General features: G+C 44.3%; 1 long non-coding RNA gene across 1 annotated transcript; it reads left to right on the forward strand.

Annotated features, from left to right (window-relative positions):
• Nucleotides 1–30947: 30947 nt before the first annotated feature.
• LOC118208700 lies at nt 30948–35341 on the forward strand. The gene is made up of 2 exons (XR_004761618.1): nt 30948–31744; nt 33960–35341. It is a non-coding gene; the product is annotated as an uncharacterized LOC118208700 (long non-coding RNA).
• Nucleotides 35342–72089: the final 36748 nt, after the last annotated feature.

The raw sequence follows: 72089 nt of genomic DNA on the forward strand, positions 1-72089 counted from the left end.
GAGAAAGAGAGAGGGAGAGAGGGAGGGAGAGAGAGAGAGAGAGAGAGATTCCTCTGAAAGATTTCTGTTTTATCTCGCTTCATTGTCCCTGCTGACAGAAAACAACAGATTAACATCATTTACAAAGACAGGGTAATGTGTGGGGCTTGGGTTTGGGGGGGTGGGGGGGTGGAGGTTGGGGGGGGGGGGGCGGCACCACATCTCAGGAGAGGGACTCTGGGTAGGCCGCACACACAAAACACCCCCCCCCCCAAAAAAATAAAAATAAATAAATAAATAAAACACGCTCCTTAAAAGCAAAAGCTTATTTCGCCGACCGTGACCGTTGTGGCACACCGGACATTTCCGAAACGTCGTGTTCCTGACGTTATTTTTTCCATTTTGGCGTGGAGTGGGAGCCGGAGGAGTGGAAGGACGCGGGATCTGCTCTCGTTTAGATCAAGGCGTTTGTAAGACGCAGTAGGTTAGCGTACCTCTCGAAGTATTCCGCGTTGACTGTATAACCACAAAAGGGAAAGGAATGACTGCTGATGTTGAGGGTAAAGTATGATTGTGGATGTAGATCCGAATACTCTTGCAAAAGATATGATTGCCCTTATACAGTGGAGCATTAAAAGCATGGCATGGTTAGTTTCAAGGGGTTCATACCCTGGATGTGCATAATTGCATTTTACACAAACATATAAAGTACGCTCCATAATATTTGGGTCAAATATTTATTTCGTTTTGATCCGGCTATGTATTTTACTATTTTAGATCTGTAATCGAACAATTCACATGTGGTTAAAGTGCAGCTTTTTAAAAGGGTATTTTTATACACTTTTGTTTCACTATGTAGAAATTGCAGCACTTTTTATACTGTACATAGACCCCATTTCAGGGCACTAGAAAAGTGTTTGGGACGTATTGATGTTATGTAAATAAAAGCCGTCATGTACACTCTGTCACATATCCTATGGATGAAATGACTGTTTGAAGCCCGTGACCCATAGACATCTCCAGGTGCTGAGTATCTTCTCTGGTGATGCTCTGCCAGGCCTGTGCTGCAGCCAATCTTCAGTTCCTGCTTTTTTCGGAGGCTAGTTTTCTCTTCAGCATATGAAACACATTTTCAGTTGGATTCAGATCAGGTGAAGGCCTTGGCCAGTCAGGAGTTTTTGGTTTTGAAAAATTGCTTTGTATCCCTTAGCAGTTTTTTTGGGATCATTGTCCTGCTGTAGGATGAAGCGCTGTCCAATGAGTTTGGAGGCATTTGGGTGAACATGAGCTGACAAGATGCTTCTGTGCACTTCAGAGTTGATTTTGCTGCTGCTATCTGCAGTTACATCATCAATGAAGACGGGTGAGCCAAGCCATCCTGTTTTTTTCAGCTTGCAGTGTAGCCTCTGTAGTTGTGGAATCTGCACCTTAACCACATGTGAATTGTTTAATTGCAAATGTAAAATTGTGGAGTACAAAGCCAAGTCAAGAAAAAACTATCTTTGTCCCAAACATTATGGAGCTCACTGTACAGTATGTGCATTTGCTTACACTACTTGCTAGTGTACATACTAGTATGTATTGCCATCTACAATTCCCTACTTCAGTCCTCAGTCTAAAAAACATTGTAGGTTGGTTTCCACCCAGCTTTACTGACCCATGAAATTCATCTGTTGGTGTAACAGCTTCATAAGGTGTAATGTGTGTGCATGCACTGTGCAGTGCTATCTGCTTTTCTCTTTAGGGTTTTCACACTTGATTATAAATATAACATTCAGCATGTAGACGTGATGGAGCACGTGCTGATTTGTATTTTTTTTTAAAGCAGTATACCAGAAGGGAAAATGGCTGCATGGAGCGTGAGTACAGTGTGGAGTCCTTTGGCATGTACATGGACGGTTATCATGGACGCATTAAGCTACACGTGTACATGTGGTTGTCATGGATACAACAGGCTGTTTACTTTACAATAACAACGTGGTTAGATTGATCCACCATGTCAATTTGCCAGACTACAGTATATGGGGTCTTTTTTACGTTGCCGTGGGTACGCAAGCAAGAAAATTAATTACGGGAGACTGTAGTTTCAACAGTAAAAAGTGAATAATTTGGGTAAGCGCTCCCTTAATAATTGGTCTTTCTCCACAGTTGTCTGAAATGGCACCACAGAACATGGTTCCTACAGCTCAAACACGACGGCGTGAAGTCACGAAGCGGCTTTGTCCCACATCAGGGGCCCGCTTTCTGTACACACTGAGTACTCTAATAATTCTGACTCAGAGATTTGTTGAGAATGGCTTTCGCACGTTACACTTGCCTGCCGATGGGTTCAGGAGACTCTCCTCCTGCGCTGTGCTCGGTGTGTTGAATTCGACAGTTGGACGTGCCTGTAGGCTGGCAGGCCCTCGTCCTGGGTGTTAGCGTGTCTGGACTCACTGGCTATCCAGAAATAGTCTAATAAAGGCAAGAATTCAAGGAAAGTCTAATTGAGGGGGGGGGGGGGGGGGTGGAAAATAAACTTCAGAGTTGTTTTCATGAATTCTATACCCCCTTCTTTAAAAAGAAAGGGGGTAAAAGGTTTATTCGCCCTTGTTTATTTATCCAAGTCTAAATTCTGCATTTGTTTTTGTCGCGTTTATTCCCATTTTACCAGCACAAGGGGCCCTGGAAGACGAGTTACCAAGGAACACAAAATTTTAATTAGTGTATTTTAATCATTCAGGCTTTTCAAGCTAATCCACAGACCCCTGAGAATCCCCAAGATGCTGCTCTGCGCTGCTTTACCATTTATTGTTGAGTCTATTATAATTACTGTTAGCAGGTGGGGGCTGGGAGACGTTTATTATGTTTTTCCATCTTTATTATAATTACTGAAAAAAAATTAAAGGATGCTGTTTCATTAAGTTTAGAGATGATGCCATTTCCCTGTGTTTTTCTACCCGTCCTCTCATTTCTCTCTCTCTCTCTCTCTCTCTTTGTTTCTTTAATTTCATTATATTCTCTTTCATTTCTGGATATTTATACATTGCTTTGCATTATTTGAAAAAAAAAAAAAAAAACACAAAATGAAAGCAATCTTTCCGGAAAAAAGAGAAAAGGGGGGAAATTAGATGTTTTAATTGTGCGAATGTCTGCAGCTTAGGCTAAGAATCCGTCTAATTCTCTGAGAACTCTGTTGATGCACCCGGCTATAGTCCGTATTAATTTAAAAGTTGGTGAAACAATGGGACAAATATGCACTTGGACTCAGATCAGAACACACAGACGGAAACTTTTCCTTCATTCTCACAGTTAGCAGTGAATGAAGATGAAAGTTTGTGAGTAAATCGTTAAGCCTCAAGCTTTGACTGTTCTACGGGGAGCTTGCATCCTCCGTAAACATCTTTTTTTTATCCCTGTGTGTGTGTGTGTGTGTGTGTGTGTCTGTCTGCGTGTGCACGTATAGGGTTTGTTTTGTAGCTGCTTGCAAAGCCTTTACAACTCGCTCATGCAGTGTGTTACTTTAACTTAAAATAAAATGACCAGAGAGCTCTCCTCAGCTGCTGTTTCTAATTTGAAGAGTGTCATGGGAAATTCTGTTGACAGAATGTTCGCGCTTTCTGGATTTTCCTTTCAGACACGATGGGCCCTTGTTTCACACAAACACACAAACACACATGCGCGCACATGCACATGCACACTCGCATACGCGCACATGCACAAACGCACATACACATATGCACGCAAACATACAGACACACCCAGGTGTGTATTTAGCGAAAAAATCATGGGTCTATTCAGGGGCACACACACACACACACACTCGCACAGACTCACACAAACACATGGGCGCGGATGCACACACACACACACACACACACACACACGCACACGCACAGACACATGTACACGCACGCACACACTCGCACATGTGGGCACACACACACACACACACACACACACAGACACACAGACACATGTACACGCGCGCACATACTCGCACATGCGGGCACACACACACGCGCGCGCACACGCACACGCAAACGTACATTCGCGCGCGCGTCGGTGGGTCGCCCGCCTGCTTGGGAAACGCTCCGTCCCGGAGCCTCTGGTTCGGCGTTATGTAGGAGTCAGCTATAGCACATAAAGCTTAACGGTCGCAATCATTTCAATGTCTGTCAAGGGTGCCGTTTGGGCTCCAAATTGCGTCCAATCAATTTACATAGGGAGCCGACCTGAAGCCTGCCAACACTGCGCTGCACTGCTCTGCTCTGCTCCTTCCGTTCGGGAGGTAGCCGACAAAAGAACCCACACCGCATTTGTGCCAAATGCAAATTAATGAAGGGTCTCGCATTGTGGTGAAGCTGTGGAAGGAACCTGAGGCGTTGAGCCAGCGTCTCGGGGGAAGGAAGCCGCGTTCTTGCGTTAAGTTCTGGATTTTAGTGACTTAGGGACTTGTCAGCTCGGGTGCCCTCCCCTAGTTTGGACGCTAGACCCATAAACCTCCTCTACTTCATCTGCTAGAACCCTAACATTCCTCGTATTCATCTGCTGGAACCATAACCCTCCTCTTCTTCATCTGCTAGAACCCTGACATTCCTCGTATTCATCTGCTAGAACCATAACCCTCTTCTTCTTCATCTGCTAGAATTCTAACATTTTTCTGATTCAATTACTAGAACCATAACCCTCCTCTCCTTGATTTGTTAGAACCTTAACACTCCTCTGATTCATCTGCTAGATCCACAACCCTCTTTTTCTTCATCTGCTAGAACCCCAAACACTCACTCATTTTTTACTCAGCTACTAGAACCGTTAGCATCCCGGTGACTCATGCTGTTAGCTTCGGTGAGTTTTAAAGTATGCCTGAGAAAGCTCAGTTTTGGGTCAGAAACCGAAGGAACTTGACCCCAGATAATAAAAGGTTGAATACGGTTGAAAGTCTGCTGCTCAGCTTTGAAGCACGGCCTTCGGCTGCTTTTACAGTTTCGAGAATTCTCTCGGGTCCAGTGTGCATTTAGCACCAAATCACGGGCCTATTCGGGGGGCTCCTTTGGAAAGGCGAGGGATAAGAGGGGAGAAAAACAGCAAGTCGCCACTTTAGAGTGGCTATTTTTCATGTTTTCATGAAAAATTCCACATATCCTCATGAGGTGGGCTTCATGAGAAAGCAGAAAATGTATTTCAGGGCAGATCCCGAGAAACTTTCATTAATACGTCTTTGAAGTGAGTGAAAGGCCCTGCGTACTGCAATTATAGCGTCTTTGTGAAGTGTCAGGATTTTGGAATTATAAAATCACACTGGAATGGCAACGGTAATTATAGACAAAACAGAAAAAATAAATTCTTTCACACCTGTACAAGATATTTAACAATTTACAGCTCAGTTTCAGAGCTCCTGTTTTTTTTGTAAATTCCCTCCTGTGGCCAGTGAGCATTTTATGTTCTAGAATGGTAGTATATTGTTTTTATTTTTTATTCTGCCATTGTTTAATGCAGTTTCTTCTACTTTATGTTATCATTCTTATTATTTTATGCTTTGGATTTAAAAATAAATGTGAAATCATAATGATGTTTTGTTGCACAGCATAACCAGTTTTTTTAATTTTCTTTATTTATTTTGTGTGGTTATGAATTCTACTCTGCCTTCAATGATTTCTGAGGGCTCACCACAAAGAGGAGAAAAAAAAACTAGTTTGAACTTGTACTGGCGAACTGAACTCACTGTACAGGGAATAAATACAGAAGATTTAAAGGTTCCTGGGTATAAATAAAAAAGAATTCTGCAGAACAGATCTATTTTATTTTTTTTTAAAAAGGGGTACACCTTCTGCGTGCATAGAGAGCTGAGTTTCCTTGAGTGAAGCAGAGGATGTGCTCCCTAACAGGTGAAATGACACCCCGGGCCACTCCCACACCGCACTCCAGCCTTCTCCTGATTGGCTGCGCTGGGGGATTGATGTGACGAAGCTCTGTTCTCCAGGATAGCCCCTGGGGAAGCTTCCGCCTGTACCCCCCGAGACCTCCACCTGCCTCACCTTTCATGTAATGCTTGTTTAAACTCGGCAAAATAAACCACGGATCTTCTTAAACAAGGGCTCAATGCGGCAACGTTGTCATAGGAACAGCTGCCCTGTTTTTTTTTTTTTTTGACGCAGCCAGTGCTAAAGTGTAAGGTTGCAGGTTAAGTTCTGTTTTGATGGATTAGAACAAAAGGCGGGAGCAAAAGGACTATAGTTAAAAGGTAATCCTCATTTTGAAGCTGGTTTCATGCAACAGTTGTTATGTCTGTCGCCAGCTTGTGCTGTAAGTGCCCCTACTACTACAAACAAAGGCTACAGAAGTGTCCGTTTTAAATATACACCACGTTTGGTCCTCCACTCAGCACATTTTTTTTTAAAATGGATTTGTCTTGAACCATATTGTAATAACTGGACAGATAGAGGACAGACCGGAGTTATTATACAATATAATATTCACATTACATAAACAAAAATGTAAGCTTTCTGTCAATTGATATCAGTCTTGGGTTAAATGTACTGTGGCCTGCTTAACCGTCTCTGAGCAGCCTATTGATTTTTTTTTTTCTTCAGTTTTTTTTCAAATTCTGAGATTTGCCCAGATTGGTTTGTTGACGATCAAGGTGGAGCAACAATATGCAGGTGCCCTTTTTGAAGAGACAAAGTTAAACTGGCATATTTTTTTTCCGACCTCGGTCTGTGTGCTATTGATTAATTGATTCCCCGAGCTCTAAAAAAAGGCAGTCAAGTGCCTGAATAAATCTTAAATTAGACTTTGGATCCAAGGTTTATTTTCAGACGTTGAAGCATTGCGGGGTATCGGGAGAAGACAGGGTTACACAAGTCCCCATATGAACACGTCCCCATGAAACCGTAAAATTAAGGAAAAACCAGGAAATGCGTGTGGCTTTATTGTGATGTGTGCCTACCATGCACATTCTTGCTTCTTTTTTTTTTTGCTGTAGCGTGTGCTTGCTGATACTACTGAATAACAATTAGCGTGTCAGCGTCAGTTCGAATATGGTACAGTTGGCCGTGTTGAAGTTTTGGTGCCGAGTGAGAAGGGAGGGGGAGAAAAAAAAAAAATGAAACGTGCAATTAGCATCCTGGATCAGGCTCGCGGGGTTATATAAAGCAGAAGTGAAGCGCGATGTCTGACGTGTTGCTTCAGGCCGGGGCTGGGGTTTTTCCTCGCGTTTCCACCGTTTTCTTTCTCCTTCTCTCCCCCCCTTTTTCTCTATTCCTTTCTTCTGCGCCTCTCTTTCTCTCTGTCCCTTCTTTTCTCGTCTCCCTCCCTCCCTCTCTCCCTCCACTGCGTCGTCGTTAAACGGCGAACGCGTGCCGTACGCGTTGCTTCCGTTCTTCTCACGCGGGGGCAGCTACCGGTTCTGCAAACTACGGCGCAGTTTGACTGGAAGCTAGCACTTAGCTTAGCGCTGGAGTTCTGATCTGTGGTTCTGCTAATTACAGCCAACCAATAAATAGCATGCAAACATTTTTTTTTAAATATATGGTTGCATTTAGAGATCACAGAAGGCCTATTACAGTTTAAAACTATTGTTAGTGTATTTTATCGCTGCTGCTTATTGTTCAAAATGTTGAAGAGATTGAGGGATCATTGTAGTGAGGGACAACTGTTGGTTGTGCTGTGAAACCCTTTGTGAACGGACTATCACGCCACTTGGCTAACAACTGCTATGCCGTCTGCAGCATCTTCACCAATATTGTACAAATTAGTGAACTTGTGTGTTGGTTAACGATGGAAGAACAGTGAAACTGCAGTTCAGAGTTTGTCAGTTTGTCTGAAATGTGGCAGAGCTATCAAAAGCCAAAAAACTTTCAGGCTTCAGCTGTTGTTGAACAGCTCTGTATTATAAAACAAGACAAGCACTAGAGGCATGATTGTTGCCAAGTTAACTTATGTTTTTTTAATTTACTGGAACAGGTGTAACTCTTCTAAAATCCACGGAACTAAAGAACGCGAACAGTCCTTCTGTACAGTACCTCAACAGCATTCACAGTTCAGTAGCAGCAGCAACTGTTATTTCAAAGACCCATGTCAAAATCTGGACTGAATTACCTTTAAATTACTTTTTTTTTTAAAAAGCCCTATTAAAGTTCTGAACTCTCTTTTTTTTTTGTTGTTTGTGGCTGTAAATGAGTTTAAAATGGAAGCGCTCTAAGCCAGCCTGAAAGAGACGTGGCGGGGGTGAGTTCTCATGGCGCTGGCAGGGCGAGCGCCTTCCTAAATGAGGCGAAGCAGAGATTTGGCCTAACTGAAAACATATGCTGTTGCGCTGATGGAGAAGCCTGCTTAAGATGATCAGTTCAGAGCAGTAAGTGCATGCTGAGAAGGGGCACGTGTGGCGGTTTGAGTGGAGGAGTGTGTTTTTTTAACTTTTTTTTTTTTTAGTTAATGGGACACCGATGGTTGGACGAGTTCTCTTAATTGAAGCACTTAAACCTTAAGAGGCATTGCCCGCCCCCCACACACACACACACCCCACCCCTGTCAGGTGGTCATGGGACCCTCCGTATGCCCTAAGCCATAGTTCTCTCACAGTTCCTTTGTGCTTATTAGTGCTTTATGTCTGTAATTATTACCATTATACCAGGCACTGTTGTCGTACTTTATGTAATTTTTCTAATTATAATTGGGATTTCTTGATCTTGTCTCTTTCCCTTGTATGTCTTGATATGACTTGTGAATTGAAATGTGCTGCTCAGCTTTATCACACCACCTTCTGGATAAAGTGCCGTGCCAATCTGCGCTATTCTATTATATTCTATTCTATTCCATTCTGTTCTTGTCTGTGTGTGTGTGTGTGTTTGTGTCTGTGTGTGTAGTGTGGCTGCTTCACATACAGTATCGGATCTGTCGGCTTTTCTCACGCGAGTTCAAAATATCTACATTTGATTTTGTCTGTCCTCCCAGCTTCTAATTTACTGATTCGCTTTTTTTCTGCTTGAATGAAACTGACAAACATAGCTGCATGTACGCAGCCACATCCCCCTCCTTTGCACAAAATTAAAAATAAATCTAAAAAAAATTCATTTCAGAGAGATGGTGGGAAAAGTTCTGAAGCCAGTTTTGACAATGCCTTCTTCATCTTGGCCTGAGCAGTATGGCTACACAATAAAATGTCCACTGTTGATTCAACTCTAACAGATAGCATTTGATCCCACGTTCCAGCGTGGAGCGATGGTCATCCTGTGTGTTGTGGTGTTGTGTTGTGTTGTAGTGTTGTGGAGTTTGGTCCTGTCTATTGTGTAGTGATGAATTGTGTTATGTTGTAGAGAGGTGGAGTTTGGTCCTTTGTGTTGTATTGTGTTGCGTTGTGGAGTGGTGGAGTTTGGTCCTGTATATTGTGTTGTGATTAATTGTGTTGTATCGCAGAGCGGTGAAGTTTTGGTCCTGCATATTGTGATGAATTGTGTTGTATTGCGGTGAAGTTTTGGTCCTGCATATTGTGATGAATTGTGTTGTACTGCGGTGAAGTTTTGGTCCTGCGTAATTGTGATGAATTGTGTTGTATTGCGGTGAAGTTTTGGTTCTGCGTATTGTGATGAATTGTGTTGTACTGCGGTGAAGTTTTGGTCCTGCGTATTGTGATGAATTGTGTTGTATCGCGGTGAAGTTTTGGTCCTGCGTTTCGTGCTGTGTTGTGTTTGAGTTGCCCTGTGGTCCGATGTGCTTCGGGGCGACGGGGCTGGGTCCCGCGGTGTGGGAGACGGAAGCAGCACGAGACGGCGCTCCGGTTAAATTGGCCGCAGTGGTGACAGCGATTATACCCACCTCGCGGAGATCGGCTGGTTAAGTAACCGTGTCTGTTCCTACATTAGCGGCAGGCCCCGGGAAGTGCCTCGGCGAGAGGGCCTTGGGCAAGCGCGAGCATCGTTCGACGGAACGCAGACGAGATTTTAAACCGCGTTGTACGGGGAGCGAAACCCAGGGCTTTCATCGTTCCGACCTCAAACGCTGTGCAGTTCGTTCTTTCACTTTGAATTATGTACAGTGCGCATAGTGTTTTTCTAAAAAATCAGGGAACAGAGTGACTGAAAACAAACATTGAGACAAAAACCTAACCACAACAAAATTGCGGAAATAAGGCTGTAATTTTGTTTTCTTTTGGGAAATGGTTTCTCGGTCTCAGTCAGTCCAAAGTTATGCCTTGTGAACTATAAAGCACAGTCCTTTTGAATTGCAAAAATAACAAATTTTGAGAGACAAATAAACTGTTTTCTGGACCAGTACTTACAGTAACACTGTTTCGACAAATTAGTGACATTATATAGTTACGCTGTCAGGACCACTCAAGTTGCACTCCTCATTATTGAGAACAAAGGGGAGCTTATTAGGATGGCATTCCCACCACAGTCACCAGACCTGAATCCAGTCAAACCTCCCCCTGTGGGAACAGCTGAAGAGGGAAAAGGCCGAACATCTAGTAACATCAACAGAACATCTACAGGAAGTGTTGAGAAAGTGCTATGATAAAATGGAGGATGAGGTGTTGCATTAGATGGAGGGATTAGTGCCAAGCAGAGTGAAGGTGGTGATCATCTGCCCACTGAGGCCTCATCTTCCTGTTCTTAGCTGCCAGGAGTGGAACCTGGCGTGGTCTTCTGGTGCTGAAGCCAATCAGCTTCATGGTTCAATGCATTGTGGATTTAGAGATGGCCTTTCGCACTCCACTGTTGTAATTTATTTGTTGTAGGTTATTTGATTTATTTTTGGCTTTTCTGTTAGCTTGAACGAGTCTGCCCGTTCTCCTCTGACTTCTCTGATGAACAAGGTGTTTTTGCCCCCACAGAACTGCCACTCACTGATGTTTTTTTGTTTATCACACCATTCTCTGTAAACTCCAGAGACTCTAGTGTGTGAAAATCCCAGGAGGGCAGCCGTTTCTGAGATCTTTGAACCACCACATCTGGCGTCAACAATCATACCACGGTCAGAGTCGCTTAAATCAAACGTCTTGCCAATTTTAACGTTTGGTTTAACAACAACTGAACGTCTTCACCATGTTCGCATTGGTTTATGTATTGAGTTGTATGAGTTGTAGCCACATGATTCGCTGTTTGGAGGGGCAGGCTATTTGCGATAACGAGTGGGTGTACCTACTAAAGTTCCTTTAGTGCATACATATAAAATCTCCTGCGTAATATAGTGGGATATTGAAATGTTGTTTAAATATATTAATGACTTTGTATGCACGTAACCATCAAGCACAAAGAGATCACACACTAGTGTTGGCTTCTGTGCAATTTCCACATACATTCACAAATATGTGTCATTTACACTCTGAACTATAATGCACTAACACATGCAGCGTATTGTGTGTGTTTCTGCATTGTAGCTTCCTGTGCCTTGAGGGTTTTCTCCACCTTAAATAGAAGGTGTTGCAGGATCCCACGGGGGGTGTTGCGGTGTATTTTTCGATGATGTTGTCAGACGAGCGGCTGACACTCAGCCTTTTTGTGCACACACAGATGGCTGAAACTGCACCGGATGTTCGCTCTCATCCTCCCCCCCCCCAACTAACCCCCCCCCCCCCCCCGCCCCCGCCCCCGCCCCCGCCCCCGCCCAACCCAGGCACTCCCTACTTTTAGCCAACCCCTCCGCCCCCACCCCCTTTCTGAAAAAAAAAATGTTTGCATGATTGTCACCAGCAGAAACCATTCACATCTCAGATGTTTGTTTTTGCGGCTGTGGCTTTATTGACATGTGGTACACATTAAGAGGCAGTTTTCACATTTAAAGGTACATTAAGTTATTTGAAAGTTATAAATGTGCATTACATGGTGACATGCAGAAAAAGTTAAAAGTCAAAAGCTGCCAGGACAAGACATGGCACTGGTTTGCAGTGGGGGCGAGGGGGCGGGGTCAAAGCCAAGTATGGCTTTCAATATTTCAGGCCTCTCTGTTGTATTTCTATATCTTTCCACGGTGCTAAATTGTTATTGGAATGGCTGAGAAATCTAGTTTTTTAGTTTCTAGTCTAGGTTTTGGAACTATATTTAGGTTTATGTCTTGAGGCAACAAATGTAAAATACCCCCATGCCACCAAGTGCAGTGGCCTTAACATTTGTTTCCTCTGCATATCTTGTTTTTAAGACCAGGATTAAATGAAACTCTTTTTTTTTAATTAAAAACTGACCCAGGTCAGACCAAGGTGTTACCTGGACCGTATGTCATAAAATGTTGGAAAATATGTTTTTCCATATTTTGGGTGGCAATGTGCTCTACTAGAGAGAGAAATGCCACAGGTGCAGGTGGTCTTTGTCTCTTAGCTTCAGCGCTGTAGGGTGGAAATCGCTGCCATGGCCTATGAGCATATTTACAGATGCATGCTTCTCTTCATGAAACATTTATGAGTCTGTGCATTTTTGTAAAGCATCCTTTTATGTATCCTGGAAAGAAGTTAAAGATTTCAGAGGTTGACTTCTAAGACTGCATATTTTGGTAATTAGCCATTTGTGCTCTTGTACGCAATTTTAGCCATAATTAGCCATTTGTGCACGCGCGTACATTGTTTGTGCTTGTGCATAATGTTCCTAAATGGAATGAAAAAAATGTCTCCGTTTATCATTAAAAATAAGCGCATGCAAACATTCTTTCTGAATGTAAAAATATCCAGGAGCTGGAGACTCCTGAGAAAGTAATGAAAATGCAATTGCGAGTTTTAGCTTCAGATTAAAACAGAGACTTAAGTTATTAATATAGTAATTGCTTTTTATGCTTTTCAATTTTTTCTTTATTTCTTTTCAAAAGGTACGTTTGCAGTCAGATTTCTGTGTGTAGGTGTTGAAGCAATTGTTCTTTTCCCTGCACCCCCTAAAATAGCAGTCGTGCCAGGCTTGTAAGAAAATTAGTGAATTTAATTTCCTTGAGTAATGAAAATGTCATGCACCATTTTATAACTGCATCAAAAAAAAGTCGGTGTTTTGCTCGGCACAGATAGCTCGGCCCTGTGAATTTGAAAGTTATACGGTCGACTCTTTTGATGTTTTCCAACAGTTTTGTCTCTTTTTTTTTCATTTCTTGATGCGACTTCAAATTATTCTGAACAGTCCCGTTGTAAATATGAAAATGGAAGTTGTTTGGTGCCACCATAACTCACAGGACTGCAGTTTGAGGAAACTGATAACTCTTTCCTTTTAAACTGCGAATTATTTTACGTTTATGAGTTTGTCTCATCTTCAAGGTCAAAAATGTAATTTTTGCTCTTTCAAAGGGTTATAACCTTAAAAGGGAGCTTGACTTCCATCCTGGCTGATTAATGAGAGACTCCTGCATTTGATGTTTCAACGGTGACATTTTAAACTTTAAATATTTTATATGCATACCCTGAAAAAAAATATGAAGATATGCATTCATGTGGAATAAACGGTATTGCAGAGAAGAAAGCCTGGGTCGGGTATCATTTTAATAGAACAGTTAGAGTGCAATGGTTTTTCTTGGTGATTTTTATTTGAGGTTTTTATGTGTGCGCAAGCTGATTTAAAGGCACACTAAATCACCGGGGATGGGGAGTAGTGGATTATGCATTTAATCAAGTAGCAGGCCTTGGAGAACTGGCTAGCCGAGTAGCCAGGGCACCAGCAAGGGCTTTCTGTACTGCGGTGCTGAACACCCCCCCCCCCCCAACCCACCCCACCCCCCACCCACCCCCCCCCAACCCACCCCCCTCCTACCCCCCTGTCTCCCTTCAAATCAAATAGCGTTTTCACTTCAGTGTGAGAAAATGAACATATATCAAAGAGCCAGACCCAACAGGAGGGGAAAGGCTTCTCACTTTGTTGAGCTCAAACTTGGGGTGTTGTGTTGAGAAAAGTTCAGGACTGGCGCTAAAGGTAATTACTGTGCAAAACGGTGGGCAGCTCACCATTAATATTCCGCCAAATAGACCTACGCCTCCAGCTGTCCTGGTGTACCTGCGTTTTGGAACTCATTGCAGGGGGCCTATTTTTTGGGGGGATTTTTTGCCATGTTCGGACGTTATACTTCCGTTTTCTGCATTTCCAGGTGTACTGTACATTGTGGCCTACAGAGGTGTTACATAAGTTAATTTATAAAGTAGTAGTATGAGGGGGCCTGCAATGGGAGTGGTCCCTGACCAGAGTCGGCCACAACCGTCACTGGGCTGCAAAATTAAATTTTTTCATCTTTTTTGAGCTCACTCAAATATTCGTGTTTAGGGCCACTAACTCCCTAGGGCTGACCTGTGTCCATGACATGACATACACTCTCTCATGCGTCAGTTGACCTCACAGGCACTCAGCCAATCGCAGTGCAGGAGTTTGAGGAGGAGGAGGAGCCCCGCGCCGTCCGTCGCTGGTTTCCCGTTCGCGGACTAGCATTCGTTCGACTGCCGCGGCGAACGCCAGCTCCCGCCAAGCGTGGAGGAGCACGCCGGGGCACGCAAAGACATGCCACCTGCGAGCGAGCAGCGCCGCAAGTTCAGGCACGCGGCCGCCGGCAGGCCCGGTCCTGAGCCTTTTTATCAACTGCCTGTTTCGCTTTTAACACGTTTCTCAGAAATACGCTGTTGTTCCTTTTTTTTTTATTGCTTCATGTTTTTTTTTTAAGTTGGTGTATCTGTTATTGTTATTCTTTTGGTGTACAAAGGGCAATATTTGGTGTTGTTTTAATTTTGACTAAACTCTTTTAAATACAGTATAAACCTTAAAACGATGAATATTAATATTGCTATCGTACTTACGAATACACCGTTCGAAATACATTATAGTCCGTATAGTCTACTGTTTCATTTCCATGCTAATTTGGAGAAAAGGCTGGCATGGAAAGCTGCCTCTGTGTGGTACTTCCAACAAAAGGCTATCTTACAAGTGCTCTGCGAGGTACTGTAGCGTTTGTTTGACCGTAATGCGGGCCTCGGAAGCAGTGTTTTAGGATAGAATGGAAATGGAAAAGAAACAGTGGCCAAGCTGCATGTGTTTTGGAGGGAAACGTACACTAGTGTGTCCCCTCCTGAACTGAGGGATTAAATTGCTATGACCACACCTGGGTATTCTGAATTCGAGGAATTATTGGGGGGGGGGACTGGGGGGAAAAAAAGAAGAAAAGCGAGCCTTGGCTGAGTTTTTAATTTTGTATTCATTGTGTGCTGATATGGTAATTTTGTTTTGATTCATAACATATGATGAATATGCTGCCCTGACAAACGAAATCCAGTGCAAATGCTACTAACCTTAACATTTTGCATAAACTTGGCCTGAGTCTTCATAAATCATACATTAGGCTAAAATGTGTTTTTGCAATTCACTAGTGGAGCGTATTAAAGAACTAGGTTCTGAATGTGGTTGTATAACTTTTCAGGTGCACAAGTACATTTCTGTAAAATGTCTTTCTAAAGTAATCTCATGTACATGTTTCGGTTTAGAGTACTTCTTAATTCAGTAAACCCCTTGTTTATAGTTTCTGTCTTATCAGTGTTCCCAGACTTAGCCACTTGAGATACAAATATCTTGCCCTTGTTTCCCACCTTCATAACTTTGACATTTGTTGAACTATATTTCCTTGTACTTTTTTTTTTGTCTTTGAGAGCGACTTAAAAAAAGACAAACACTAAAAGTGTGCTACAGTGCATGTCTTATGTACACAGAAGTTACCCAAGATTTGCTCAAGATTTACTCGTATTGAATACATCTTGTGAATACATCAGCAGGTTTGAGGAGATTAGGGTGTTAGTCTAGGCCCAGATGATCCCAAGCTCACCCCCCCACCCTTCTGCTCATGAGAGAGAGAGCTAGAGAGAGAGAGAGAGAGAGAGAGAGAGAGATGCCATTACTGCTGTTCTGCTGAAAATTAATATGTGCTCAGAACGCCTGACCACTCACGCTGTCCTGCAGGACAACACAGCTTTTTAGTTCAGTTTTTAATTTATATGTTGCAGCATTCCGGTCGACCGAGCGGCACAATTGGACGTGGCCTTCATATCTGACTGGCTGTCCACGAATTAGAGGAGGGATAAAATAAATGGAAAAAAAATGAAAACCCCTGAATGCGCTTGAATTAATGGCGTTATGTGGTCCTAATGGCTGACGAAATATGTTTCAGCGTCTTTATTGTTATTATTATTATTATTATTGTTGTTTCTCCTGTCTCTGTTTTGGGGAGAGTTTTGGTTTCATTGTCAAGGCTGTAAGAGAGCTCAAGCTTCAGTAATTATATGGCGAGGACATAAATGCGTTATAAACGCGGAGTCCGCTAATTAAGAAAGTTTGGTCACAGGCTTTAAAGAGAGATCGTTACAACTGACAACTTATTTCAGTTTTATTACTCTTTAAAAATTGTTTAAAATTGAGATGCGTATACATCGCAGTTGATCTAAGATTGGTTTATTTGTTTGTGTGGAAATGTAGGAGCGATTACATTTTTGTTTTAATTTCACAACGTAATGTTTTCAAGGTGAAGAAGTAAACAGCATTATCTGTTATGTGAACTCACTTCTTAGTTACTTGTTTAATTTATAAAACACCGTATTAAACAATAGCATTTGACAAGAGCAGTTATAAACATAGTCCAAGGGACATTGTGTGATTAGATCAGGTGTCTGTGAAAATTACTTCAAAACAAACGGGTAAAAATTGGTTTATGGTTGGACTTTATTTTGAACCTTTATTCTTTCACCGCATCAACGTCAAAGCAGGGGATTGTCAAAACTGACATGTTCACATTTTGCCGACGTGAGTCCAGAATTATGTCTGTGTTGTGTTATCTGTAGATTTTCTTCCACACACACACGCACGCACACACGCACACACACACACACACACACAGATTGAGCTGTTTGCAGAAACTTCTGAAAGGTTCTGACGGTGAGAGTTGCTCGGTTACACAGCGCGTGGCGGCTGGAGTGAACGCAGGCCCATCGGAGGCTCTGAGTGCGTTCCGCAGGCCGGTGTGAGTGTCGGTTGAATTCTGAATGAACCCTAATTAGCCGCCGGAATCGCGGCGTGGCGCTAACTCCTCCAAGGCACCGATACTGAATCGATCCCTTGGTATGTCTTCAACGGTAACCCGGCTCTTGGAGTAAGGAAGTTACACTTTAAATGGGATTTAGAAACAAACAATATTTTTTCTTTTTTTTTATTATCAGAGCGTGGTTTGTTTTCTCTCCCTATTTGCTCCTGAGGGGGATTAGGGCTGTCTGTCACGTTGATGGGCAGCTCTTGAATCACGTCTTCCCCGGCAAAGTGGCTGATTTTTGTCAGCCCTTGTCAGAAAAAGAATGGCGTTATCAGTAGCACCTTGTTTGGAGACGCACAAAACCGCTAAACCCACAATTCATGGGAGATCTGTTCACAATCTGCGGCAGCCGGTGACTGTTAAACAGCTCTTCATCCTGGACCACTGAGAGGGGACACAGCAGAGCGATTACATCCTCAAACACTCTGGCCTGGATCTACAGAGGCCTCCCAGCACAGCCTGGGCACACGCACACACACGCACACACACGCACACATACACACACGCACACACGCACACACACGCACACATACACACACACACGCACACATACACACACACACACTCATACACACACTGCACAAACACAACCACACACACACACACACACACAAACACACATATACACTCATACACACACTGCACAAACACAACCACACACACGCTTACACACACACACACACACACACACACACACATACACACTCATACACACACTGCACAAACACAAGCACACACACACGCGCACACACACACACGCATTCATACACACGCACACACACACACACACACACACACAAACACACATACACACTCATAGACACACTGCACAAACACAAGCACACACACACACACGCTTACACACACACTTATATGCACACACACACATATACACGCACGCATACACACACACACACACACTCATACACACACTGCACAAACACAAACACAAGCACACACACACACACACACACACACACACGCTTACACACACATATATGCACACACACACACACACACACTCATACACACAAACAGGCACACATCCACACTCACATGCACGAACATACACACACACACACACTAACACGTACGCTCATACACTAATATACTCTCACACACACACATACACAAACATGTGCATACACATACACATACATGCTCATTTTAAATTCATCATTTGGAGCCACAGACACACAAAAAAAGGGTGCCACATTTCTTTAATGCCCTAGATGACCTACCTGCCCAATGTCACACGAACACACTCGCGCATAAAGACAGTCACAGACCAGCGTAAGGAGTTGTGTTTCGGTGTTTGATTGTGTGGTTTTTCTTCAGGAGGCTGGCCTGTAGGAGTCATACCGCATACCAGGCTGTTATGGAGCAGGGTGTAGGTGTTGGTCAGTGGCTGAACCCTTCAGACAGAGGAGCGTAATAAATCTGCATGCAGTCTGGAATTTTTTTTCCCTCTTTCTCATTATCTTGTCATTATTTCTAAATTGACAGATAATGTGGCATCTATTGAAAAATGCTACACTCTAGTCTGTAGAGTTTTCCATTAATTCTGATTTCTAATTTACCTTTAAGGGGACAACCTAAACGCTAAATGCGGCTTCATGCCCAAGGACGCTGTTACATCTATGTGTTTGCAAAAGCAGAAAATCTAAAAAGGCTGTTTTTTAAGTAATTTGCGGGTGTGAAAATTCTTAACTCGGCAAAACGGTATTTTTAAGATTTGGATTGATGCTCATAATGCAACAATAATAAATGTTGAGTCAGTTGTATTTCTAAAAGATTTACACATTAGAAAGTCACTGCTTGATCTTCATGATTTAAAATCTTAATATTGGAAAGTTAAAAAATCTGCATGATTTCACATCACAAATGTTGCATCTTTATTTGTGGAGAGTGACCTTTTACATAGAATGGTGTGAAGTTGTAACTATGTGACTTAATTTGTCGTAATTGTACGAAGTTATTTATTACACATTTCAAAGATAGAAAGAGATTTGTGAGCTACCTTTTCCCACTGGTTTTCTAAATATATCTCCCACGTTAGAAAGACGTGAAACACATAATGTACGTACCGTACTGTCGGAATTCTAAGTCGGTGTTCTAGAACTCGTTGATAACGTTGATTTTGCTGTCAGTAAAGAAGGTCCTCATCACATGCTTCTGGTCCTACACGTTAAAAAGGGGTTAAAAGCCGTTTTTGGAAGTGTCCTTGGATCCCTCCTTTTTCCCCTGCCGGTCGGTAGCGGTTTTGCTGCTGATTAGGGCGGTTTTTAGCAAGCCTTTTATCCCGGGGAGTCTGATTGTTGTTTTTTTTCTACGGGCCCGGAAGTGGTCTGTGAATAGGGGTGCTGTAAATCACCCCAGTGGCAGACTGGGCCAGTCTTCCAGCTAGAGACTGTTGCCTCGAGAAAAAAAAAAGTCCCTTTAGATCAGTGTGTCTTTTCTGTTTCTCTGAGGATCTGGAAGTATTTAATACATTTTCACAACAACATAATAATAATAATAATAATAATAATAATACAGAAATGAATCAAATTTTTAAAAATTGAAAAATTTTCCTGTTGGGGCCCACCACGCAGACCCCCTGAAGCCTATCAATAGATCACACGGTTAAGAACCCCCTGTTAAGATGAAATGTTATCCTGAGATCAAGTGGGGGGGGGGGGGGGGGGGGGGGGGGGGCTAGCAGTGTCACCTTTCTTCATCAAGGTGAAGGAGACGATGTACTTTGAGGACACAAATTTCAGTGTGTATGGTACCCTGGAATTATAGGAAAGAGGCTGCTTAATGCTTGAACAAATTAGTAGTTTGGCATTAGTCAGCCGACATGCAAGTTGAAACTAAGCTAAATGGCTATTTTAGGTAATGATATCTGTTAGCTATGCATATACCTATGCACTCCAAAATTCTAATTCAACAGCTATTGCTTCCCAGCTTCAAATTCTGTGGTATATATAACAAAATCTACCCATAATCACAACTCAATGGGAAGGAAGTTATGATGGTTTTACATTCAGATTCTGGGCTCAGCATATGGTGTAGGAAGAACCCCCCCCCCCCCTTAATTGTATGCAAGAGATCAATTGCTCTGTAAATAGATCCCTTGAGCGAGAGTCGCTCTGCTTGTTCATGGACATCAGGTTAGAGAGGGAGAGCACTGTTACTGTGCGTTATATGGGTGGGTGCGTTCCTCATTGGGGGCTCCACTGTCAGAAAATATAAGCGAGGAAGGCCTCTGATACAAATAAGCACTGCCACTGGAGTACTTAAGGAAAGTACTATGAGCACTATGACGTAAGGAAATTTGTGAACTGTATTGGAATTGAACAAGGATTTTGAGGATTTTGGCATCTTAAATTCAAACATCACACCTATTATATTATAGTGTGTGAACCCAACATTCGTGATATATGATTTGGATTCTTTTAAATACAAATGCAGTGTCCAGTGTTTAGCTAGCTAGATAGCATTAATATTTAGCTCACATGCTAGCTCTGTGATGTAGGATAGACTCAAAATCAACCTTTTCCCCTTCCTGATGCCTCTCAGCCATTATGTTATTCCCAGCTGCTTAGCGTATTGCTGCTTAGCGTGTTACTGCTAAGCGTGTTGCTGCACACGCGTTAGCTACGCGCCGTTCCTTTGGATCACGGCCTTGCGCCCGCGAGCCGCGTGACATCACCACGCCGTCCCTTCCTCGACCGCAGCGCCCGCGCCTGTGCCGTTCAGCGCTTTCCATTTCCCCGGGCTTCGTTCGGTCAGACGGGCAGAGGGGGTTTGAGGGTGGGGGGGAAAGGGGGGCCCCCCGCTTGCTGTAAAAACGGCGAATGACGGATAGCTTCTTTTTTTTTTTTTTTTTTTGGAGCCCCCCCCTGTCCCAGGGCCAAGGAGGCTACCGTGCGAGTCAATCACCTGCTCCGCGCCGCGTTGTGTCGCGTCGCGTCAACTTGAAATGCAGGCCGTACCCCAGCGCAGAGCCGTGGGCATTAAAGCTCAAGGATGATGCAAACTGCAAAGTATATTGCTCTGTCCATTAAAGGGTTTTAATAGTGGAGTTACATTAGTGATTTTATTTTTACAGTAATAAATACATCATTGATTGAAGCTTTTTTTTTTTCCAGGGAGAAGGTGAATTGCATTAGTTTGTTGACCATTAAGGCGTAGCAGTGAGTTAAGCAACGGAAAAAGGTTTACTGCAACTGTAAAAATCTATCGGAACGGAGAAGAACTCGGGCCTTCCTGGTATCGCTAAAAGGTTCATCTCAGAGGACGGTCCTGATAATTGACTGATTTATCTTGCTTTGTGTCCAAAAACGCAATACTACATATGCATGGATGCCATTCTAGAAAGTGCAATATCTATTGCGTTTTTTTAAATCGGTCAAAGCAGTGTTGCAGGCGCAATTTGGCCCATCTCACGTGGTCAGGACTAATAAGTGCATACAGTGTATTATGCACAAAGTAGTATTTCAGCTGTTCAATTAAATGCATTAGTCCACCGAAACAGCAACACACAAATGGACTTTGTTTTTGTTTATTACATCAGTGCAAGCAACTTAAAATATAATTGTGAAAGACAACAATGACAAGGATTTGGGGGGGGGGATTTTAAATGAGGATATACATGTCATTTTCCACAAGGCCTAAGCACGGTTATTTGGTCGGTTTCTCTAAGCCCAAGGTATTGTGGTTTCAAAGGCGGAAAAGCCAGTGTTTGTCCCCGAGTCTGTTGTCTTTGCCAGGCTCTTTGATATATACTGGCCCCTTTGTAAATAAATCCACACAAAGTGCGAGGGAGAATTTTATCTGAAATTTGGTATTTAGGAGATTCAGAGTGAATGATGATATGTGACAATCAGTCACAGCAATTAGTGTTACTGTTAAGAGCCCTTTTTGTTTTCCCTCACCCATACAGAATGTCACAAATAAATCCTCACTCGCATTTGCATATTAATTGGATCTGAGACGTCAAGCATCTTTCATTAAGCAAAATGATCTGCATATTTGGAGACATAAAATAGTTTATTTCGATGCGGAGGGGGAAAAAAAAAAAAAAAAAAAAAAAAGAGAGAGAGAAGTCATTGAGAATTGACCGCTCGCAGGACGTAAAGTTCGCGAGGGCGTCGGCGCTCAGCTCGGCTCCCGTTAACCCTTTCTCCCGGGTAAGGAGCGGCGGCGGTGGCGGCGGCGGCGGCGGTGGTGGCGGAGGTGGTGGTGGTGGCGGCGGCGGCGGTGTCACGCCCGACTGGTCGCGCCGAAGGGGAAGAAAGCGCCCGTGATTTTAAAAACAATGCAGGGGGGGGAAATAACAAACAGCCCAAACGGCTCTTTTGTTCGGTGTGGATTAACCGCCCCGAGAAATGACACCTGCAGTCATTTGCAGATGTGTGTGTGTGTGTGTATGTGTGTGTGTGTGTGTGTGTGTGTGTGTGTGTGTGTATGTGTGTGTGTGTGTGTGTGTGTGTGCGTGTGTGTGTGTGTGTGTGTGTGTGCGTATGTGTGTGTGTGTGTGTGTGTGTGTGCGTATGTGTGTGTGTGTGTGTGTGTGTGTGTGTGTGTGTGTGCGCGTGTGTGTGTGTGTGTGTGTGTGTGTGTATGTGTGTGTGCGTGTGTGTGTGTGTGTGAGTGTGAGTGTGTGTGTGTGTGTGTGTGTGTGAGTATGGAGATGATGCGCGCTTATTTTACCCAGTTCCGTACCAGCAACATTTTTCCGTTTTTTTTTTTTTTTTGAAAATCCGTATATTGTCAAGTGATGAGACATGGATGGCTTTTTTTTGTTGTTGTTGTTTGTTGTTGAGTTACTCTGTAGGAACAGGTTTCAGGTGATGCTACTCCGATGTGTCGTGCCGCTGTGGCAGGTGTGTCATGAATGGGTCTCGGGTCCATTAATCAGCACTGTACTCCGAATGTTTAACACTGTGTTTATTTCCATGGAAACCGTGATGAGACCTTCTTATAATACAATGCTGTTGCCATGTTGCTCTGTGATGTAAGCGTATAAGCTTTCCAAACACTGTCATAACACCAAGTGAGATTATAATGGAGCAAATTTAGTTTTTCGTGTCATTTTTGTAGCTTTTTGGCATTGATATGTAGGGAGAGTTCAATTTTTTTTAAAATTACTGTCAAGATATAATAATGTAACATTCATTATTAGACTTCCGTAAATGCATTAATTTGAATTGGAACAGCTTCTAGTTAGTGATTTGTAACAATTGAATGAAAATACATGCTATCAACATAATTTCTAAAAAAAAAGTATATGTTTATGCTGTTTGTAAAAACAGTGCTGTCACGGTTTTTACATATTTTTAAGCATAATTAAGTTTTATATATTTAACCATGTTATATATATATTTATAATGCAAAGAGTAAAAACAGATCCTGTTAAAATTAGCCAGGTTCCACCACTTTGTTAGTTAGTCCCTCCCATATGGCAGTTAGTGTCCAATCAGTCATTAGAGAAGCATTGACTGACGTGCTAGCTTTCCCATAGCACCACTGTATGTGTTCTGTGTTGCGGTGGCTTGCAGTTGAATGCCTTGGAGGAATGAGTTTGGCACCATTATGACAAACGTCAATAGCAAGTCAACCTGTAGACATTTCTTGTGTTTTAGGGTGAACAAAATGGCGGACGGTGAGGCTGTGAACGAGAAGCGCAATGGTACGAACCATGTCAGAAATGAACGAGCAATGGTGAAAAGGACTGCTGTCTGTTTATTGTTGAACAGCACCAGGCACAATGTAGCGAGAGTAGCATTCCAACCAGTTGGAAACCAAACCAGCAGCCAATGGCTGTTGCTCGTTGCGTCAGTGTGGGGCTGCATGCAGTCATTTTTTGACCCATTTAGTTTTCATTAATGTCCAAAGATTGACAGAGTATTGACTGTTGATTGGTCCTCATCATATACTGTAGGTTGCTCCCCTCCATTTCCTTTAGCTTGATTTTTTTTAAAGTTAAGTATGTACGTACAGCTGCTATCACAGAATTACTGCAGCATATTATAGCAGTAATGACCACACTTTTAACGTTTTCTTTTTGTCACACTTAAGCCATCGTACATTTTTCACCAAATTTTAACAATTAGACAATGAGACGAATTAAACTGTGCACGGCCATCCATAGTGTTACAATGCATTTTGACATTTATATTGCACAGCCTCTGTGTCATTTTTCTCCATTGGGTTTCTGCATAATTAATCATCATAAGGGTATTTGGTCCAGACAACAGATCCGCCATGTTGGTACTGTAACTAGGGCTGAATTAAAGCTGTGGCTCACCTGTGAGACAATAACTACAAACCTGACACTGCAAAGGAAACCTGCTAGTTAGCTATGAATATGCCATCTCAGATTTGAAGATGATCCAGTGTCTGGACAGGTCTTGTCCCAGGGTCTGTACAATGGAAGTAGGTGAAGATGACAGTGTTTTCATTTGTCTCCTGTCAAAATGGTGTGTGAAAAGAAGTATTTTCAATCAATAGGGAAGGATTACTAATTATCATCTGGAATGCAAAAAAATGTTTTTGCTAATACTCATTATGCTAATGTGCACAGCTACAGCGTGTTCATTTGAATAGCAGCACCACTGCTGCCTATTTAAGGTTTGTTTTGAATATGCGAGGATGTTGCAATTTGACCTGGAGTTCAAGAGAAAATACAAGTTTTCCAAAGAGGAATTTGGGGTTTTGATAAAACATTCATACTTACCTTCACACTTACGATCTCTGTTTCACAAATAGTGCATTCTTCTTGAAGATAATTATGCAAAAGGAGATTTATAGTATAGTAGCAATTATAGTAGAAAAAAATTGGAAATGTATTGGAAATCACGAGAAATGTAAATCTCGTTACCCAAATTTAGGGACAAGGAACATTAAGCTTTGATTGAATGTGGTGCTTTGTACAATAGACCTCTTTTGTTGATGTTTTAATAATGAAAATGAAGGCGAATGAAACACCTGTTAGTTTAAAAGTAAATCTAATTGTGGCCCAATTTGAAATGGTAACTGAAATGGACCTTGGGGGAATGCGATTGTTTCTGAAATCCCGGTGTGTCAGACATAGCCGCGCTTTGTTTGCCGTTGCTGTTTGCTATTCAAAAGGGAAATTGACATTGGTTCGGTTCGATACGATTAAGGGAGAGAAAGATGGTAATGGAAAGGCTGTGCATTGCGGGGTCTGCGTGGTTAGGGGCTAGACTTGTGAATAATTAGATTAGGTTGCAGGGGAATATATCTGAAGGATTATGTAAATAGCTTTGCCCCCACGTAGAATTCTTTTGAACTCCTCAAAACTCACATCTGCTAGGGGTCGTCAGGCAGACAGGATCATCGCCTCCTTCAGGCCCGATTCCTCTGTGTTTGGCAAAAGTGTTTAAAGGTCATATTTACAACAAGCGACGTCGCCCCCATAGAGGCACTTTGAGCACTTCCACTGTAACATAACTCAGGTGGGTTTTTTTATTTAGAAGAAGTGGAAGGACATCAATAATATTTGTAAAATAAGAGTTCAGGCCATATATACAGTGTGTGATGTACTGTACACGTATGTTAAAAAAATAAATAAACAAAATAAAATAAATAAATATATACACACACACACCTACACACACACACAAGTACTTATATATATATATATGTGTGTGTGTGTGTGTATATATTTATTTATTTTATTTTGTTTATTTATTTTTTTAACATACGTGTGTGTGTGTCTGTGTGTGTGTGTGTGTGTGTGTGTGGGTATCTGTGTGTCCTAGTTTTAATGTGACATACTGTATTTGTATTTGTCAGTAGGCTTGGCTCGACGTTATAAACTTGCGGGAGGGAATGCTAATTAATGCGGCCGTGCGCTCTCTCCCTCTCTCTCACCTATTCGATTCTGCGATTTCACCCCAGACCTTATTTGGTACAGTGCACTTCTGGGCGGGGATGTGTTTGTGTGCAGCGCCACGGCAACCAAAGTCAAGGTGACCAGGACCGCGTTGAGCACATTAGATTACCAGAACGCGGAGACAATGCGGCCAGCGCGCCGGGCCGCGATTTATCTCTCCTCATATTGTGAGGCTTCCAGAGGCCCGTCCCCGGCCCTCGGCCGCAGGCGGATTTATTGGGGTTTCTGGCCGGCGTGCTCCCGGGCGCGTTTCCTGTGTGACGCGCGCGTGCTGGCCTGGAGGCCCGGGTCTACACAGCAGAGCCCCTACACAGCAGAGCCCCTACACAGCAGAGCCCCAACATTTCAGAGCCCCAACACAGCAGCAGGGCTGAATCCACCTCAGTCAGGTAGACCCACTCAGAGCCTACAGCAGAGCTGAATTCACCTCAGTCAGGTAGACCCACTCAGAGCCTACACAGCAGAGCTGAATCTGCCTCAGACAGGTAGACCCTCTCAAAGACACGTCAGTCAGGTAGACCCACTCAGAGCCTACACAGCAGAGCTGAATCTGCCTCAGACAGGTAGACCCTCTCAAAGACACGTCAGTCAGGTAGACCCACTCAGAGCCTACACAGCAGAGCTGAATCTGCCTCAGACAGGTAGACCCTCTCAAAGACACGTCAGTCAGGTAGACCCACTCAGAGCCTACACAGCAGAGCTGAATCCACCTCAGTCAGGTAGATCCTCTCAAAGACACGTCAGTCAGGTAGACCCACTCAGAGCCTACACAGCAGAGCTGAATCTGCCTCAGTCAGGTAGACCCACTCAGAGGCTACAGGAAGCAGAGGCAGTCACGAGGTCTTCATGCCTGTTCTCCACGACACCTTCCCCTTACATGCCCTCCTAAGAAATGCCATTCATTCATTTTGTCCCCTGTAGGGGACATGAGTCGTAATCTCCAAGAACCATATATTCCTGTGCGCTGAAATCTACACCACAAGGGTCGTTCTGCAAAAATGACATGACATTTTTGAAACTTTTTTTCACTGCTACTTGGTGTTTTTGTCATTCAAAACACTTGTGTTATGTCAAAAAATTTAAATACTTAAAACCTGTTTTTTTTTCTGGGTCATAGGAGGATACACACGCAAAAACTCCTGATTGTCTCCCCCCCCCCCGACCCCCCCCCCCCCAACACCAGTTAAGCTCGATGCTCTTATTAGCTCCCATCCTGCCCTCTGAAGAAGCCTCTCCTCCCCCCTGATGCTGCCGCTAACGTGGGCTTATATGGCCGTGAATGGATAACGCGGCGGCTCCCTATAGCCAAGCGCCGCCGCGGTTAGCTAGCGCTATCTCTCTCCCGAGTCGACGGCTCCCGCTGCCGCGTCAGCACGGCGGCGCATCTGGGAGGACAGCGCCCTGGCGTTCCGGGAAGCTGCCTTTTCCCCCCCCTCTTCCTTTTCGGATCTTTCGTTTGACATCGCTTCGCGTTCCTCCTTTTGGCTAATTGCGATTGGACGCACGTGCGTCGAACTTCTGAGTAAACGATAAAATAAAATAATAAAAAAATAAATAAATAAAATTAGACGTGCGATGCTGAGCGCATGCTGCGTACCGTTTGAAAAACCCGTCGCGGGCCGCCGCCGAGCGTTCTGTCCGCACGTCGTGCGGCGTGTCACGTAGCGCACGCGCTTTTATCTCGAGAAAATAAACCGCTATATTCGCTGCCAAAAAGTGTCCCCCCCCCTCCCCCACATAGCGACATAGCGACTTTGCGGTTGAAAGTGGCGTCTGGATTTATCTATTTTCTGATATTAGGAGGCCTGGCGAGGCCCTGTTTTTAAACCTGGGCCGCGGTGCCGTTGTCAATAGCGCCCGCGCTGGCCGCGTCCAGAGTTCATTTTATCAGTTTCCAAAGCGGCTAAATGCGGCTAATTTTAGCAGCCGGTTTAAAAAATCTGGCTACTCCCTGGCAGCGCATGCTGAATAACACTGATAATTTATACTCCCCGCCGCAGCGTGGCTGAGAGGCTGCGCGGCGTAGCCCGTTGCTGTTAAACTGGAGCGTTAAAGAGTCGCTTCAGAGAAGCTGTGAGGCTCGCATGCCAGCGCTGTAAAAATAATCGCTTGACAGGGGCTATATTTGAGGGCCGCAAATAGAGGCAAAACTAAAAAAGAATAAAGGACGACAACTTGACCTTAAAGGTTATTCAGTGGGGCAGTGCGTATTATAACTTTTTCCTGAAAAAAAAGAATAAATATTATAAATAAAAAATGAGTTAAATGTGTTTTTTTTTGTAAAAGAATGTGCAGAGTACATAATTTGACTTGAATAATTATTTATTAAGTTAATTTAACCTGTTTCGGTTTTATCCCAATTTACTGTACGCCCTTCCTTGTGTAGAGGTGAGGACATTTATTTGACTCAATATTTTTGATATGACAAGAACAAAAAAATGATATGCTTTATTTACGGTTTCTTTTCGGAGTGCAAATTACTGCGACTCTGAGCGCGTGTGGTTCCGTGACCTTTGAACTAAGTGATTATTGTAATTATAATTTGGTCCTGATTGCTTTTCCAATCAGTTTGGATTCATTTTAGTTTGAATTCTTATTTACCTCCTTCTGAGAAGCCTGAAGCAGTGTGTTCACAGTGATCTGTGTGCCAGGAGTCAATAAAGGTGACTGTTCTCTGTGGTGCATTTTACTCTTCCCTCCCAATTACACTCGCCGTTCTGCGGGAAAAAAACAAAGAAACCTTCTCTCTCTCTCTCTCTCTCTCTCTGTGTATGCATCTGCGAAACTTCCAGTTTTTTCCTGCCCGTGTCCTTGATCTGTGTCTGGAATGCAAACCAGCTGCGATTTCCTCATGGATGTAAAACGTTTTTTTTTCTTTTTTTTCCCCCAAAAGTGGCAGAAATGGTAGAAAATTACAACTGCTATAACTACTTCTGTTTAATATACAACCACTCTGTGACCTCCTCGCACCCTCTAAAAACTGGCCACTGTACGGCTTTTCTTTTAGAAATAATCCTGTTTACACCAGCTTGTGACCACTTGTCGCATTTTGCATGTGTGTGCATCTGTGTGTGTTCTTGTGTGTGTGTGTGTGTGTGTGTGTGTTCTTGTGTGTGTCTGTGTGTCTGTGTGTGTGTGAGTGCGCATGTGTGTGTGTGTGTGTGTGTGTGTGTGTGTGTTGGGGGTGAGCGCATGTGTGTGTGTGTTGGGGGTGCATGCGTGTGTGTGTGTGTGTGTTGGGGGTGAGCGCATGTGTGTGTGTGTGGGTGATTTACAGGGGACAGCTGGGTAACAGAGATATTATTTATTCATTTTGGAGTCCCTGGTTTATGCCGGCTGTTCTCTTTTTGCAGTTGCTGTTTGCAAATCTTTCAGACATATTTCTGAGAGTTTTGTAAAAGTGGTGTAATTAAAGAAAGGGCACAGATTTGAAGAGATGAAAAGAGGGAGGCTCGAGAGATGGGAATTTCAGGAAATCTTAAACAGAAGGCAATCCGGAATTCTTAAAGTCCCTGCTTCCTCTTTAAAATCCAACAAAAAAAAAAAAAGAAAAGAAAAGAAAAACAAAATATTCCTGCACAAGGGTCAGGGACTGGTTGCTTTTGTTTAAGTTTTTTTCACATTCCACTTCAGATATGAGAATAATGGAGAAAAACACAAGGTTATGTTTTTTTTTGTGTTTTTTTTTTTTTTTTTGTCCAGTTGTTTTTTTCACAGAACGGTTGGGTGTTCCTGTAGAGGAACCGAGCCAGGTACTACGTCTACAAACCGTTAAAAAACACCTATTAAATAAATAAGGCCAGTTTAAAAGAATCCCCAACATGCCAGTGTTAATGTTTGCAATCGTTAGAGCTTTGGAGAGCATAAGCTTCATGGAATCACGGTGCGTTTTATGTTGGTGTGAACGCTTAGCTGGTCACCTGCGTGTTTGCTCTGCGATCTGCGGCTACATGCGTCAGGTAAAGCTCGAAAGGCATCATTACCCCTGAGGGGTCAGGGGTCAGACACTGAGCAAACTGCCAGCTCAGGGCTGAGTATCAGAGATCTCGCTCTGCTCGTCCCCTGGAAACAGTCTGCCGCTTAATCTAAATAATCAAGGAGTCCCTTTGTGTAAGTATCACTGGCCCACGGACAAACACGAGGAAACTCAGACTCAAAAATAATGTCTGGTGAAGGCCGCAGTGCTCCCAGTCTTTGAGAGATCGACTGAGAAGTGCGTTAAAAACACCAAACTTTAGTCTTGTGCCCGCGCCACACGGTATAGACGTCCTGCGCCCTAACTCTGTGGAGGAGGAGCAGGAAGGGGAAAGGAGGACATTTTGCAGGCTCTTTTCTTAATCTGCCCCCCCCCCCTAGTAAAATTGTTTTTTTGACCTTCTACTCAGGAACATTTTGTATCAACTTTATTTCTTTTAAAAAAAAAAAAAAGGAGTAGGATTAAAACAATGGTGTGATCTGGAAAGGGGGGAAGTCACATCAGACTGTATGAAAATGAGATTAGCAAGAAATAGGGAAAATATAAAAAAGTTGAACAGCGAGAAAATACTGTTTACGGTCTAATTTGTCTTTGAAATAAAATAATATGCCTGAGGCGAAAGGAAAAAAAAAAAAAAAAAGCTTGTTTGTCAGAGAGTGGCAGTTGGAATATCTAGTGTACTATTTAATGAAAGTTGGATCATTTCTGGGATTCTAGAGCTAGCTGTTGAACACACCCTCCCACTATCCTGAGTGGATTGGAGCTTGACAGCTTGAGGGGGGAGGGGGAGGGGGTGGGGAGGGGGGAGGGGGGGAGGGGGGGGGTATATGTACTGTAGTCAACTCTGAATTGAGCTCTGTGCTGACTCTGTGCTGGTTGTTTCAGTTACGGGGAAGGGCATTAACGCTGCCAAGTGTGCGGGCGCAGTTCAGTCGACCGTCGGCCTCCTCGCTATTGTCGACGCTGAACTTGGTGTGTTGTTGTTGACAAATATGCAGCTCCCTCAGCCAGCTCGCACAGGAATCTATAAAGGGGGGGGGGTGAGGGTGTGGGGGGGTGGGGGTGTGGGGCGGGGGGGGGGGGGGGGGGGGGGCGGGAGTTGAGACCGGGAGCATTATCACACACACTCAAAATAACCCAGAAAGCAGGCGGGCCCATATTAGGTAATGAATCTCCAACAGAAAGCCAAGTGAACGAGAAATTTATTGACAAGCCGTGCTACCGTGTGCGTGTGCCTGCGGAGAGAACAAAATAACCCCCGGCCTTCGAGAGCTGACGCAACTCCAGCACCATCACACGCTCCTGGTCAGACGCTGCCCTAACGCCACGGAAACAAGTCTGAGCACCGGTGTTAGGTCTTATGTCCACTGACAAGAAGTGTGAAGCAGTTCTCTGGGTTTTGGATTTTAGGCTTGGGGGTGTTTCCGAGTCTGTGTCCGGACCGGGGCGAGTACTTCACAGCTGCAGCCCCCTAAGCGTGATACTGTACCTCAGTTTCTCCAGAAAAAGAACAAAAAAAAAAACAAACAAAAAAAACAACTACATTTAGCCCTTTTACCAGATGCGCTTATCCTGAGCAAATTGCTCGGCTTACCTTCTTTTACATGGTTAGTTTGTACAGCTGGATATTTACTGAAGCAGTTCGGGTTAAGTACCTTGCTCAAGGGTGCAACAGCAGTTGGCCCACCTGGGGATCTACCCTATAACTTAAGAGTTACAGGCCCATCGTATGAACCGTTATGCTGCTCTGGCCCCTGGTCGGTGTTCAATTTGGTAAGATTTGGAACTGTAGGCTTGGCACACTTCCCTGGAGGGGGTCTGATTTTATTAAGAAATAAGCAATTACAGAACAGCCAACAGTGTGGAGTAGACTACTATGCTCACAGGTAATAATAATATTGATATTATTTTTTTTAAAACCAGATGCTGTTTTTTTGCTGATTTATGTTATCTAGAGTGAGTCCATTTTGTTGTACACATTCTACAATGTACTGAAAATGCTTTTTATGTTCTAACTCCAAGTGTGTTTGTGTGTGTGTGTGTGTGTGTTTTCTCCAACTGTAGTTGATTGTACCAAATTTCAGTTTTGTTGGGGACAGTTTGCTCCAGGTCAGGCCAAATAAATTTATAGTGTCCCACTATATTTAATTAAGTGATTTTTTTTCTCAATGCAACTTTCATTTATTTGGATATTAGAAACCAATGCCTGAACCTCAACTCTTGAAGAATAAGCAGTTTTTACTTTTTCTTTTTTTTTTACTTAAAAAAATACTTAACCTTTTTACCAAAAAACAGAGTCCCTGATGAGAAGTTTCAGTGTGTCACCAGTGGTGCAGACAGCAGTGTTCTTCAGCGGTTCTGTCCCAAATTAGCCGTCCCCCTGACTAAACCTAAATATTGCCGTGACACATATTGCCTCAGCCCTGAAATGAGCAAATACAGCCACAGCCTAATATCTGAACCTGAATGGAAATATCCCTTGGTAAATACTAGTGACAGTCATTACACTAAATGCCAACATATCTCTGCATTTAACCGGTTTGGCTCACACCTGTGATGTCATGTTTCCCCGGCTAAAATAAGAGAGAAGGCTAATTTGATCATTTTCAACCCGACGACGGAAACAATTTCTGACGTACCCTTAGCGCTCATCGATCCGGGGCGGCATTAAGAGATCCAATCGCGTTCGCGTTCCATACTGTCGAGGGGGGTCGGTCAAACGACAGGCCCTCGAAAAGAAAGGTAAATTCAATTGACATTCAAATCAACATGTGCTAGATATGGTGTATACAGCACTGAGGGTTTTAACGGGCTTTTTTCAGTTGTCTCCGATTCAGGTTAAATACCCACCGAACGCACACGGACGTGAGCCCGCAGGTAGCGAGCTGTGTTTAATTCAGGCTTTTTTTTCTCTTTTCTTTTTTTTCCTGCATTAGCGAAAGCGGTGTTTATTTTTTCAGTCGTACGCCGCGATAGATAAGGGCAGGACCCCTGGCTCTCGTCGAAGCGAAGCGGTGGCACTGCAGGGAGAGGCGCTGACGGAAGGAGGCGGCTCCCTTCGCCTCCGCCCTCCGAAATGTCCGCCGACCTCGCGGTGTTCCGGGCGTGCGGCCGGCGTTCTCTGCCGCGCGAGGGAGGGGGGAGAGAAAGAGGGCGCAGCGGGAAGGAGGGGACGGGATTGTTTTTTTGTTTTTTTTTTCGCGCCTTCGCGAGCCTCCGGGTTCAGGAAAAGTAACACTTTGCCTTTAAAAGACTCTTCGGGGCGGCGAGATAAGGAATTTAGTGACTTTATCAGAAATGCCACTGTTTAATTTAAAGGGGTGAGGCACTTAGGATCTGGCACCGGCCCTTTCGGCCTGGTGATAAATTTGCAAGAAAGTGGAAAAGATTGGAGCCCCGGAGAAGAGATTAGAGGGATACAAATATAGAAGTGACATTGCGGCGGGTATTAGTCAGGTGCTCCTCTGAACAAGTGGCTCGTCTCTGATAGGCCTGAGAGAGTGTGGCTGCTGCCCGGGCGCGGGCGCTGGATTGATTGCGCTCACAGATTGATTGGAGCAGTGAGGCATGGGCAGTTTGTGTTTCCCATAACTACAGCCCCCCCCACCCCTCCCTTTCTCTCTCTCTCTATCTCTCTCTCTCTCTCTGTCTCCCCCCCCTCCCTTTCTCTCTCTCTCTCTCTCTTTCTCTCTGTCTCCCCCCCTCCCTTTCTCTCTCTCTCTCTCTCTCTGTCTCCCCCCCTCCCTTTCTCTCTCTCTCTCTCTATCTCTCTCTCTCTGTCTGTCTCTCTCTCTGTCTCTTTCTCTCACTCTTTCTCCCCCCTCCCTTTCTCCCTTCTTGCTCTGTCTCTCTCTTTCTGTCTCTCTCTCACTCTGTCTCTCTCACTCCTTCTTCATCCCTCTCTTTCTCTCCCTGTATCTCTCTGTCCCTCTCACCCTTTCTCTCTTGCTCTCTTTCTTTCACTCCATCTTTCTTGCTCTCTCTCTTTCTCTTGTTCTCTCTGTTTCTTTCCCTCACTGTCACTCTCTTTTTTTTCTCTCTCACTCACTCTCACTTTCTCTTTTCCTCTTTTTTTCCCCTCCGTTTTTCTTTCTGCAACAGTTGGTGTGCGTCCGGCTTGGCTGTGCTCCACAGCCTGTTTGATGTGGTTTCCAGAAGGCCTGAACTGCAGTCCCTGGCCAGTCATTCTGTCATCGGCAGACCTGCTGTCTCTTTAGCCTCCATTGACTCCTTTTAACCTCCTTCTACCTTCCTCACATTTAAACAGCTGCGTGCCTCTCCTCTTTCTTCTTCTTTGGAAATGATCAGCTCCTATATTTTTTTGTAGCTGGAGAGATTCAGCTCGGTTCTTCTACCTTCCTCACATTTAAACAGCTGCATGCCTCTCCTCTTTCTTCTTCTTTGTAAATGATCAAACCCTTATTATTTTGTGGCAGGAGAGATTAAACTTGTTTAATCTCTCCTAAATTATCCCACTGTAATCATATTCAAGTCTTAGTTGCTGGGACAGTTTTACACCTACAACAGATATCTGATGTTTGTTGTATGTCTTGACTAAATTAGGGAGTATTTCTTTGCGAAGGTCCTTGGTTTTTTTTTTGCCCTAACATGGACATGCTATGTTCTTGGTTTGGGTATCTGGGAAAGATAAAAATGTTACATTCAAAGATAAATGAAATCCTCGCTGTTCTGATAAATTTCTGCTGAATGGATTTTTATCTAAAAAAAGGAGTATATTTTAAAGGTTTTAAAAGGAGCAGTTTTATGATATTTTTTTTCTTGCAAGTCTGTGGAAGTCTTCGGGCACAACAAAATGTTAAATGATTTATGTAAGCAAGATTTGATGTTTTGTTATCGAATAAAATACATTAGCTACCTCTGGTATTTTGTTCTTTCAGATAGATTGGATAAAGTTAAAGGTGCTGCAGAGCAATCTTACTTTGCATAATTCTTCTTTTGCAGGTAGCCAAAGTACTATAAGTGTCAGCTCCTGACATTAAACTCAGAGTCTCGGCGTAAACTCCCCTGTGCGTAATGCTGTAGCTACTGCCTGAAATCCCCGCCTGATTAACTAAAACATTTCACAAGTTGTAATAACAAGACTGCTGTTTTTGTAAGCTCGGTTTTTTTTCTCTTTCCGTTAACTGGAAAACACAGCAACATACAAATACAGTGAGCTCAAGAAATTCATCACTCACCTTGAAAATTTTTACTGCACGCCCACCGAAAGAAACACTTGCGCAAAGAGTTGTGCAAATACTGTCAATGGCCAGAGGGGGCAGCGTCTCCATCTAGCTTTGGACAATTTTTTTTCCCCCCCTTATCGAAGAGTTGAGAGAAAAAGAGATGATTAAGCATTCTTAATTAGATGGATCATTTAAGAGGGCTGTACTGGCTACCCTTGGACACCTTTCCTGCATATCACAGCATGTCACAGGTAAAATGATAGGCTGAAGAGATACTTCCAACTTGCAAAAAAAAAAGAAAGAAAAGAATGAAGGAGACTCAAAGGAGAGAAGAGAGGATGCAAAAAACTGACATAGACCGGGCTGTTGAAGTGTATTTTCTTTACCAGAGCGTGTTCTGAGCAGGGAACACACTGTAATTCTTCAGGTATGATCCCTGTTTACCGACTAAGAGATTGTGCAAGGGGTGAAACCTGCTCCTCAAAAAATGTCTCTCTGAGCTTCAGATTTTCCTCTTCGTTTAAATGTGTGTGTAAAAAAAAAAAAAAAAAAATTAAATAAATTTAAAAAAAAGGAGCATTCCCATAAGAGTGGATATGGGATATGCTTTGCTGGCTGTGCTGACTCTTCGGGGGGCAGACGGGTTCTGTCGTTTGTCCTCGCGGAAGCAGCCGGTTCATATCGGCCCAGGAACGCGGGTGGCGCAAAAAAACCACCGTGTAAACACACGTTTGGGACTCCACGGCGGGACGGAGGACATGCCCACAGGGGTGTGTTGAAACCCCCGGCGCTGGTGTCTCATTTTCGGAGGCAAACAAACACACGCGCGCGCACGCACAGGGAACAGACTCTGCTGTCACATCTCCTATGGCTCTCCCCGCCCGCCCCGAGGCACCGGTCAAGGATACTGCCACTTTTATTATTCGCTGTCTCCGCTGACCACGTAAACACGCAGGCAAGCACGCACACAGACACGCACACACTCACACACACAGACACACACAGACACACGCACGCACGCACACACTCACACACACAGACACACAGACACACGCACGCACACAGACACACGCACACAGACACACGCACGCACGCACACAAACACACACACAGACACACACACGCACGCACACACACACTCACACACATAGACACACACACGCACACACACAAACAAACACACACACAGACACACACACACACTCACGCACGCATGCACGCACACGCACGCACACAGACTAGCATACATATGCACATACACACACAGACACACACATTTGTACATACCCACTCACATCCACACACACACACAAATGCAGGCACACACACAAACAAACACGCATGCACACACACACACACACACACCTCTTAGATTATTATAGAAATGCACAAGATAAGGTTCCCAGCAGCAATCAGAATGGATTTTTAAAAAAGGGGGGCCCAAAAACTCTTTTGAGTGCGTCTTATATGAAAACAGATTTAGTCGGTGTCTCTGGTTTGTCTACTTTTTTATAGTCTGCAGCTTTTTTTTTCTTCCCCCCCCCCCCCCCCCCCCCCCCGCTTTCAGATTGATCCCTGATTGACTGAGACGGCGCCATACACAAGTCTAAGTTTACCCCAGTGTGGCGGTTTTAGCGGATTTCAATAGTATTTCAGGATATCCTTGCCGCTGCCGCTGCTGCTGCTGCTTTGGCACTTTTTGGCCGAATAGCAGCTGCCACCCCCATTAGCGGGGGAGACAGACGCTTCTTGGTGTCACTGGACGCCGGCCTCATGTGTCGCACGGGCTGATGCAGCCCCCGGCTTCGCCAGACACATTCCGTGGGTTTGCTCGAAAAAAAAAAAACCCCATCCCTGCTGTGCAGAAATACCCCTCTTGAGATAACCAGTTGTTTTCACATACAGTACGCTTTCACATATGTGAAGGTCTGCCAGCAAACAGAGCTTTTCTATGTCTTCGTTGTGCCCCCCCACCCCTCCTCCCTATTTCCCCCCAGTTCAGGTCCTCCCTTGTTTTTTTTTTCCCCCCTTTTTTGATTTTATAGGACAGCGGTCTTCATCACTGCATCTGACTGCTGTCCTCTGAGGTTTTTGTTTTTTTTTTTTAAATAAAGTTTTTAGCTTTATTTATTTTATTTTTTTTGGACCGAGGGCTAGCGGACGTGCGGCATTTAATCCTGCTTACTCCCGTAAACCGGCCTGCATAATTGGGTTCCAGAATATTTAAGTGGATTTGGATAAAAGTGGCAGGTCCCGAGAAAGAAAGAACAAGCCTGGATTTCAGCTGGCTTTACAGCGCAAACTTACAGGAAGGGGGGGGGGGGGGGGGGGGGGGGGGGGGGGGGGGGGGTTTGCTGCCGGGGTTTGAAAATAAGAAAATTAAGTGGACATCATATTTAGAGTTTCCCAGGGAGAGAATTACCCTGTGCGCTGGGTACGATCGGCTAATTTGCCTGAAAAACCGCAGGAAGAAAGAAGGAATGTGTTTAATAATTCTAGACCTTAGAGGGGTTTTTTTTTTCATGCCACGGTGTAGTTTGTTACCTTTATTAATATATATATATATATATATATATATATAAAGGAAAAAATCCCGTAATAAAACTCATGTTAGCCAGCCTGCAGCTGCCCTTGCTCTGAAAGTTGCACGCAGTCACAGTTTAGCTCCCCTTGAACTGGGCTAATGCTTGTCTATTCCGATTAGGATTAGTGTGTGTCGCAGGGATTCGGCCCGGGCCCCGGCAGGACTGATAATCTAATAAATCAAGATAAAAAACCCTGAGATTGGTTTACTGAGGGCCGGGATTTACTATTGGACATCTGAGAGAGAGAGAGAGACGAGGATTAACTCAGCACTCGCTGCCCCGTTACGCAGAGAGACAGAGGGAGAGAGAGAGGGAGAGAGAGAGGGGGAGAGAGAGCAAGGAGGGGTGGGGGGTGGGGGGGTGGGGGGGAAGCGGGCCAATGAAGGCTTTATATTGCGGGATGGACAGGAAGTTTAACTCGGAGTGACAAGGTCAGGTTGGGCCTTGTACAAAAGGCTTTGTTCCACAGACAGATTAAAAGGCTTCTTCCACAGTTTTTTACACTTTTGGAGGTTGTTGAACACGCTGTAAGTTAATCCTGTCTGTTGGAGGAAGCGCGGGTTGGCAGCGGGAAGAGCTGGAAACAGGGATCTGCGCCGGGAACGGAAGAAGGGAAAAAAAACCTGGCAAAAAAAAAAAAGTCCTACTGTTCATTCTTTAAGTCAGACTCCCCTCGCGCGTGCGCCCTACCGTTTGAGAACATCATAAATGTACATTATCGGCATCTGGAATGCGTCCTCTTCAGAACCTTACGGTTCAGTCGTTCCTTTTTAAAAACTTGTAGCCATTTTGTTTTCCCCCGTTCCTTTCGAAATTGTGAAAGAACGGAAGGGTGGGCGCTGATTGGACGAGTTTATTTTAGACGATGCACGCGCCCGCGTGACAGATCTGCGTATCTCCACTTCCTGTGGGACTGCTACGACACGTACGGCCGAGCTAGCCTGCACGGGAGCGCGGTTTTTTTAAAGTGTGATATCTTACCTGTGTGGGGGAAAGGTGCAGCGGTAGCTGAAAAGAGCCCTTGCTCTGAATCGGACACCTATCGTTAGTATTAATTAAAATTTTCAAAGGCCGCATCGTTTAAGCTTCGCTCCCGCGAAAACGAAAGGACGAGTTAAAAACTTAGAAGATCGCTTTGTCTCATTTCCCCGGTATTCGTCCGGTTTAATTGGCTTGATGATCGATAATTCCTGCACCCCCCTGTTGAGTTGCGCTATACACTGCCATGCATTTTCTGCGCTGTCTGAAGTGCAGTGCCTTGGCTACACAGAGGCACTTCAGGGTTTCAATGTGGCCTTTTGTTCAGGGAATTATATTCATTTTACTTATTTGTGTCTCGTAGTACAATATGATACCACAAAAACACATTTTTTTAATTGACTCGGTGTTACCCTAGATGTTACACAGGTTATAAGTATTAGTTCACCACAAATGTTGATTGTTCATATCGGAAGGCTTGCTTTCAGTGTTGCCAAGAAGCCATCAGATTAATCCAGTGATTTTCTGTACATGTCGTACTTTTTTTTATATTTTTGTGAAGGTGGGTAATTACTGAAGGAAGTCAGTGTGTACACCTTAGCTACAGGCTACGGCAGGTATGCCACACCCAGGAAATGACCTGTGACCTCTGCATTGCCTGCCAAGTTTCACGAACACCACACTAAAGCACTTCCTGTTTTCAGGGATTTGGTCTCTCGCTGTTCACTCAAAGAAAAAAGGTACAAAAAAGTGCCCAAATGCTTGTTGCTAGGGTGGTACATAAAATTGTACCCCTAGCCAGTAATACATCAATTGTTTGTACCTTTTTGCTTGTAAAAGGTACTTATTAGTACACAGACAGGCCATTATTGTGCTTTCAAGGCTACATTTGGGAAATTTGTTCCTTAAAGAACAAAAATGTATATGCACTGTTCCTTTATTTCTAAGTTTACTCTCCAGATTTCAAATACACAGTGGATTTTTTCTCTGCTAGTATGTACCATAGATATGTAAATAATCCATTCATATTGAGGGATTTAATTGCAATTAAACTCACTCTGGGTTCTGGCGTACGTGCATATTACTAACTCTGCTGTTTCTGATAAAGCTTTCAATTTGGATGCATGTGGACTAACAGACGCTTAGTAATAAAAATCTGAGTTGTGTCAGCTCGCATTTGCGAGCAAATTGACCTGGTAAATGCTGGTATTTTAAAGACATTGTCAATGTAATAAATGAATGGATGCAGTACAAATAGAGCACCGGCTGCTTGCTGTTGTTCTTATAGCGTGTTATTTTATTTAAATCTCGAGTGTTCATTTGTTACCGTGAGGTTTGCGTTGAGCGATTTTTTTCAGCTTAAAAGTGGAGCTGTCTGTTAGCTGTTAGTCAGGCTTGTTTAGAGATATCAAACATGGCACTCTGTTGCTGATTACCCAATCAATAAAGGTGGAGAAAACGCAGGCACATTCCAGTTTAGCCAAAAGGACACATTCTTCTCCTCCTCAGGATACCGTTAGCAATATCATTTGGCAATTAACAAGGAAACGAGAGAGAAATGGAGAAGCCAATTACCACTCGGAGCTAGCTAAAGGCCATTTTAAACTGTGTGCCCATGACATAATAATGTTTATGGTAAATATTATAGTCGGAGCGAGTGCTTGGCGTGAGAGGGAGGGGAGGAAAAAAAAAAGGCATCAATCTGGGATGGAGAATAATTTATTAAGATCTGAGATGCGCCAATTATGTGGAAAGGACCAAAAAGAAAAAAAAAATCAAACTCTCCAGGAGCCGTATACATGATTGCAATCTTGATTAAATCCCCCTGGATCTAATGAGTTGATTTTCTGCTGTTAATATTGCATCGGCTGATGATGGATTCGTTAAGATAATGGAACGAAGCTAAAATATAAATGACTCCCTGTCAAGGAGCAGATTTTCGTCATTTTCCGTCTGACACCTCAGCCGTGGGGATTTGGCCGGGCCCTTTTTGTGTTGAGAATCACCAGATCTGGAATACTAATTTTTCATGTACGGCTATAACACTGTGCACCTCTCCTCCCCTCCTCCCCCCCTCCTTGTAAATGTGTCCTTTTTATCTCTAGACATGAGGGAAGAGAGGGAAAAAAAAAAAAAAACTTTTTCAGTTCTGCGGTGCGATCCGCAACCGCCAGACCTCTCTCGTAAACGTGAACACACCCGGCAGAAAGCACGTCCACGCACATTTCCTGTTGCACATTTCCCATTCTTGTTCTAATTTGCAAATTGCACGCATGCGGTGGAATGCAGTCCAAAACATGCATCTTTAGAATTAAAAATGTTGCGAGCCCATAAAAAATCAGCTTGGTGTAAATGGTCCGTTTTTGTGTCAAATGAGCTTTTTCAACGGAATCAACTAATGTATAGCATTCTGTAATCTGAGGCAATTACTCTTCGCAGTTTGTCTTTGAAGCAGACCATAATGCCCTTTTTTGTAGGCATTTTACAAATACTTTTTTTTTTTTAAAGTATTTGTAAATGAAAACTAAAAACATTGATAACCAAGAGAGGCTGACGTGTATAAGGTACTGATTGGCACATCACTTTCACAGTAGCAGTTTCCACGTCCAGTTAAACAAGCTAGGAAAATGTCCAAATGAAACAAGACAGGGTCAAAAACGTAATGCTGAGAGAGCAGTGGAACTGATGCATAGAGTAGCAATGGTTACACAGAGCAGACGTTTTGAAAACAGATCCTTCAGGGCCTGCGCCTGTGTTTCCAAAGCCTCAGCCGTCCGCTGAGACCAATAATTTAAAAATAGTGGGGCTGGATTTTGAATGGATGCTTGAGAGTTGGCAGGACCTCAGAACAAAAAGTGCGTAATATTTCACTGACCAAATGAGCCTGATAAATATCAAAGATGAAAATGGATGTGGGGGTGAAATAAAAAATAAAACAGTCAAAATGGATGTGACAGGTTTTTTTTTCGAAGAAGGAGAAAAGAGTGTTTTAGTGCCGAGCTGTCCCGGGCTGTGGACTGCCTCCGCAATCACAAGCTATTTTATAATCATCTTAATCGCCATTGTTGTCAAGTTTCATGCTCTTCCTGACCCTTCCTTTCAGGAGATTATTGTGTTGTTTTTTTTAAACTCTTTTTTTTTTTTTTAAACAACCCCCCACCCCCACCCCCCTTCCTCTTTGACCGCAGTATCGCCAGGGAAACGGTCTGATTGGGGGCTTTACCCCCAGACCCCTTTCTTCGCCGTGTCACTTTTTTTGTCCTTTAACATGGTTTTGCTAAAAAGTTTTTTAATCAATCAAGTACGAGGCAGAAAATAGGCTTTGTCACGGCCCCGGGCCCCGGGTCGTGTGATGCCTGCTTTGCGCGCTGACAGGTCCTCAAAAGGGATAAAAAGGAATATTTTTTGGGGAAAACCCCGGTTTCCATGGCGCCGCCACTTGCCGCACATCTCTGGCCTTTCTTGACTCCCGCGTGGGCTCGAGATTTCAAAGAGGGGGACAACAGAAATTAGGGTAGGAGGGGTAGGTTCGGCCTTGCGGGGATCTGCCCCCCCCCCCCCCCCCCCCCGAGCCCTGTGCTGTCCTCTCCTACGGGCCGAGGAGAATAGGAAGCGGAATTGACAGCGAAAAAAAGGGGGCCTACTAGGTTCTGTCAAAATATGCATAAGCAGCGTTATTTAATAAATGTTCCAATTTTTCATTGTCCTCGTCCCCATTCAAAAAGTCGCTCGGAGAGAACGCGTACTATTCGACCGAAGAAGAAGAGCAAGAAGAGCCCCCTGTTTGCTCAAAGGACTCTGGTAGTACAGCTTCTGAATCATGTAATTAATGATTGTTTTTTTTATTATTATTTGATCTCAGGTTATATAAGATAAATAGGGAGGCGTCTTACGTTTTCTCACTAATCGCGAGAAAGGGGAAAGCAAGTAACGCTATGTTAGTTATTGTTAGTTGAAACAGTTTGGCACGATGGATTGAATATTTGCATTTTACTTTTTTTTGTTTCTTAATTGTGAAACTTTGGAATGGCTAGTGAACGTTAAAGCGCGTACTGGAGAGACGTTCCCTGCTGGCGCTGGGCATATATAAATTAGGCGTACTCAGTAGCTTACAGATTTTAAGAAAATGTGTTTCATGTTTAATGGGGCTTTGGTTTTGCGTAAGGTGTGTTCATCACATTAACATAACATGCACTCGTTAGGGTGCGTGCACTGATATATTTCATGCTTGGATTAATTTTGAGCTATTTTTATACAAAGTAATCTTATAGCAAGAATGTGGTTGGCAACATCTGTCACCAGAGACTGCCTTTTGCCTCTCCCTGCGTACGTTTCACAATTATGTATTCTTCTCTCTTTTGAGAAATGGCTTAATAAGGTCAAGGTTTTTCGCTTGTCAGGACTTCTTTAAACAATTTGCAATAATTTCCATAGCATCACTCCCCCGCCCACAATAACAAACAAGGTTATTCCTTCTGTTGCTCTCTTTCATCATAGTGTGCAGTGGAAAAGGCTGTTCCTCACGTTCAGACGTCGAAAGACCCGCGGTGTTTGTTTTGCGTCTGTGCGTCTGTGTGTGTGTGTGTGTGTGTGAGTGTGTGTGTGTGTATGAAATCAAGACCGTGAAAGAGCAGGTCCTTGATACATGCCCGCTAAACATATAATCCATAATCAGATAATCTAGTTTTCTAGTCTCAATCTCGCCGTGCGATGAAAGGGGAAAATCGAGCATTTTTTAAAGTTGATTTTTTTTAAAAACGCGAGCCCCTGTCCAATGCGATTCTTTCTCAAAGAGAGGGGGGGGGGGGGGGGGGGGTAAAAAAAAAAAAGCCAGCTGTCTGTGTTCTAATTTGAGAACTGGTTTGTCTTTGAGATTCCCTCCACTCCTCTGTCAGTCTGTTGCAAAGGTTAAGCGAGATCCGGGCTACCTTCCTTGATGATGTTTTATCATGCTAGGCATGCCCTGTTTCCTGATGAATATATTAAAATTATTACTGTGCAAACAGAGTTTCTAATTACTGACCTGCTTGCCATTGTACTGAGCGTTCTCTGTGCTTTTTCCTCTCCCTATGGCTTGTTTATTTATCTGCACCAGTGAATACCGAATAGTCAGTGCAATGTCATTTCCAGTCCCATGAAAATGATTTTGAAAATGCCAGTCTTGCCTATTATACAGTATAATTACGAGTCTGTCTTTTTATTTCATCATATCTTTAGCCGGTGAGAAGATCTTTGAGAGGGTAAACATCTTGGTGGGTCCTCACGTGTTTATATTGCTTTATAGGAGAAACATCTCAGGGTGTGTGCTTGCACGTGTGTGTGCGCGTGTGTGTTTGTGTGTGTGTGTTCAAGTGCGTGTGTGTGGGTGTGCATGTGTATGTTTGTGTACGTACGTGTGTGTGTTTGTGTGTGTGTGTGTGCTGAATTGGAATGTCCATCAACTGCAATTTCTTTGTTTGTTGGAAGATTTTATTATACAGTGATGTACCCATTTTTTTAATACTATTAAAAGTTCCTGAGACCGTGGAAAATAATTGGTGTGATAGAATATGTATACTCTCTCTCTCACACACCCACACACACACACACACACATACACACAATTATGGAATAAGTACTTCCTGATACGTGGAAAAAAAAAAAAAGCTATGTATGTTTTGGACATTTCTGAAGCATTGTTGACATTTTGAAAAGAGATTTCGTGAGAATGAAGCTTGGCGAAAGTATCATAATCATAAATCTTTCCGACGTGCATTTCATTAACTCCCTGATTCTGTGGGTTCTTCATTTCTGTGAAATGTACAATGCACAGAATGGGGTAATGGAAACACCTTTCCACATTCCTGTGTTTTAGATATGCTTTTGTTGGCCAGCTTTGATGTGGTTCAGCAGGTTTTTCAAGTCAGAAAGCCAGAAATCATAATTTCTTTTCTCAATTCTGCACATTTACATTTCTCTGCTTAACATCTAACTTTGTTTATATATATATATATATATATGTGTGTGTCTGTGTCTGTGTCTGTGTCTGTGTATGTGCGTGTGTGTGTGTACCTGTGTGTGTGTGAATGTCTACATGTAACAATAGTGTTACTGAAGTCACCTGTCTTTCTGGAACATTTCTTCCATACCACATTTTGTGTAAAAGGGCAGGCCGGCTGTTTGCTCACAGGCTCTGGATGATGCAGTGTGGGGTTTTTTGATCAGGGGAGTTGATAGGCGCTGCAATTTAAAAAGAGGACACTGCAGCTCAGAACAAAAACAATTATGGGAAAATGAAAGGCAGCCCCCAAGGGTTAAAAATAGGAATTAGCAACATGCATGTTGGAATTTACGCCCCCCCCCCCCCCCCAACCACCCCCCCACCACCCCCTTTCCCCAAACTTGCCGGGGCCCCCGCATTGTTATGTACGATCAGATCTGCCAGTTCTTCCTCTAAGCTCCTCGTCACATTTTGACTTAATGAAGTGCAACTTAGAAGGGAATTGGGTTCATCCAGCTAGTGGCACGGCGCTCCCTTGTTGTAGCAAACAGGGGCGGCGTGGGACCGCGGCGCAGCTACGAGAGTCGTTATCATTCCGGTCAGTCTGTTTAACACAAAATTAAACAAAGAACTAATTAGTGCCTCATGAATTAATAACTGCACTGTTGCCGAGGAAGAAGTTAGGTTGCTGAGGGGAGATATAAAATAAAGTAGGAAGATCAGGTTAGAATTATTATTACTTTTTTTTTTCTTCTTCTTCCTTCCTTCCTTCCCCCGGCTTGCGCTCGACGCTTTCAAGGTTAGCAAAAACTTTTGCGAATAGTTCTACTACCAAAACTCGACTGACTGAGCGGAGCACACTTGTCTTTGGGGTTATGGAGGGTGAAAGGGGGGGCTGGTGTTGCTGGTGTTGGGGGGCGGGGGGTTATGGGGGTGGTGGTGGGTGGGGTGGGGGTGGGTCAGCAGTCCTCGGGGACCAGTTGCATGGACAGGTGGCAGGACATATCACAAAGGAACATGTTGATAATCATACCCCTGGAAGCTATATTACTGCATTCATTTTGAAGCAGTAATGGAGAATCGGAGTGAATCTAAAAGACCTATTATTAAATAAAAGGCTGACGCAGCCACATATTTGTTTTATACTAATGGAAGCAGACATTTGCCTGAAACTTTGCTCTTTTAAGTCGTATGATTGTCTTGTTTGTGTTTTATGTTAATGTAGTGTGGTAACTTTATGTGTGCTGATGCCTTGGCCTGGGCTCACTTGTAAAAGAGATGTAAATCTCCGTGTGACTTTCCTGGTAAAATAAAGGATTCATAAAATTTAAAAAAAAGTATGCATGCACACTAATTCTTTGTCAGAAACTCATATTTGCATATGTATTATCTTTGCCTTGAACTATTACATGGTTTACTGCGCTTCAAGGGTCAGTAGTCAAATGCTGTACAAGATTATGTAGAATAAAATTGCGATAAATATTTTATTTTATTTGATATTTTATTCTGTTTCTGAGAACTGGGTCTTCTGGGTAACTGTTTTGCAAGCTAAAACAGATAAGTTATTGCACAGGGCAGTGCTTAGACAGAGATAATTAAGTTGGATACACACCTGTTGTTTTAAATGTACAGAGTTTGAGAGGGAGGGGGGGTCGGAGGGGGGGGGGGGGGTTTCTGACAGGGACACCAGAAAACAGCAGTTGCAGGCGTCTCTGTTTTACCCTCTAAATTTGAGTGCTCTTCTGACCGCTGCATGTGCCAGCTCTCCAAGGTCGTATTGGCTAATAAAATCCTCCCCCCGCAATCAGATTTTGGGATTACCGATTCTAAGTAAATTATCACCGGCAGGCTGTGCCGAAATGTTCACAAAAGTGGTTAACCCAGTGGCTGCACACCTGCTCCCCCCCGCACGCGGGACGGGAACAGGGGTCCCGTCACCTGTCAGTCCCCCGACAACTGTGGCCCCCGCAGACCGCCACCCGCCCTCCCCGTGTCACTTGGGGGGGGCCCGTTCAGCTGCTGGGCTCAGACCCTGTTCCCTGCTCATTCTCTCTCTTTAAAAAAAAAAAAAAAAAAAAAAAACTTTTATTTATTTTTTTACTTTGTACTGGTTGCTAATCTGTTCTAATCTCATTTCTCGGTCCGGCTTTTAAAGAAGAGCCCCACTACTGTGCTGTACATGAGGTCTCTGAATGAGTTTAGTTTTGTGTTTACTTGTCAGTTTGGCCTTGTGGTCTTTTCTGTTGTTGTCCTACAGCTACATAAAGTACTGCAATATCAGCACTGGCTACATTTTATTGGGAATTATGCAAGATATCCCTTTGTATGGGCTAAGTATATCAAATATTGTATGTAATATATTCAATCTCTTTCTCTCTCTCTCCCCCTCTCTCTCTCTCTCTCATTCTCTTTCTCTTTCTCTATCTCCCTCCATCTCTCTCTCTCTCTCTCTCTCTCTCTCTCCTTCCTTCCTTCCTTTCTCCCAGGATGAAGTAGGTTCCAGCAAAGAGTGACCTGCTCCCTCACAGCAAAAAAAAAAAAAAAAAAACGAGGTAGGACAAATAAACTGCATGACTAATTACAGTCCTCAATGTCTCCACCATTTGTTTCAACAACAAAATCAGGCATCTTCATTAATCCCCGGAGATCAATGTGTCCTGAGTTGTAAAAATTGACAAATGACTTATTGCGATCGCGCCGTTTTATTTTCCAACTGATTAACTCACGGTGATGTATGATGGGTTTCCCGCTTTTTTAAAGTCCACGCTTCGCAGACACCGTGATTGTTTCTCGGAGAATCTTTACTCTTTTGCGGCCGTCGTACCAAATTGCTCTCTCTGGAAAGATTCACATTTGCTGTAGATTTCCTTCAGACTGAAGAGCAGGAGTTACGGTACCTGCGCTGTAAAATGTCAGTGTTAATTCTGTAACTCTTAGCAGAGTACATGTGAGTCTAACTCGTACAATCGTACTCTGCCAGAGTTGATTTAAGACTGAACGTTTTACTGCGTGTCTCTTGTCTGGTACGTGCTAAAGTGCACGTGTGAGTAAACGAACCCACGTATGGATGGCGGTTGTCGTTTTCACTTGCATACCTCCGTGATAAAAGTCATAACATTGAAAAAAACGTTCTCTGTTTGCGTACGTCTCTAATAAAGGCATAGGTTGGCCTTGCCTCCGGCTCCCCAGTCCTGACCAATCAGTAAGCGAAGGAGTGATGCTGTGTTCTGGGGTTTTGTCAGTGTTGGGGTCTCCTGGATCACTTTTGGGGTGTTCTGGTGATGAGACCAAAAACCAACTCCTCTGCATCACCATTGTGTCAGAGATAGGAAAGATATAGAGTATGCTCATGACATCATCCTTGGGGCACCATCTTACTGGCAGAAGCCCTTTACCCAGTGTATCCTCAGGAACTGTGTTGGCATGAGAAATGTTGACTGCTTGGCTGGACAGTGAATGGGACTAAGGGATAGCACGGTGTATTCTATGGTACGTATTAAAAACATATTTAAAAACGTGTTTCATATGCACATGAAGGGATACGACAACGTGACCCTTTCAAACACCGAATGCGTAACTGTTAGCGTGAAATTAATCGGAAAAGTCGTTTGAAGGGAAAGGCCTTTCTTGCCCTTTCCAGCAGAGCGTCGGGGCTTTTGGAGCTGTTGACGCGGGCAATTCCAGAGGGAGAAGGCCGGGCGAATTTTTAATTTTTTTTTATTAGTATTTTTTTTTTTTCACCCGTTTGAAATTAAACCGGGATGCTTTTAGGAGGTCCCAGCGCGTCTTCAAAGGGAGGCAAGCGCTCCAAACTCGAGACACCTCTCCCTCCGTGACCCAGTTCTCCCCTCCGCGTTCCGCAGCCGAATAGCTGGAGTATAGTTAGCTTAATTGGGTTTTGATATATTTTAATTCAGCTAATCAGAAAGCCCAACTGGCTCCGACATGGGGCCCACATGCCTCTTCCCTTCCCACAAAGCTCCCAGAGACCGGGCCCCGAAGTCTCCCACAATGGATTCCCTCTCAAACAGTGGGAAGAAAATTAAACTGCCAAATTTGTTTTCATTGGTTCTCGCGCTTCCTTGGGGAGTCAGTGGCTTTTAATTGTGCTCGCTGTGAAAAAATTTTGTAGCGGCGGTTTTAAAACAACATCGTGGACGGCTCCTTCTTTGCTCCGTTTCGCTCTCTTTCTCTCTCTCTCTCTCTCTTCCTGTGTGTTTCTTTCCCTCCTTTTTTTGTTGTTTTTTTTTTTTTGACAGATCAGCCCAAAATTGAGTGTCGGTTGAGTTAATTTTATGTTTGGGAAAGCAAACGAGGATGAATTGTTTTGTTTCTGTGAGCGCGGTTATCCGCTGGCCCGTTTGTTGGGGGGGGGAAGTGTGAGTTTGGGAAACTGAGTTCAGTTTAAAAAAAGAGATCTGAGGACAGGAAGGATGTGGTCTCCCATCGATCCTGATTTTTAGGGTATGTTTTTTTTTCATCTGAATTTTAGGTCAGTTGTGATCCAGTCTAATTTTAACTGGATACATGTCTTTTTTTCCCCCCAGATTATAAACTTGCACAGCTGAAAATTTAAAGCTCTCTTAAACAAGCAATGTTTTCTCTAGTAATCCTAACCTGTAGTCTTCGGGCAGCAAAGACAACTCCTTGACAACTGAACCATTGTACAACCATTGCATCCCTAAAACACTGAATTTAGTTTTTATTACTGTAGTGCAATCGAGAACCTGTATAAATGAGTGTGTCTGATCTTAGATATCAACATGACCAGTATTCCTCTGGCACACTTTGCATCTCAATACACACAATACAGTATGAGGTCCTTATCTTGATGCTAACCATGTCCACCTTCTGTGAGCTTTTATATGTATTTAAGATTAGGGCTATCCTCCTGTGGGAAGCACTGTGAAGTGATGTATGAAATATGTGTGTTGCTATTTTGTAATTGTTATACATATATTTTAGTTTGATGTGCGATAGAAGAGCAGAAAGTAAGTGTTTGTTCATCTATGACTAATTCTATAATACATGGGGAGCTGTGTGTGGCGGGTATTGTGCTTCCTGAACAGAAGTCAAAGCTGCCTAATTTCAAACACCGTGTTTCAAACAAATATGAAAGTTCATATCTGGACGATTATAGCAATCAGTAATAACAGTGGAAGCCGCCTCCCCTCTCTCACTCTCTTCTTTTTTTGTCTTTTGAGTTTTTTTTTTCCTTTTCCAATGTGTCAAAACAAGCAGAAGTAACATGGAAACGACAGCACTGTGTAAATATTTATGATGTAACATCTCCATGTGAATAGACTTTCCTCAGAATACATCCATCATTCCCGCCAAAACGTGAAAGCCCTCCTCCCGCTGGCAACTCGGCCCGTAGGAAGCTCAGACGGGAGCAGAGCGCCCCCCCCCCCGCCCCCCCCCCCCCCCAACCCACCCACCACCCCCTGAACCTCAACCCCCCCACCCACCCCCTTTTCGTTCAAAGTATTTGTTTTTCCTTTCACTGGGGGGCCGCCCAGCTGTGAGGGCATTTCTCGTGCCGTCCCCCGAGCCTTTATTCGCCCGGAACTTCAAAGCCCATTTGGGCCATTGTTTCTGCGACGCGGCCGCTGGCCCCGAAGATGCAGGAACAGAAAAATGTGATGTAGGTCAAATTATAGCGGTCGCGCTCGCGAAAAGTGAAATTCTACACCGAGGCGGCGGAGAGTCCTGGTTACGGGCGGGCCCCCGCCCCCCCACCGACCCCCGCCCCCCCCGACCACACGTTTGTTTTCTCTCCTTTTCTCCTCCCCGATAAGAGCTGCGCTCCTCCCGGTTTGCACCCCTCCCTCCATCCCTCCTTCCATCACTTTCATCAAGCAGAAGCATTAAAGCCTTTCTCGACGGAATTGAGTAAAAGTGCGGCATGTTTGATTTAATGGGAGACGTGTGAAACGCGGTGATTTTTCTCATGTTGGATATATTTCCCCTCAGTCAATACCCTTTCCTGGTTTGCAATTTGAGCCGTAGCATTCTTTAGTTACTGGGAAATTCAAATAATTGTTTAATAAGTACCGCAATCCTTTAGCGTGTCTTCAGAGGTAAACGGGGATGCATAGTTCAAAAAATTCAGAAGCAGTGCGGCAATTACAAATGGAAAGCCCAATTAGAAGGAGATCCATCCCCCCCCCCACCCACACCCCACCCCCCTTAAACACCACAGGCTTGTGGCTCCAGCAAATAACAATGATATGTAATAGTTTGAGATCATAAACAAGTGCTGTTCGGACCTGTGTGATCAGTGTAATGATGATATATTGGTCTCCTGTCTTCCTCCCCCACACTCTGTCAGTAACTTAAGCAACTCGTTAAAAGTAAACTGAAGCCCAGGCACATAAACATCTGTTGTCCTGTCCTGAACGCCGTCGCTGTCTGCTTCCCCCTGTGTCGAAAAAAGCGAGGGGTGTGTGCGCCTGTCGATGTGCTGTGGCGGAGCTGGGCGGGTTGGGGGGGTGTGGGGGTGAGGGGTGGGGGGGGCAGGGGAGAGCTCCGTCCTGCCGTGGGCCGATGTTCCCTGTCTGCGGGATTTAGGGGCTTTTGGGCTTTTCTCCTTGCATAATTTCTTCGCCGAAACTGGGAGGAAGACGAGGAGGAGGAGGAGGAGGAGGAGGAGAAAAAGGGCATTACAAATATGACTCAATAGACAAACACACCGCCGCTCAGGTTTTCACAATTTCATCACAGCCCAGGATTGCCAGAATGTAATTATTACATCGTCTTCCTGGCAGACTGAGCTCTGGTTTTTTGAAAAGCTAATATGGATTAGCACAATAGTTCCCGGGCTCAATACTGCTATCCAACTTTATCCATTTATCTGCGATGATGAGGCTCCTTTGTGCTTCGTGGCATTGTAGCATCTCTCTAAATAATAAATGCCATTGTCTTGCTCATGAAGGCGAAGGTGTTGTCGGTGTAATTTCGCCACTCTTTCTTTTTTTTTTTTACTTTTTTTTTTTTTTTTGCGATTGTTAATATTCGAGCCGCGCGACATGGCGGAGGACGACGACGTGACGTATCGGAACGGGGGGGGGGGGGGGGGTCCTTAGGAACGGAAAAGGAGGGTGCCCCAGAGAACTTGACCGAGAGAGAGAAGTTATAAATCCACGGTTCCAGCTCCCGGGTTCCTCCCGCGCTCCAAATCACGTTCCATCGCGTCCGTTTAACCGTCTGTAGGGGGAATAAAAACGCCCGTTGCGCTAAGGGTCAATATATTATTTCGGCTGTTTGTTAACTGGTGAAGGTTGCGCTTCACCATTAAAGGGCCATTTAGTGCTCTGTGCGTTGTCTTGTGTGGGCTTTGAACAGTACCCGCAGAATGGATGACATTTTTTCCCCTCTTTCTTTTCTCTTTCTTCGAGTGCCTCTTTTTCTTCCTCTCGGCGGATCCATTCAAGCTTTCAATACCTCCTTTTCCTCTCTTCTTTCTGCCTCTTTTCCAGCAAGCAGGAGGGTTTTACTTTACTCCTTTGTCATCCTAATTGATTGCATTAACCTTTTGAGTATTGAATTTCCCTCGCATCACGCAGAGCACAATGTGGAATATTATCATAATCCCTCCAAGTAATGGACACACAGCAATCAACAATGCTGTAGGAAAAGTACATCTCGGAAAGATGGAGCGCCTTATTATTCCCTGTCGCGAGGCTGCCGGGGGGACGGCCATGCTCCGGAAAACTTTGACTCCGGGTTCGCCTCTCTGCTCATTGGACAGTGTTCTCTCTCACCGCACGTTTTTTTACCTTATCGTCACATTAAAAAAAATGAGAAGATGGGGAAAAAAAAGACGGAGGTGTTTTTTTTTTTTCTTTTCAGTTCCATTTCCTAAAATCTGTGCCTAATCTCCCTGTTGTGATGATGATGATGATGATGATGATGATGATGATGATGAGGATGGCGAGGATGATGATGGTACGCAGTACCTGGACTTGCGCAGCCGAACCCCTAGGTGGGGCCTGGTCTCAGAATCGGGGGCTTGATTTCCCGAGAACGCAATTTTCAATTATGATGGGAGTTATCTGCGGTGGGTATTGTGTTTGGATATAATTACTGCATCGGGGAGAGGAGGGGGCAGGGGCAGAGCCATTGTAATTAATCAGGCATGTAGAGCTCTCAATCCCTGTCACATTTCTTACCCCTTCAAAAGTAACAAAGTAATGGATGTTAAAATGCTTATTTTTAAACCGTGCTCGGCAACTGGCGATGCTGTATTACCCATGATCCTTTTTGGTATATGCTGGTATAAAGTTGTGCACAAAACCAATATTTATGAACACAGATTTTCGTCATGCCTTGGTGTAAAAGCAAGCGCACAAAGTCACGTGGTTGCGTCAGCATCTGAACAACGTGCGCTGTGATTGGCCAAGCTACGCACAAGCTGCACTTAATATTGGGCCTCTTCAACACTGCCTTGAAGGGTCATGTTTTACCAGTCATCTTTTTATTCTTTCAAAATCAGTATTCCTCTGAAAACAAGAAATATGTCAGTCAAGTAAGACAGATGTTCTCAGTAAGGCAAACATTGACAGAACATATCTTTGTCTTGTGTTATTTAAACTCCTAATAATTTTTTTTGTTTGCTTAGACAGCTGCTCTACACTCTTTGATGCCTGCGTTTTTTGCGCTGCAATGTTCGTTAAGCGAACTTACTTTTTTGTTCGCTTATGAAATTACTTTTTTTGAATATCTCTCTGCAGCTAAGATACACACACATACACACTCTCTCTCTCGCTTAATGTAGGCATAAAGTACTGATGTAAATAACCCTAAGTAAGGTACAGTCATTCAGACCTCCACAGCTACAAAAATGGCCCCTGCTTGGATCAACCGTTTGAACTAGAGAAGATAAAAGTCAGAATTTTGTGATTGGACCTATTTATTTATGGTTGTTAAAGGTCTTTGTAATTGCTATTCTCAGCTATTCTTGAATAATGTAATAATGTTTCCAATTAAACGTGAATATATTGTGTACTGTATGTCACATGTTGCTCAAAGGGATTGTGATCATTGAAAATGAGAAGAAATCAAAATATATTTTAGTATCACACCAGAGCGTGTTATCAGGTCAGAATATGTCAGAAGACCCAAATATCAACCAAACCACATGCCCTGCCTAAAACATAACCAACCATAAGTTGTATCCTGGACATGTTATAGCTTGCATTGCTATTACAAAGTGCTTTCTTGTGAAGTACCTCTTTCAATTATTAAGTACTTTTTTTGTCTTCTTTTAGATTTCAAAACATTGCCTGATTCTTTCTGTTATTTTGAAATGCAGAATCCACAGACTTTTGTCAAAAAAAAATCCTGACAGAAGTATTAGTCAGAAGTGAACGTGCCTGGACTTGTTCGGTGAATAACAATGGAGACGTACAAAATGATATGTTTGTATGTAATGATTCTGTAGTCAAATATGTTTGAACCACAGTTCTGCTAGCGTGGCTGGTTCACCTGAGGTGACCCATTGTGGGGGGGTTTTTTTTTCTGTTGCTATTAGTTTGAAGTATTATAGGTCTGAAGATACTGGCTATAGAGGCAAGATTAGCCCTCGATTTAAGTTCGCAATCACGGGGGCACGCAATTTAATCCCTTAACCTACTTTACATTTGCCTCTTTTGGTTCGGAAGGAGGTGTAAGTTGACTTGGCTGCTTGTAATAAGACTCTTCGCGAGAGCTTCAGAAATATTTTCGACAGTCATCACTGTGCACCGAGGCTAGAACGTCCTGGCACACACTTCCAAAACATAATCTCATGCATATATGTGCTCTAGTGGCTCTAGCCACTGTACAAAGATCGCCTCCTAAATGTCATGTTTTTAGGTTTAGTGACTAGTCGTACTGTACATATAATTTGTGGCAACAGTGAGGACAATTGCACATGAATTGTTTATGTGTGTAATGTGTGAACTTTCTTTTTTGCCTTGTTTTTTTTTTTGCATAACCCAGTTCCCACTGTTTAACTAAAGAACAAGCCTCATATTATTCTGGGTTATCCACAGTAAACACATACAGATTTTCATAGGACGGGGGGGGCGGGGGAGGTGGGGGGGGGTGTTGTGGGGAGCGGCAGGACTCGTCATTCGGTCAGACATTCATCAATACCACCAGCTCAATGCATATTAATGAGGATAAGACAATAAAATGCTGAAAACATGCTGTACATGTTTTACTGGCAGGCTCGTGCAGTGACATCACAAAAAAAAAAAAAAAAAGGCACCCATTCTAGAAAACACCGGGCAGTTGTGTTGGATTATATGGGATAAAAGTCCCTGTTTTGTTTGAGCCTTCATTGGAAATATAAAAAAAACTGTCCTTTCAACAGGAACAGCGCTTGCTCTGGGACAAGGGCTGTTGACACAGTTTTAGTTGAATTTTTGAACCCAACAATGGTCCTTATATGGTGTTGTCCTGGACGCGGCCACCTGGCTTCCCCTAACTGCCTCTTTTGTACATCAGGATTTATTTAACAAAACCCTGAAAACTAGACGGGTGGAAAAAAAAACAAAACTGACTTTTCAGGACTAAATAGAACGGTAAACATCAGCACAAAAGCGTTAAATTAATTGATTGTTGAGCAACAGACAGAAAACTGTGTTATCATGTTTCCGTGGCAACAAAAAATGTATTGTCAGGCTGCTTAGATGAATTGAAGCAAAACAACCCTTTTCATATCAACTCTATTATATTTTTTCAGCTGGGTGAGGGGGAAAAAAAAATCAATTGAAAGGGGCCCTTTTGTGCAGACAGACATCGTTTCTGATCAATAATTATTTTAAGCAGGAGCACATACTCAGGGGCTCAGTTGTGCTGTGTTGCCAAATTTAGTTACTTAAAATGCACACGTGAACATACACATTTTTTTTTTGTATCCGTTTGAAGTCGACGAATCGTCGTTCGTTACGGAGTAACCAACGCGTTTTTTTTTCGATCGGTCTCGGGTGCGCGTGAGCGCGCGGCAGCGCGGATTTCGGAGGTCAAGCGGGAGGCCAAGGTCACCGAGGGAGACGACGCCCCCCCGGGCGTTCCGCGTCCGTCTCCTTCCTCCTTCAGGGGGCCTGCGGCTGACGCCCCCGCTGGGAGAAGGCGAGCCTCTTTAAAATCCCGGAAGGTAGACGGCTGATCTAAATGAAAAACACCCACTCCGGCCGTTATATTGACCTGTGTCACGCTCAGAGAAAGATGGCAGCCCCCGATCCTGAAACAAGTGTCATTTGTAAAGGTCACCCGGTCCATTTGGAGCCTTCCTAAACACATACAAATGAATATGTTAATTTCCGAGATGTAGGAATGTAATCGGAAAGTCAATTAGGGGGAACAGGTGATACCCTGTACCGGCCCCGCCCCCTCCTCCCCCGCCCCAATCCCCCCCCCCCCCCCCCCCCCCCGCTATCCCTTCAACCCCCACACCAGCTCTACCCCCAGACCCTGCCCCCCTCCCCACCCCATCCCTCCCAGTCCAGCCATGGCCCTGTGATACTACATAAACAAACCGAGATTATGGGATGTCACCACCACGCAGGTACTGTAGCTCTGTGCGCGCGTGTCAGTGTCGGGCTAGCAGGCCCGGAGCAGGGGAGGGCCTGGTCTCCCGCGTGCGGTGGCTACGCTGCCGCCGCTGCGTGTTTGAGAACGGGACCGGCCGAATTTTAAACATTTGGAAAGTTTTTTGGGAAGCCTGTGTGAGTGAGCACATTAGAGGAACCCTAATTCATTACTGGTCCTGTCCAGTGAGATGACAGGCACTTTGCACATTAATATCTCTTATCCTCTGATGAATTGCCCCAAACGGCCTGCGCCCGTATTGGCTTTCCTGTATTTAACCGCACTGTCAAACAGGCTGCCGTAGCCGAGGCGACTGTGAAGGCTCACGCTCTCTCCAGAAGCGCTGCGGAACCCGTCTCTGTCGAGGAGGGGGGGGGGGGTGGTCCCGTTTCGTCCGTCAGATTTTCGTTGCAGCCGGGTACCGGGAGCGCAAGATTTTTTGACATTTATTTCAAACAACTGACACCGGGCGTCGAGTGTCCCGTCCCGAGTCGGAGGCAGCTGCGCTGTCGTACCCGAGCTCGCTACTGCGACTCAAACCCTGAGAAGTAATGTCGGGGACAAAGCGAAGGGGATCGTCTGGTCTGAGCGTGAGCTGTACCTGCAGCACAACAGGGCCAGGTCAACATGCATGCTCGTCCTCTCATTATAATAATCATATGTAATTAATAAAAATAAAAATAAGGCTAATCTGACTTTACTTTATACTTTACTTCATTCTCACTTGCTCTCTCTCTGTCTGTCTATCGCTCTCTCATTCTGTCTCTCTCTTTGGTCTGTCTCTCTCATTCTCACTCGCTCTCTTTCTATCGCTCTATCGTTCTCTCATTCTGTCTCTCTTTGGTCTGTCTGTCTCATTCTCAAATAAGGCTAATCTGACATTGTGGGAAGTCTCTCAGCAAGACGTTTTTCTCTCCTTCTCTCTCGCTGTCTCTATCTCTCTATCTCTCTTTCTCTTTCACATTCTGTCTCTCTTTCTCTCTCTCTCTCTCTCTCTCTCTCTCTCAGTCCCTGTTCCCTGCGTCCTATTCAAAGACAGATATAGAAACAATCCTTATTGATCTAATCTGGTTACCGCTTGCTATTTTCAACAGTTCCATCGAAAACTCCCTCCCTCCCTCCCTCCCTCCCCCCTGCGCTCTCCCCCGCCCCCCTCCCTCCCTGCCACCCATCTGTCTGACCTAGATGCCGGTCACATGGGGCGCCTCCCCGGGCCGGTCGTTTTATGGAAAATCTGAGGGCGCGATAAAGCCAGAGGGTTTTAAGTTTTATCCGCACTTGTCCTTTGAGGAGGGCCCCGACGCGGAATAAGGCGTTATATTGTCCCAACGCAGTTTCGAAAGGCGGCCAATCCCGCCGGCGCTCCCCCCCCTACCCCCCCCCCCCCCCCCCCCGAAGCCGGCCAATCCCGCGAACCGACCGCTCTCCCCCCCCCCGCCTCCCCCTGGTTTTGATTGGATTTAGCGTGCGCCACCGCTGTGACTTTGGGGGGGGGGGGGGGGGGGGGGGATTTTCCTCCCTTGTCACCGTCGTGTCACTGCTGTGTTATTTATTTGCTTTAACTTGTCCAGAAATGTACCCCCAAAATCTGCAGATTAGCCCCCCCCCCCCCCCCCCCCCCGGAGCGACCGGACCGAGCTAGCTGAGATGTGCCAGCCGTGTCTCTTTCTCTCTCTTTTTTTTTTCTTTCCTTTCTTTCTCTTTTTTTTTCCGGCGAGCCCTGCCGGTGCTGAGAGGTTGGTTTCGTTCTGTGACCGAGTCCCCTTCACACACTCCCGTCTGCCTGTAAATTTTCTGCTGTCCTTGCTATTCAGCCAATTACACCAAAAGAGCTTTAGTGATTTTTTTTTTTTTTTTTTTGCCCCCGCGGAATTATTTATTTATTTCGCAGCGAGAATGCAAAGCGTCTCTGAAGGTTAAGAAGAAGAAGAAAAAAAAAATTGCTGAATTTCATAGCGATCGTAATGTTAACTTTTTTCAGTGTAAGAGCTAATCGATAGCTGTCAACTCTGCCCTGTACAAAACAAATACCTCCCCCCCCCCACACACACACACACACACAATAAAATACACACACCACAGGTAGGTGGGCAACAGTGATGTTTTAGCAGCTTTGGAAGGCCTGGCCTTTTTTTCCAATGAATTGCGAATTAGAGCGATGAGATAATGATTTCACAGATTCGCTTAGAAATGCACACGGCAGTGTTGAGCTGTAAAATTGAGGCCTGCACATTCTGTTGCGTGTGAGGAGGAGGGGGGCGGCGGGGTGTTGGGGGGGGGGGGGTGGCGGCGGGCGGGTCAGCATTCCAATCTAATGGTCACAACGCTTCCCCCTCCATTCTGGGTCAGGTGAAACATTCATTTTAATATGTTTTAAAAATAAATAAGTAAAGAAGAATAAACTTCTTTTCTTTCCAGTTTAACAACAGAAAACAGCCAACAGCAGAGTAGCAACGTGCCTCAAAAACCTAGGCGGGAGAGCGGAGGGGCCACAGTCCTGCAAATCTCTGCGAATCACAGTTACGATTGTTGTGCGCAGAAATATTGACGATGAAGCGCAGCGAGCAGGGCCAATGCTAATGGAGGATTATGTGAAGGAGCAGGGGTAGCGCGTCCTCCACACCTCTCTGAGAGATGTGCGTCGATCTACCTCCTCAGCGAGCACCGATGGTCCCCCCCCCCCTCCTGCCCCCCCCCCCCGAGCAATGACGTTAATCTGCCGTGTCCCTCTCTGTCTGCTCTCGTCACGTTCCATATCTAACAGTTGGTTTAGAAGCGGGGGGACTCGGGTTGCCCGCGGGGGGAAGGAAGTATATTACCTCTTTAAAAAGCTTTTCTTTTATTGGGTCGAGCTGCCGTGTTAACCGCGCCCTTTAAACGCGTTTTTTAAAAGGCTCTTTTTCTCCCCGAACGTGGCATTTTTTTAACGGCGGAGATTTCGCCGCGCCGCGCCGTTTCGGTACGTACGCGTTCAGCGTGCGGTTTAGCGTCTCGACGGGCAAACAGGACGCTGACACATATCGCACTCCCTGCAGCCCGGGGTGCGACAGGCGCACACTGTACCGCGCGCACATACGCGCTCGATAGCCCGCGGCTATAGCGAGTTTGTGAAAACTGCGAATAGCTATCAGCTGTGTGTAGAATGTGGCCGAGGACTATAATGTACTTGTGGAATGTGTTCTAAGTGTCCTAACACCTTGCATTTTCCACAGTAAGAGCACTGCCGCTGATGCACTGAGAGATCTTAGATATGGAAGACCCGCTTTCATTTGCAGCAGCAGTGGGTCCTATGGTGTTCTTTTTTTTTTTTTTGTTTGTCAATAGCCATTATGATCTGTTGTTATTACTGTCAGTGACTACTTTAGATTTGCCTGAGAGGCAGGGTGCAAGTTGATTTGCATGAGTATTGAAAAGTCTTATGTAGCAAAAAAAAAAAAAAAAGGAAAAAGATTTCATATTGCGTGTCGGTGGAGTCTGTGGAGCAAGTGGGGGCCAAGTTCTCGGAGATGTACGCTTTGCTATTCTTTCTGCGGTGCATACTCATTTAATAAGTTAGTTATTTATTTGTTTACTCGTGTATCTGTCTAAATTGCGTGGACAGGCAGAGTTCTGCAGAGTTAATTTCAGCTTTTCTGCCCAGAAGTGGTGACCCTGCGTTCATTTTGTGTGTGTAGCCTAATACAATGCAACACTCCCACACCACATCCCCTGCAACCCCCCCCCCCCCCCACACACACACACCCACACATCCCCACAGCAGCAGGATGTGTGCTTTATGTACTGCTCTGTTGAGGAAGAAGTGCTTTGAGAGGCATGAGAATTTCACCCTTATAAATAAAGCTAAAAATTCAAACCGCAGATTTCCCATCAAAAGTAAAGCCACAGAACACAGGGAACCAGCCAGAGCAGCACTACTGCTGAACCGTGCCAAGATTACCACGCTAGGCCAGGGGGAACGCACACTTCATAACACGACCAAATAATTATTTCTGTTGGTGGGGGGGGGGGGGGGGGTCGGGGGTTTCATATTTGAATTCTTAAACTTTTATGTGACCTTTTTCTTTACCCTTTAATGAAAAAATAAGTAATTTGTACACTCAAAAAGAAAGAGAATTGTTGGAGTTACATAACCCAGTTATGTCAACAGGTTTGACATAACCAAGTGGAGTAGCATCAAAATGGTACTGTTTAGTGAAACTAACCTCTGAGTGTACTATTTCATCTGAAAGTGAGGACGGAGTTCAGGGAGGGAGGGAAGAGGAAATGAGAGCCACAGGCCTGCGTGCGCACGCGCCACGCGCAGCGTTTCGGCGGGCGTTCGGAGGAAGTGGCGGAGCTGGGCGACGGGACGGCGATGGCCAGCGGGGCGTGCGTTTCGGGCCGGGCCGGGCCGGGCTTGCAGCTGAGCCCCCCCCCCGCTGAGGTTAGCGCGGCTCTCCCCCCCCCCCCTCCGTCCGCGCCCGGCGAGGTGGTGCCGGGCACTTCCTGCGCTCGCCGAACGCCGTCTGCGTTCTGCTGTTAACGCGCCTTCACGTCCGCGGGAGGATTAGGAGAAAATCCCCAGGTTTTTTTTAACCGGTTGACAAATATCAGATTTGTCTCTAAAAATTAGCTCCATCCATATCTCCCGCCATATGACACACAAAAAAGATTATCTTTAATACCCAGGCAGCTTGGCTATGTGAGAAGCAGATTAAAGTTTCAGTTTAGTAATATTTACTGAGCCACTTCTATTAGGCTGTGCGCTACACCACAGACAGGCCCTCCAGAACATGACGGGTTTTTTTTTGAAGTTTTTTTTTAAATTTTAATATTTTTTAATAGTTTTTTTTTTTTAATTCTTCTCCCCTCTTGTCTTCTCTCTCTCAAGAAAAAGTCCAGAAACAATTAAGAGCAATATTGATCTAATTCATCATCGTCCAGCCCGGCGTCTGAAGGTTGTCTTTTCTCTGGGCGTGCCATCTGAACAAACGGCCCGCGGAGCTAAAGAGCCTTAAAGTGAAAAACCCAGGGGGGGGTCCCTTTCATTTGGGGCTTTGTGTCGGCCGCGGGGGGGGGGGGGGGGGGGGGGGGCACTGCGCTGTTGTTTTAGGGGCCCATCGGCACGGGGCGGGGGGTCGGTGGGAAACGGGGGGGGGCTCGTGGGTGACCCGGGACCCCAGTACTGTCCCATTGTCGCGGGCTTCGCGGCGATAGGTAGCGCCGAAACCTTTTGATGTGAGTTCAACAAAAAAAAAAAAAAAAAAAAAAATGAAACTGAAAATATGCCAGAGAACAAAAAAAGAAACCAGACCCAGGGTGTTGGTGGCGTTGAGAATCCATCAAAGGACGGGAAACCTTTTCTTTGTAAAAAAAAAAGTGTTTGCCCTGATTTAAAAAAAAAAAAAGAAAGGAAAAAAAAAAAGATTTATTTCCTTTTAATCAAAATCAATAATTAGCATGGGTTGGCCGCCCCGCCTATTTTTCTACTGGGATTTCCTGAGTCTCTGCTCACAGCGGCATAGAAACTCAACGTGACATTATTCCCTTATTCGTCTACAAGCAAGCAGATTTCCTTTGGTTTTTTCTTTCCGTCAGTGCTGTGATTTGAATCGTAACAAGGTGTGCCAAAACCACAGACAGTGCCCTCCCATTTTTTTTTTTTTTTTTAATTGTAGTGCAATGGTGAGCGGGGGGTTGGAGGTGGAGTGGGTGGGGGTGTTTGGGTGAGATACCCTCCCCACGTCTGCAGGTGCACAGCCGCTGTCGTCAGCGAGTATCGGGGATTTAGAGGCACGGGGACCGGCTTCCTTAAGCTCTTCCGCTCGGTCAGTATGTTACCCGTCTCCATTTCATTTCCATACTCCAATACCAGTATGAGCAGCATCAGTGGGGACGTGGCTGTGGCCCCTACGCTGCACCTGCACCGTGGAGCCTGGTCTCTCTCCTGCACCGTGGAGCCTGGTCTCTCTCAGTGCTCCCCTGTCAATACTACGATGCACCTGCATCGTGGAGCCTGGTCTCTCTCCTGCACCGTGGAGCCTGGTCTCTCTCAGTGCTCCCTTGTCAAGACTACGATGCACCTGCATCGTGGAGCCTGGTCTCTCTCCTGCACCGTGGAGCCTGGTCTCTCTCTCTCTGTACTCCCCTGTCAATACTACCCTGCACCTGTATCGTGGAGCCTGGTCTCTCTCCTGCACCGTGGAGCCTGGTCTCTCTCCTGCACCGTGGAGCCTGGTCTCTCTCTCTCTGTGCTCCCCTGTCAATACTACCCTGCACCTGTATCGTGGAGCCTGGTCTCTCTCCTGCACCGTGGAGCCTGGTCTCTCTCAGTGCTCCCCTGTCAAGACTACGATGCACCTGCATCGTGGAGCCTGGTCTCTCTCCTGCACCGTGGAGCCTGGTCTCTCTCTCTCTGTGCTCCCCTGTCAATACTACCCTGCACCTGTATCGTGGAGCCTGGTCTCTCTCCTGCACCGTGGAGCCTGGTCTCTCTCTCTCTCTCTCTTTCTCTCTCTCTCTGTGCTCCCCCTGTCAGGACCGAGCGGCTCACCCCGGGCTCGCCTTTTGGACGCACGGGCCCATAAATGAAATTAAGGTGTCAATTAGTCAATTACGGCGTAATAGCTCGGAGGGCAGACGTTTAGAGGCCGAGCGCACCTCGCTTAAGTTCATTTCCTCCAGTCCCGGAGTCGGCCGCCCGGCACGCGCCACTCCCCCGCAGATACGCCGGGTAAAGGCACCGGCCCCCTAATCCTATTTTCATATGTGGATATCTACTTTTGATCAATGATTTCCTTTTCCTGGTTTGCGTGAGTGTGTGTGTGTGTGTGTGTGTCTGTGTGTCCGTGTGTGTGTGTGTTTATGTGTGTGTGTGTGTGTGTGTGTGTTTTTTGTTTTTTTTTTCCCGGATGCTAGGATGCACTTTTTTCTCCCCCAATTTAGCTTTGGAGAATTTTATAATTTAGTAATTAAAATCTTTGATAGGCTTTAGAAATTGCAGCTAATTGAATTTAATGGGAAGATGAATTTCAATTTTATTTGATTACCGGGACCCCTGGCATAGGTATTTATGGAAAAAACTGCACAAAAATATGCTGTGTGGGCTAAGATGGCATAATAAAATTAAGGGTAATCGGATTTCTCCGTCATGAATTTCTCTCTAATTTCACTATAATTTTCCATTAGATAGCTGGTTTACAAATATTTGCTCATCTGCGATGGGAAAAGGCTATCTGTCTAAAATGATTATGGGGAGAGCCTTCAGAAATGTGCCTTTTTTTCCCCCTCTCTGCCTTTTAAAAACCAGATTGCAAGGGATCAAAATTAGGAAGATTACATTATGAATGTCTGCATCCGGGAGAGAGCGGGGGGGGGGGGGGGGGGGGGGGGGGGTGGGAGGGGGGGGGGCGGGTAGGTGGGGGGGATGAAAGCACATTGATAAAAATATATTTCGACTGTTAAATACATTTGTTATGTGAATCTGTGCGGCGGGTTTTCAGCGGATACCTAAAATATCGCTGGCGTGGCGAAGGAAAGACGGAAGGTCCTGCGTCGAGGACGGAGAGAGAGAAAATGAGCGCTCTGTCTTCATGAGAGAACGGCAAACACCTCTAATGACTGCTTTGTGAGAAGAGGCATTTATAAATGTTACAAGCGCCAGATATCCTGGCGATGTCGATGCTGACCATATTTTTCAAAACAACACAAAGGAGAGGCAATTTAGCAGAATTAACTGATGATTAGTACAGCATATTAAATTCCTTAATTTCGAAATGTACATTAAGACTGTGTTGACGGGCGTTATCTATAGCATAAGTTTTAATATTCATAACCCTCGCCGCTCTGAAATAAATATACATAACGGCGTCTAAACAGACGCGAGGGATTATTATTCCACATCCGAGCGTACAAAGCAAGGGCAGATGCTTTAGTCTGGAGTCTCCGCTCCATGTCTTTGCTCCAGATGATGATGAGCTGCGTTCTGCTACTTCCTGTTTCTCATCAGCATCCACGTATGACCGGGGATAACGGAGAGATCAGAGAAAGCAAAGAGAGAGAGAGAGAGAGGGGGAGAAAGAGAGAGCACTGCACTCCCAGCACAGTTCTGTTTAAAAAAGGTCTCGTCGTTTACCGACAAAAATTTCAGTTGCTCTTGTCTCCGTCCTTCAGTCACTCACTCCCCCCCCCCTCTTTCTCCCCTCCCACTCCCCACTCCCTACTATAACCAAACCCCCCCCCCCCCCCCCACCCGCACACCCACACACCTCGTCCTCCCCCCCACCCCCGTCCCCCCACCGTCCCCCTCACCGTCCCCCGGTCCCCCCCCCCCCCCTTCTTGCCACGGCTCGCTCACAGCCTCTGTGCTCCCTGCCCGGGACGGCAAGGGGGGTTCAAACACAAATCTGACTCCCGGCAAAGGTCAGATTTCTCACTCTGCGTGTCCCCTGGCGGTGCGCACAAAAGCCCCCGAATTCACATCTTTCAACTGGGGGGCCCCCGGCCTTTGTCCCGCCGGAGCGGGGCGCTCGGAGCCAAGCCCCGCACCAGACCAGCCCCCCCCCCCCCCCAGGGGCGCACGGTCGGGGGCGGCTAAACGTCTGCCCCTGCTTCCCTTTTGACTGATGTACCCCTGCCATGTCGCATATATGCCCCTCCCCGCGCGCCGCCGACACCCCCCCCCCCCCCCCCTCATGTCCATCCCCCCCCCGCCCCCCCGCCCTCGCGCCCCTCTCCCAGCCCAAATACGCCGCTCATTAATGGGCTGTATCAGAAAACATTACGCTCACTCTGGGGAGAAAAAAAAAACAAAAAAAAAAAAGGACAGGCCTCTGAAACACACCAGAGAGAGAAGTGGCTGCATCATCCCGCGTCTTTTTCTTTTACGCGCTCGCGATCTCTCTGTACAAACTCCCCGGTAACTGCAGACAAGCCTGAGCTGCAGTTACACAGGAAACCCGGGCCTGATATTTACTTTGTGCGGGCGCACTTTTTAATAGCTCAAAAAACCTACATTGTTGTATTCGGAGAAAGACAATTTAATTAGATTTAATTGACAGCAGATATGTGATGTCTCCTTGTTGTGCTTCGGATTTGGCAGTCACGCTTATTGCAAATTAAGTACAAGTTCAAATTGGTCAAGTGGATCTCAGATTAGCCCACTTCAGAAATGATGTGCTGCAGAACATTAAAATTGTACTGTCTGTACCAATAATACAATTGACAAAAAAAAAAAACATTCCAGTTGATACAGGAGCAATCCTGTGGTATATTAGTCAGATCCTGAATTAAATCAGCCAGCCGTAAAGAACATTTCTGTAGAGGCACAGGTATACATACAGTACATGGCTAAAAAAAACTTTACCCTGTACCCAGAATACTCAAAAAATGTATCAAGAGAGCAAGAGAACATCATTGTACCTCTGCTTTTCTCTCTGGCCGAATAAATACTAGTGTTGATATTTTACTGTGTATGCGTCTTGTGATGAATCCATGCATTTGGAGGCATAACAGGATGCATTAAATGCTGAACACAAAAAACCAGGATCTGCATTTAAGCGCTTCCTGTCCTGGTTTTTTTCCCCGGAGTTTCTCACCGCCAGTGTCTCCAGCTGAGCTACGCACTGCAGACACACATTTTTTTTTATTTGCCCAACTAATGCATTTGTTTCCATAACTCCACTAATTGGCACTTTGTACTGTACTCAGTCCGGGGCTATTTAAACACGTTTTTTTTTTTTTGAAACGCGGTGCCAAATTAAGTTAAACGAAGAGGTGCGTCCGCGCGGTCTGTTGAGCGAAGTGTTCCGCGGTTTCTGCTTTGTTCGTAGTTTTAAGGACGAAACGACGGGATTAGGGCGCAGCAACCGGCCTCCTTTCGTCTTCTGAAACTTCTGCTGATCCCAAAAAAGCTGCGTGTGTGTACACTGTAATGTGGAGGGTTTAAGTTTAAGGGGGGCGGGGGGGGGGGGAGGGGGGTGGCTGTTTCAAAGGATGAATGGAAACAGGAATATACGTGTGTATATTTGAACATTTGCCGCTTTTAGACTTTCATGGACCGATTTCAGGCTTCAAAGTCTTACCCCCCCCCCCCCCCCCCCCTTACCCCACCCTTACCACTGTTTGATGAAAAGATTTGTCATACGTGTATCAGAAGTGATAGAAAGGTAACCTGGAGGCAGGGCTTGTTTGATGTGTGCAGTGTTTTATTAAAGCTGAAGACATGAACTCCAGTTCAAAATAGCATTTTTCACAGAAGCTGTAGGCAATTATCCTTCTTTCAACTGACTAGTTAGGACAATGGATGATGCTGCCTGGATTAGTTCTCTTTTTGTGTGTGTGCGTGTGTGCGTGTGTGTGCGTATGTGTGTGTGTGTGTGTGTGTGTGTGTGTGTGTGGGAGTCTGTGTATTGACATATAATATTTCAGTTGTGTCGTTTTTATAGCTGGAGAAAGGTGGAGGACTTTGGTACAAAAGGTTTTAAAATACACCTTTTTTTTATCAACTACCATATTAAAAAGGAGGGGAAGGTGTTCTATTGTTTAAACATGACTCATAGCCATAATTACTAAATCAACCAAAACCTGTTTTTATGTTTATATATTAGTCGTTGCTGTCAGCAAACAGGAACTTGAGCTTTGACTCATAATGAACTGTAATGATTAAAAAAAAACCGATATTTCCCTTTTTTAGTCACAATGCTTTTGCAGCTTTTGTATTCCCGTAACATAGGACATTGAGCTCTTTGAATGACATATTAAAAATTCATATATAAAAGCAACTTATGTGCCGAGGCACCGAGGCTTCGGTCTTGCTTTTCCGTGGCTGAGAAAGGCCATTAGTTGCGGAGGGTATCGTGAACATGTTTAGGGGTTGTGTGTTTTGTAGATAAAAAAAGGAAGAGGAAAAAAAAAAATAAAGAATTTATAAACGTACAAAAATAAGTCCAAAAGGTCCAGAAGCGTTTTGCATGTGACTGCGGAAGAAACTGCCAGGCAAATAAGAGGTTTGTCTCATAAAGTATTCATTGTCACCTGGTAACAGCCAACGTTTATCATTTCACCTGAAATTACAATGGAAACTGATACCTTATCAGAAAGAGAGAGGGACGGGAGAGAGAGAGAGAGAGAGAGAGAGGGAGAGGGAGAGGAGGGAAAAAGGGAGGGAGGAAGAAGGAGTGTGCTGGGGTTGCAAGGGGTGTGACTCGAGGCAAGCTTGTCTTCTTTTTTCCACGGCCAACTGTTCTTATATAAGATTACTAATCAGATGTGAGTTTGCTCCCCGATCAATGCTTTTACCTCCCCCTCCCCCCCACCCCACCCTTTTTTTTACAGTTTATATTTTTTTCACGAAGGCATTGCCCCATTAAAGGATTTTCTTATGAAGCAATAATAGCCTTCAGGATTTGTTTTTTTCTGTTTTTTATTTTTATTTTTTTTTTTACTTTCCTTCCTTCCAAATATCTTCTCATTCAGAGCATTCGTTGTTTTTTTTTCATGAAGAAATGCATAAATATATTATGAGAATAATCTCAACTTCCCATATCTCTGGGAGATTTTGGAGTTCTAATTTGCGATACATATTAAAACACACATTAATTATGTTGCTGCGCTCTCCTGAGAAATGCATATATTCAGGAAAAGGTAAACTATTGCTGGGAATATCAATTAGTTTTTAGTTGTTGTCCCTTACTTTCTGTGGTTTCACTTCAAGTATTTACAGAATAGCCTTGCACTGTGATCCATATTTATACGATATATAAATTACATTTAAAGGTAAGAACAATATGTGAAACACATTTGCATTTTTGCTTCTGCAGTACTGGAATTTTTATTACAATGTTTTTTTTTTTAAATACGAGTAAAGTAACTTAAATTAACATCTGTACAATTTTTTCAGTTTTACATGATATTACATTTATGCAAACATGTTAAAATGGTAAATACATTTGTAGAATTATTTTCAAATATTTGTATACTAATAAGCTTTTTTAAAAACAAAAAAAACAGTTAACGCCTTCTATGATCACAACACAATTCATTAGTATTAAACTTGCCAGCAATTTGAATATCTTTTACCATCATTCTTTTTTTTAAAATTTGTGACAGAAAATATTTTTTAAAGAAATTAATCTTTGCAGTCCTTAGCCCGAAGTACGTATTTTCTCTCCAGTTTTTTGTTGCTCCCTCCCTCTTTCATTTTAATAGAGCCGCAGACTCCGCCCCACGAGGGTTGAAAGGCTAGCAGACCGCAGAGACGCAAAGGCCGGCCCACTCAGGGAAGAAAAAAAAAGTCAGCTCTGACTGCCGCTCCGCTGCAATTTCCTATCTGCCTATTCAGACAACACCACCGGCAGCCTGGTGTGTGTGTGTGTGTGTGAGCGAGCGCGAGCGCGAAGCAGAGAGAGAGAGAGCGAGAGAGAGAGAGAGAGAGAGAGAGAGGGAGAGAGAGGGAGAGAGACAGACAGACAGAGACAGGGAGAGGGAGAGAGAGAGAGAGACCAAGAGACCGACAGCAAGAGCGAGCGAGCGAGCAAGCAAGCAGGCAAGGGGGAGGCTCTGTATTCTGTCACCTACCCACCCTCCCCCCCCACACCCACTCGACCTCCCCCCCCCCCCACCAAACCACAAGAGGGAGGGGCCTAACCCCAGCTGCCAATCAAATTCACTCGTGGAAGCCGGCATCTTTTGCTACAAACTATTGACAGATTACATGTCAAGGAGTTTAGTGCATTATTGAAGGAAGGTTTTTTTTTTGGTTTTTTCTGTTGGTTAACGTCGTTACTGTTGTCGGCTTTTAGTTGTTTTAAATTCCGTTCTTTAGTTTTCCGCTCCTCTCATTACTTCTAATGATTTTTAAAAGAGTTGAGCTGTATTATGAAAGTTACATGTCTGAGAGGATTTAACTTCGAATTCCCTGAATATGGTGAGTACTCACTTCTTCTCTTCACTCCTGTGTGTCGTACTGTACCTACGGTCTGATTGTTAGTGTTTTGTTCAGAAAGTGTGCTGTTAATACTGAGTGTATAAATGTGTAGAGAGGTGGTTTTTTTTTTGCTGTTATAATTGTAACTGCTCCTCGGATACGTGCGAGCTGCACCTATATTTTTAACTGTGTGACAGTGCCCAGGGGTGAACGCAGTAATAAACGCAATCAGTCAGTTCCTCAACATTCTTGTCGTGTGGCACATTAAAAGCACTGTTGAAAAAAATTAGACTGTAAAAGTTCGCAAAACTAGTTTCATTTTCCTCTGAGAAGAGTCAAGGTTTTCTTTTTTTAATCTTGTGTACTGGACACAGCTGAGAGAGAGGATAGATTCCTTCACGGTTGAAAAATAAAACTTAAGTTGTGGGGGGGGGGGGGTGGTGATACTGCTATTTAGTTTGTTTTTGCTTTAATTGATTGTGGTTGAGATATTTTTTTTTGGCTGAATGTGAATGTTTTCAGCGCTCTGACTGTTGTCAGGGAGGTTGATAGATATGGACGTGTGGCGTTCGTGTATATAGGTATGTAAACTGTCATTAGGGTGCCTTGAATGGCCTATGGGTTTGTTGCCAAGGGGATAGAGCAAACAAACTGTGCCGTGTTCGTTTATGTGTTAAGACACCTGAACAAGTGATTATCCATTCTGAATCAGTATGTTGTTTTTTTCTCTTTGATTAAAGTTGACGTGATTGGTATAAAAGAGTGACACAGTAATGTAATCCCCTGTATGTTTCTAAAAAATCTACAAGTGCAGCTTTTTAAAAATGCACCTCGGGCACAAACATGTGCATGTTTGTGTTCATAGATATTATTTTCTGCTTTTGTTTTTCGCTACTTTATGATATATTCGTCGGTGGCATTTTTGAGTCTCTCTCACGCGCAGCCTGTTGGTCACCCTGTGTAGCTCAGTGTTTCTCAGTGCATCTCCGCTTCTGTTTTTGAGTCGTATGAATGTAAAAATAGAAAGTGAAAAAAAAAATCAGATGAAGCGATGTCATATTCAAATAGAATGTGATCTTCCTGCTTTCTACATACCCCAGCGTGTCTGTGTGTCCGTGCACACGCGCGTGTGTGTGTGTGTGTGTGTGTGTTTGCATTTCTTTTTATATGTGTGTGTGTGTGTGTGTGTGTGTATGTGTATGTGTATGCATATGTGTGTGTGTGTGTGTGTGTGTGTGTGTGTATGTGTGAGACAGAGAGAGAGACTGGGATATTCTCAGAGCTCTGTAAAACTGCTCATACACTTTCAGTGTGTGTTGAATTAATTTAGCTGTGATTCTCGCTGGGCCATGGCAGACACATAATGCCCATTGCCTTCCGTCACTCGGTGTTCCATGTTGTTGAGTAATATTTCTAATTCTTTCAAAAACAAACAGCACCGTACGATGATAAACCTCAAGTCTGTCTGCGTGCAATATCTCAGAATTAAAGAAGAGATCATGCCACACCTATCGGGTCGGCTTAAACTTCATAATTCCGTGTATTGCAAAGTGCCTCCTAATCGCGCTGTATTCACACTCGTTCATTCAGTTTTGTTTTTTTCCCCTTTCTTTTACTTCCTCTGTTTTTAAAATTTACTTTCTTTTTTTAAAATGCAGACCTTGACCAGGGGATTGTTGAGGATTATTGACAGCACGCGCGTCCTCTTTTTGTCACTTCCCCCGGTCACAGATTTTTTATTTCCTCCCCCCCCCCACGCCATATCACTTCCTATCCCAAAGTGCTCCTTCAATGTCGTTGTTAATTTTGTACTGTATAATATTTTAAATGTAATACAATACAAGCAAAATAACATGGGAATAAAGATAGAATTCGTACGTGTATTCATAAAATAAATGAAGCAACCATTCATTTTTTTTAATTATTATTGGGAAATGATTTCTGTAGAAGGGCTAAAGTGCAAGGGGTCCTTAGGTTATATTGTTTTATAAAAGTTTTGTTTTATGAACAGAACAATATAAGCAGCGGTCTAGCAAGCAAGCAATTTTATCTGTTCTCTAAAAAAAAAAAATTTTCTCTAAAAAAAAAAAAGAAAAAATCAGTCTGTGGAAAAAGTAAAAAAAAAAAAAAAAGTCAAACTTATATAGCCACACCCTCAATTGTACCCTCAATTGTGCAGTGAAGTGGACCCGACATTCCGGGCCGGCCGTGTGGTAAATGGAGTTGTTTTACGGTCGTACCAGGGAGCTGGTCGTGCCCTTCCTCGGGAGAACGGGCTGATCCGGCTGCGGCCCCCCTGGCCACCTTTACGGCCCCCCCCGAAAAAAAAATGAAGGAAATGAAGAGGAAAAAAATAATCCAAGGTCTGTAGCCTTCAATAACCTTTATCACAATTTAGCAATAACCGAATCAATTTGATGTCTTAAGCAATAAAAAATGCTGTTGCCGTCCTAATTCTCCGGCTCCTCGGATGACAGTAAATTTACATTTTTTAATTAAACTAGCTGGAATTTTTATGAGGGGGCTGGGCTATGCTAATGGGAATGTTGTGTACTGCAGATTAAGAGAGTTTTGAAATAAATTTAGCAGGGAGCCATTATGGAGGAAAGGGGAAGAAGAAGAAAAAAAAAAAAAAAAACCCCTAGCCACCGTCTTTAACCCCTTTTATGCCGATTTCTCCTGGGGGACCCGTGAGGGTCTGTCAGGGAAGAGTGGGTTTTGGCAATGAGGTGATTAGTATCGCCATGTCAACCGAGGCAAAGCATTTACATTCCAATATATAATTTATACCTTGTTTGAGTACGGCAGAAAATTGGCCACACATATTTGTTTTCACCGGAAAACCTTTTTGACTTTCGGATACATGTTGTTTATGGGAGATAACCACGCGTTTGTTTTTTTTGTCACTTGAATCTTATTGTTTGGTGTTTGAAAAGATTTGAGTTTCAATTGTAATTTTTTAAATTTTTTGCGTTTTTAAATTGGGCAATCACAAAATATATATATATATTTTTTTAAACT

Source organism: Anguilla anguilla, chromosome 11 (assembly GCF_013347855.1).
Source record: "Anguilla anguilla isolate fAngAng1 chromosome 11, fAngAng1.pri, whole genome shotgun sequence".
Taxonomy (NCBI): Eukaryota; Metazoa; Chordata; class Actinopteri; order Anguilliformes; family Anguillidae; genus Anguilla; species Anguilla anguilla.